Source organism: Amyelois transitella, chromosome 6 (assembly GCF_032362555.1).
Source record: "Amyelois transitella isolate CPQ chromosome 6, ilAmyTran1.1, whole genome shotgun sequence".
Taxonomy (NCBI): domain Eukaryota; kingdom Metazoa; phylum Arthropoda; class Insecta; order Lepidoptera; family Pyralidae; genus Amyelois; species Amyelois transitella.
In genome coordinates, this window is record NC_083509.1 from 2617249 (window position 1) to 2680590 (window position 63342).

At 37.8% G+C, this 63342-nt stretch overlaps 2 protein-coding genes across 2 annotated transcripts; one reads left to right on the top strand and one right to left on the bottom strand.

Moving 5' to 3' along the window:
• Positions 1-7589: 7589 nt before the first annotated feature.
• Positions 7590-24258, top strand: LOC106134578 (uncharacterized). Its single transcript, XM_013334666.2, has 7 exons — positions 7590-7891; positions 13401-13594; positions 19549-19705; positions 20646-20811; positions 21182-21369; positions 23123-23305; positions 24073-24258. The coding sequence occupies exons 1-7, from the start codon at positions 7730-7732 to the stop codon at positions 24256-24258; spliced, it is 1236 nt and encodes a 411-aa protein (XP_013190120.2). The 5' UTR covers positions 7590-7729.
• Positions 24259-26636: 2378 nt separating this feature from the next.
• LOC106134577 (nose resistant to fluoxetine protein 6) lies at positions 26637-55428 on the bottom strand. Its single transcript, XM_013334665.2, has 12 exons — positions 55127-55428; positions 45925-46133; positions 36695-36888; positions 35477-35741; positions 34316-34476; positions 33541-33709; positions 30057-30250; positions 28932-29061; positions 28631-28820; positions 28031-28173; positions 27293-27389; positions 26637-26836 (listed from the first exon to the last, which is right to left on the bottom strand). The coding sequence occupies exons 1-12, from the start codon at positions 55422-55424 to the stop codon at positions 26805-26807; spliced, it is 2082 nt and encodes a 693-aa protein (XP_013190119.2). The 5' UTR covers positions 55425-55428; the 3' UTR covers positions 26637-26804.
• Between the last annotated feature and the right edge of the window lie 7914 nt (positions 55429-63342).

Consider the following 63342-nt stretch of genomic DNA (forward strand, 5'->3'; position numbering starts at 1 on the left):
TACTAGGGATTCGAAAAGTTTTGCGAAACATGACAAAATACTTATGGGTCTGTAATTTTCGCACCTCGACTTGTCTCCGTTTTTGAAAATTGGAACGATATGAGCTACTTTCCAACGTTTGGGAAAAATTCCATTTGTTAAGGATTTATTGAATATGATGCTTAAAGGTGTGCATAGCTCTATACCACAACTTTTAACGAATGAAGGGGGTATTTGGTCCGGACCAGCTCCTCTACTTGAGTCAAGAAGCTTGATTTTCGCCATTATGTCTTTGTCAGATATATAAATATGAGACATATAGTCAATAGGTCTACACTCAGGTGTCTTGAGATTGTTGTTGCTCGTAGCAGAGGAGTTACATTGCTGATCCGATTCAAACACCGAGGCAAAATAGTTTGAAAAAAGCTCACATACTCCCTGACCGGTCGAAGAAAAAGAGTTGCCAAACCGCATGACATTAGGAATCGAGACTTTGCCCTTTCTATTATTTACAAAAGACCAAAACGATTTTATATTATCAGTCATTGTTTCTTCAATTGAGGCCACATAATTTTTATAACAACAATCTATCATTTTTTTGGCTCTAGCGCGTAATAAAGTAAACACATCATAATCTCGTGGGTTATTAAATTTCTTAAAAAGTTTATGGAATTTATTCTTTTCTTCGAAACATTTTATTAAGGACTTACTATACCAGACTGGATAATTATTGGACTTCATAGTTGTTAATGGTGTATATTTATTAATAATTTCAAAAAGTTTTTCATAAAAAATATTTACACATTCATCTACGTCAGAGCTCAACAAAAGATTATGCCAGTCCAATAACTCCAACTCATGCTTTACGCTGTCATAATCACACCTTGCGAAGTTCAAGCGTTTATTGTTATTATGTTTTAAATTTTTTGGAGTATTACATAGGGAGGGAAATTCAAATTCCAAAGCAGGATGATGCTTATCCTTTAAACTTAGCGTATCAGCTTCGGTAACTGTCAATGAATTGACTGATGATAGTACTAGGTCTAGATACCGACCATTGTCATTAGGAATGTTGTTACTTTGATAAAGGTTGCAAATTGAGATGAATTCCTGTAAGAGTAGTAATTTTTTACTTTGTGAGGTGCATGATGGCCCGTCAGTGTCAAGAGCAATAGAATATTCAGGTGTATTAAAATCTCCAATGATTAAGTTTCTGTCATCTATGCAGTGATTCAGCAATATCTTTTGACAATTCGAGTAAAATTCATCCCTCTTAGAACAATTTAATTCAGGAGGAAGGTAACAAACACATATATTGATTTTAGAGGCATTACAATTATTTGGTATGATTGTTATCCAAAGATCTTCTAGATTGCTGTCCCAATATGCCTGTCGGAGCACCTGGAATGATTTTTTTACTGCAATGAGGACGCCACCGCCGTCCTCTTTTAAAGAATTATTATCATCGCGGTCTCTTCTAAAGATGTTATAGCGAGAGTCAACAAACTCTCCATCAAAAATATTTTTATTTAAGTTAGTTTCCGTCAGGCATATGACGTCATAGTTAGAATTCAGTAGATTTTCATAAAATTGTTTTAACTTAGTTCGCATTCCATTAATATTTTGATAATACATACTTATCATAATGAAAGGTTTTAGGAACTAGTTTATAAAAATAATATTTACTTACATAGAAAGAAAAAGTACCTAATAATTTTTACAATAGTTTGTTGAGACAGTCAATGGTTTTGATGTGCCGAGCTGGACTTTGTTCATCTTTACGTATATACACTTGGCCGAAACGAACCCACACAAACTTAAAGTTATTGTCTCTGCAAAATTTCCTCGCTACACTGTGCACTTCTTTTGTTTCTGGAGAAAGGTGTTCAGCCACATAAATCCTGCGGGTTTCTCCCGCAAAGCCAATGTGAGTAGAGGCGAGTTTATCTCTAGGATGAGCTTTATTGAAACGAGTGACTGACGACAAGACCAAGTCACGTTGTCTCTGAGATGAAAGGGTGACAAGAATATTGCGTGGTCGCCCAGATGAAGTATTCATTTTTGAAACTCGGCGACATGCTTTTACATCGATTTCAGGAATATCAACCTGTAAACACTCGCAAAGTTTTTTCAATATGCCAGGTAAGTTTTCGTTTTTGCTCTCAGGCACCTCGTGTATCTCAAGATTCATGTCGCGTGAGATTTTCTCAATAGTTTGAATTCGTGTCTGAAATTAAGCAAGTGAGTTTTGACATATTGATAAGTCAGATTGTAACTGTTTAACTAGATTGTCCTTTTCTCTAATCTCAGATCTCAAATCAGCCTGCTCAGCAGCCAAATAGTCCGTGGTAGAAGAGAAATCAGTCTTCAAATTTTCAATTGCTCGGTTGACATGCACAGCCACCATTTTTTCGATGTCTTTATTAAGAGCAGATCTCAAATTCTTCATAATTGTGGAGTCCGGCGCCATCTTTAAGTCAAAAAGTTTGCTAATACTTTCCATCGTAACGGGGCACTTTGCAAGGGCAGTATCCGTGGAGATACCAACACTAGTGTCGGCAGTAGTGTCATGACTCAGGTCGGCAAAAGAAACATTCATTGATTCATTTATCAATTGCGCCTGTCCTTTTTGGCATCTCGGGCGGCAGGGCGTATCGTCACTGTTCATACGCCGCGTTACATTCCGACAGTAGGGGCAACTCAATGAATTTGTTTGTTCTGGGGTAAGTAACTGGCTTGCATCATAAGTTAAATTAAGGCAAGCGAAGCAATATTCGGATTTGCAGCCATTACATTTCAAATAATTATTGTCCCTTAGCGTTGAATTACAGCCGTGGCAAAGCATTATATTAAATAAAATACCGAGAAAATGCAACACAAATTGCTGGATTGAGCGAGCCAATGTACCAGGCTATTAGAACATACAAAGAGCTAAAGCGTTCACTCAACCACCACTCCGGTCAAGTATCACCGCCCTCGGCTTCTTCTCGTGTTAAGTTGGGGGCAGGACTCGACGACGTCACGATGCAGCCAATAGCACGCGGGATGTAGGTGCCGCCCCCTTGGTCGATGTAGTTTTTTTTTTTTTCTAATAAGGGCAACACTGGTTGTCTTTAACTACACTTCCGGTTGTCAATTGACAGCAAGTGACGGCACAAAATGTTAAATTTCATGAGGGTAGATCGAACAAAAGTTCACAATAATCTTAATTGAGAATGTTAATTGAGATTTTCGATTCACTGTTCCACACATAAAGCACCACGAATTCACAGAATTATATGTTCAGTATGTCTCAGCAATGTTTATCTCCGAAAAACAATAAAATCAGCAGTTGTCGAACACTTAATTTCTTGATATCTATTTTTATTGACGGTGCTAAGAAATACAATGTTGCTTAAGTGACAACCCGACCAAAAAAAGTCGCCGAGTGATGAACAGATAGTGGGTCTAAGTTCAGTTCCGGAGTTTCAAATTTTGGTTTACTTTAACTCAGTTAGTAGTAGTAAGTTAAGTCTATATAAAATAATCTGTACTTAATTTTGGTTGTATTTATTGACAAGACAAAGTTTTATAAAATGCGTGGCCCAATTCCTCGTCTCCAGTGTAAAATATTTTTTACTTGCATTATTAGTACTTGCTCCTTGTTACAGCCAGCTCTAATCGAAGCTGTGAGTAACAGCTAGTTTATGGATAATTGCTTCACTCACAGACACACGCGTGCAATACTAACAACCTTACATTGCAATATACACAAGAAAACAAGAAAAGATCAATAAGAACTTCATTATCGGCCGTTACGGCATTCGGTATTCAAACTAGTTATGGGAAACGAATAATTTCAAACGTTTTTCTCAACCGTTTTTCTTCGAATAACGGTTGACGTAACAGTGGTCTGGTAACCGCGAGATACTATCGAGTAATATGATGTATTGGGCCAATTAACAGTGATTGATTGACTACTCAATAATCTAAACGGTTTAGGTTAATTTCCAATTTAAAAAACAGTCATTTATTTTCATAATTTTACAAATATTTTGAATCAATTATAATCATAATCCATGTAGCCGTATTCACATTTTGTAACAGCCTCAATTTATTATTACAAATGTTAATGAGTTATGGAATTGACTTTTTTGTTCAAATTTCCAGCAATAAAATATGTTATCTAGCAATTTATTAATTTCAAGTTATATTTGGTTTAATTTTAAATAATATCTTACTCGAATTTTTACTCGCGCACACTTTTAAAGTCATCGTTTACATATTGATCTTGTTGTATTTATATTAAATTAGATTCATAGACAACTTATATCAGTAGATATCAATTCAAATCGTGACGACTTTGTATCCTTCTTGTAATATACATAATGTATATTACATATGTAGTAATAAGTTCGCTAAACCCGAGTTTTTTTTTTTATATTTATCCTCAATCAAATTAATTCGAAAATGTTTGCTTAACCAGATAATATTTTCACAAGTTTATTATGAAATGTATTACTCTTAATATAATAATTATTTAGGTCATTCAATTAATATGGTTATTTTAAAGAACATACAAACAAAATTATGCCGAATCTAATCGTACTGCCAATAAATAAAAAAAAAAGAAAAAAAAAACTGTGTACATCCACCGTACCTGCTTATCACTAAAATCAAGTCGCGATAGCATCGCTTCCTCGTTAGTGGATCAGATAGTCCGTGCTCCGACATCATAACGAACTGATCCCGGCACAAATAGACGATTTCTAGTGCACCTTATGAATGCAAAGTCATCGTTGATTTCCTTGTTCGAACCTTTTATGTTGACCGTCAGATGATTGGGTTCAAGTTTTTAAATACTTACTCTTAGATAATAAACTTTACTCTGACTTCTTTTATTTGCTGCTAGCTTTTTCCCGCGAATTTGCTCACACACGTAGTCATTATCGCAAATACTGATTGATAGGGTTTCCATGCGGACGAAGACGCGGGCGGCCTCTAGTTCTGTATATAAGTGTTTTACTTACTTATAACATTTTAAGGTGATAATACCTACTGCTTCTTTTAAACGCAGCTTGTTGCTGATAATTAAGATTGTCAAATATTTATTATTTTACCTCATAATTATTATTGATTTTATTCTCAAAATATACTTTACAGATGTGTCATACTGTACGTATAGGTACGTGTGTACAAAATTCTTGCGTATAGCTTTGCTTGTCTTGCGATTTTCAAGCGTAATGCGATCTATGTGATAAAGCCCTAAATGTTTTTAAACAGCCACTTTGTAAGTTGTTCAAGAAAGTTTTATGTGTTCATGTTCAAAATCCCAGACGACATTCCGCACACGTAATCCCGTGGATGTGGGTTAGAATAATTGCAGCTTTTTAGGGTTCCGTACCTAAATGTAAAAACGGCACCCTAGTAATAAGCCTAGGCTGTCCGTCCGCCTGTCTGTCACCGGGCCGTATCTCATAAACCGTGATAGCTAGAAAATTTACTTATTCGTATTTATTGCTCAATTTTCATACAGGTAACATGTAGACGTTTAAAATTTTCACAGATTATATAAGTTAAAAATTAATAATTACTAACTTTATTGTTATAAAGTGAGGCTTTAACAATTAACTTTATTTTTCATTAACCAACCTTAACTTTTTCCCACACAACAAACGTAATATTTAATTAAAAATTTTTTTGGTCGATATTAATAAAAGAGCAACGTGAATATTTACGTTATGATGGTACGGAACCCTTCGAGCGCGAATCCGACTCGCACTTGTCCGGTTTTTATTTCGTAATTGTTGGGCGGGCACATCAAACGGTAACAGAACCGTTATTCGTGTTGGTGGTAACTCTAATCGTAACACCTAGGGACCTAGGTATGGTGGCCGGCATATCATGTGACCTAACTTTTAAAAAACGTAGGTATAGGTACTTTAGAGGGACTCAGTTTGGTACACTGCAGCATTTTCACCTAGCTAGCCCATCGCCTAAAACAAGAAACCCAAGTATGTAAGCCTATCCCTTAGTCGCCTTTTACGACATCCATGGGATTTTATTGGATCTCCATACTAACATTAAGCCAAATAGCTGAACGTGGCTGATCAGTCTTTTCAAGACTGTTAGGTATATAGACGTGACCATATGTATGTATGTCCATTTACAAATAGAGATCACTTAAATCTAAATCGTGGACGAATGTACATTGTCTAATGAATTCATTCATGCGAAACTAATGATTTCAATACGAATATTTTGTCAAATAAGAAATACAAGTACAAGTCAACTTATAAGCCTGGTAACGTTGTAAATACCTTCTGGCTGGCAGTAACAAAGACTAAATTTTCATGGATTCCAACTTTCGCTGCTATATGGCTCCGGATTCGGCGTCCGCTTTCCCACATTTTCTCTGGACTTTGTTCAGTTTTCGGTGACGTCAGCATAAAGCCAATTTTAACTTTACAATTAAAAAAAAAAGTATTCTTTTTAATACAGTCTACTCACCAAGCAGTCGATCAACTGTTCCGCTTCATCTGTGAGCCAGTACCACGGTACCGCTATTATGGAGCAATTCCAAGGTACTTGAACTTGGTCGTTATTAGAGTAATGACGGGTGCGAACGAAACAATGCAACGTTTCGATACCACATTGGGTAAGATAGGCAAAACATGCTTGTTGAAATCCGATCGGTTATTATATCTGTGTGACTGTTGCGATTTAAGAAACGGTTAAAAAAATCTTTCGCAATAGTTAATAACGTATAGAAATTGTTTGCTCAATATGGAATAAGGCTGCGGATTATTTAAGTAGGTATGTCTTTCTCATCGGCGAAGTAAAACAAATATAGTTACGATTTCGTTAAAATCGATACATTTGATTTTAGTAGAAATTATGCCAAAATTAAGAATTTAAAGAAAGAAATAGTTAGCTCGATCAGAAGATGTTGTAGGTATGGACTAAGACGAACTACCAAAAGAAATTTAACTATATTGAAAGAAAAACGCATGCAATTTTGACCTTTAATATTTAGTCCAATAAGTTGAGCAACATGCTTTATAAAAATAATAGTTTTTTTTCAAGTTTTTCATCATACAAATTTGTCCAGTGTTTTGCAAAATTCGATCATCTTTTTGCTTACTTGATGTTGGATGCATAATTTTCAAGTTGCGGAAACATTGGAGCGCATTCTAATGAGATATTTAGATGAAATGATTATTTTATTCAGATATATGTAAGCCAGAATGAAGGGACGCGAGCAGAAAATATTATGTGACGTCACTTCCCTTATGACTCAACGGATGTGCATTTGGAGATATTTACACAAGAAAGATGTTAATCTTTTACCTTATTAGAGTAAATCTAATTCAAAAGAAATTTATAGGCAATGAAGTAGCAAAATACATAATTAAAATTTATATTTATAAAGGTTACCATTTGGTTAGACATTTGTTATATAGATAATAGAAACAATGTGCGATGGCGTAAATACGTTCATTTTTTAAAAGTTTACAGAGTGGCATGATTACAGCCAATAAATTTGTAGATACCTACATTATATGCACTAAATAATAGTAAATGTGGAAGCATTTAGCTTATTACAGATAAAAAAATATTTTCAGCTGTTGCACTATTTTTTTTGATACGATAAAGACGGAGGAAATTTAAAAATAAAAAAGTGATGAATAATAAATTTAAAAAAAAATGCATTCTTAAGACTCTATAATGTGAAGTGATAAAATAAAAAAGAATAAATTCCAAATTTGAAATGGCTGCATGGGCGTGGTTGGCGGCATTGCTATGCGGCACACACGCTGTAGTGCTGCCCCCGCCGTGGGCGGATGTTAGGAAGAACCCGTGCGCTGCTCATCCAAGAGGTTGGCTGATGCTGTACTGGCCTTCGGATGGAAAATGCTACACTATATATAAGGTATGTAATGCTTTCGGTCTGTTTTCTTCCAGGACATTCCGGTTAACGCAAATTGTAAAATTCATTGACTTAAAAAAAATAATTCTATTACTCATATTTTCATTATATCCAGCTGACCATTACTACTTGCTCTGTCTGACCCGTAAGGATAAAGTCATGATTAGGTATATGTGTGTGTTGTAGAAAATACAATTTCAATCATATGACTACTAAGTATCCACTTTATTGCCTTTCTTGTGTGCTTTTAAAGAGCTTTCAGGTCAGAATATTTAGAGAAGAATCTCAAATAGCTACCGTACTAGTATCACGTAATATTCATTCGTTAAACTAAATTTAAACGTTTTGTCACCATTTTCCAAAAATACTTTTTTGAGACGTGACTTGAACGCATATTGTTATTAATGGTGTGAATTTTAGAAGATCACGTATTTTAACCGCCATCAAGTTTCGAACCTTCTTGGGGATAATTCTTTTTTTCATTAATATTCAAGAAAATATGTCAATACTTAAATTGAGTCCCTATTAAAAAGGGCAAAATAATTGAATTTATTTTGTTAAAGAAAAAAAAAAATACATTTCTTATTCGTTTAATCCAAAATGGTAAAACTTATTTTACTGTCACGTATTGAATGAAACTATTTATTTGCGAATTAGTTCTATTTTTGAAAAACATGAGGTACTGTTATTGTGTTTGTGCTAAGACCCATGTATGTGTCAATATTTTGTATTCAATTGGTACAATTTCTAGGTGGTAAAAATGCTGGCTTTAGGTAGTTGAAAGAAAAATCCTCACTTTAAAAAGTCAAGTTTAGAAATGAAATATTTCCGAATTCAAATTTAAACCCGTTCCAATTTACGCCGAGTGCATACTGAGCAAACACTAGCGCCATCTCGAACAATCTGTGTTCACGTTCCATTTGAGACGAGCTGACCCAAGACGCCCGCAATGTCCGGCGTGTGAACAAAACCTCTCTGAAGTGTTACCGTTGGAATATTGAGCACATAGATATAGAGTTATTTTCAAAATGGAATAATTATATCAACTTACTACCGCTTCCGAAGCGCGAGTGTAGAAGAAGCGACGGAACAAACTACATTGCAGCATTATCGGACGACGTCAATTTGCAAATATTCGTAGATGATAGATCTTAAATATAACCCATGGTGGACGAATGTACATATTCGTGTATTATTGAAGTTTAATAAATATGTATAAATTTATCCCTTACGGGATAGACAGGGCCCACGATTGTTACTCGCCGCCTGGTATTAAAAACCAAGGGCAAACAGTTATTATAAGAAAAGTACATGTATGGTTAATAAACATTTTTTGATAGCAAAGGTAAATTATCAAAAGGTGAGAGAAGATAAAAAATATCTTTCTATTCTTCCTCTTCAAAGAAGCATGGTCTGTAATTTGCAATTACTAAGTTATTTAACTTTAAGTATATTATTGAGTTACCAGGTCAACAATAGAATGGAAGAAGGTAAGATGATAGGATTTATTATGAGAACTCTAAGAACTTAATATAAAAAGATATTTAAACAATTTACATTATTGTAATAAAATTCTTATTCTCACGATGAACATTAATTATGCCGTGCTGTCCACACTTCACGTGAACTGTATTATATGTTTACGTATACATATTATATGTTTTGCAATAAGTTTAAAGGTTTTTTTTATTTGTTTATTTTCAGTAAAATCTGCTATCAATTTTTAATAAATATATTTTCATGCTGTCCCACAAAATAAATAAACCGTTTAGGAGAACCAAACTGCAAAGAATGCAATTTATATACATACATATCATCACGTCTATAATCCCTTGCGGGGTAGACAGAGCTAACAGTCTTGAAAAGACTGAAAGGCCACAATCAGCTGTTTGGCTTAATGATAGAATTTACACAGACAGTTATATTGTTATATCAGTTTTGTATATAATTATATACAAAACTGATATAACAATATAACTGCTGAGCGTGGCCTTTATGACTGTTTTTATGACTGTTGGCTCTGTGTGTCCCGCAAGGGATTATAGACGTGATGATATGTATGTATGTAAATTGCATTCTTTGCAGTTTGGTCCCCTCTCCTAAACGGTTTATTTATTTTGTGGGACAACATGACATAGACGTGATTATATGTTATGTTAATAATATGAACTTTCATATAACATAGCTTGTTATTAAAGTGCAGATCCGATGAAGATAACATTTTTATATTCGTCACTAGACAATTTGCTTTTGTAATCTTGTATGATTGTAATCTAACGAAGTCTATGAATATTTATGCTTATACAATCGGGCATTGTTCTTCTGGTAAGTTAGTCAGTCAGTAGGTCAGTATGTAATAGCAAGATCGATCGGTCACGGTCTTTCATAAGTAGAGAAATGCAACAAGACCGGTCGGACTGGAATTTCGGCAATAAACCACAATTTACTGTTCACATTGCACGAATTGATTAATTTTATGTTTATTGGTATTAATTTTCCGTGTGGTTCCCGGCACCAATGAGTGCCGTGTGGTTCTTGGCACCAATACAAAAAAGAATAGGACCACTCCATCTCTTTCCCATGGATGTCGTAAAAGGCGACTAAGGGCTAGGCTTACAAACTTGAGATTCTTTTTTTTAGGCGATGGGCTAGCAACCTGTCACTATTCGATACTCAATTCTATCTTAAAGCCAAATAGCTTTACCTAGAATTTAAAAGGCAACGTCAAAATAATTACTTATTTAAAATTTTAATTTAAATTTTTGATGGGATACTACATATGTTACATGTTTCTTTTCCAAGGTATAAAATTTATTTATTAAGTCATCGTAGAAAATGAAAATAATTATTTTAATTATTTTCTTTGTACACAATTTAACTGTAAATAATGCCGTTTATTTATTGAGGTAATTAAATAGGTTCAAGGTAATTTCAGAGCGCCGAGTAACTGGATCTCCGGCCGCAAAATACATAACTGTTTCATTCAATTAATCATACTTATTTTAAACATCAACTTATGAAGTGAAGATAGGTAAAATTACAAAGGTAATTTAAATGTTTAATCTTGCTCAGAGTTGTAATTAATTAATTATAATTTTGCTTAATCCAGAATGTTATATTAATTGGTTAATAAATAAGTTATAACAGTATTGTGCGGAAAAGTGGTTATCATTTAATGGGCCTTGAATTTTTTGATATATTAACTAGCATTTTTTTTTCATTATAAACTTTCATAAAAATCATGAATAAACTTGACCTGTTATCGCATAACATCTATTTATTTATCCGGTGTGAAGAATTATTTTATTACATACATACATACATACATATAATCACGTCTATATCCCTTGCGGGGTAGACAGAGCCAACAGTCCTGAGCGGACTGATAGGCCACGTTCAGCTATTTGGCTTTAAGATAGAATTGAGATTCGAATAGTGACAAGTTGCTAGCCTATCGCCTAAAAAAAGAATCTCAAGTTTGTAAGCCTATCCCTTAGTCGCCTTTTACGACATCCATGGTAAAGAGATGGAGTGGTCCTATTCTTTTTTGTATTGGTGCCGGGAACCACACGGTTATTTTATTAAGTCGTTCAATTCATCATGCTTCCTATCACACGACGTGTTATTATTAGACTTTGATATATCATTTTTCGCACACTTGTAGCTTTATTATTTTGTTACCTTAAGTATTATTAAACACTTATTTTTGCTCATTTTCCTACTAGCAGTACACCTTAGCGACTTGTAATAGTTTTGTAAATATTTTTACACTTAGCCACGCCTGTTTTAGGATTATATGATGTTTTAGGACTGGACCCCTTCTATCTGTGTGAACATTTTTTGTTTGTTATCTGTTCTGAGTGCTAAATAAATTAATTACCTAATAAATCTCTTTAAATATATCTATAATAAGATCCACGTATGAATACGCTAATTTTCTACAGAATTTGGTATAAGACCTGAGGCGGTTAGCAGACTTTCACTTCTAATGTAGCATGATACCTTTTCATAAAACTATTACGTGTCTATGCTTCAGTTTCTGTTATTAAGTTTCTGAGTAACATCGAACCAAATTTAAAAATTAACTACCTTGTCTTGTAGTTAATAATCTCTTATGTTGTACACATAATTATATACTTACATCTAAATTATAAAGCTGAAGAGTTTGTTTGTTTGTCTGAACGCGCCAATCTCAGGAACTACTGTTTCGAATTGAAAAATTATTTTTGTGTTGAATAGACCATTTATCGAGGAAGGCTTTAGGCTATATAACATCACGCTGCAACATTTAGGAGCGAAGAAATAATGGAAAATGTAAAAAAAAACGAGGAAAATTATTCATCCTTGAGGGCTTCAATGATGCCCAAAACAACTATTACACGCGGACGAAGTCGCTGGCACAGCTAGTATAACATATAGGTAAATTAGATCATGCTATTATCACTTATTAATCGGTCCTAAGCTTTCGAGCCTCTTGTTTCACATACAAAACATTCTCAATATTTTCTCTTTAAAATATTAGTTTGGAAATTTATAGCACGGAAAAGATGAGAGAGGGAGAGAGAGAGAATGAACTAGTGTAGAAGTATAGAGGGAAGTTTCGATTTGGCTCTACGTGACATCCTCCAAAGAGGAAGTTCGGACATAAACTTTAATGATATAACAGACTCGCTTGACGGTCGTGTTGAGGTTCACGCCAAGGGTCAAGTTATGTAACCAGCACTTGTGTTGAGGTTTGTTCATTCATTATACTACTTCTGTATAGCTAGTTAGTTGAAAAACATAAACGTGACCTATTTTTTATAACAATTTGTTTCTTAGATTGAAGCTTCCATCGGTTAAGAAATAAATTCCATTTTCTTTCGCTAACTTATTAATTGTTTATCTGGAAATTATGTTTATCTGTGATTTTAGGAAATTGTTCCTATCGTCAGCTAAGATTCTGGGGTCTGGGGAGCATGGGGTCCACTTTTCAATGTTTCTTCTCCACTCACTATAAATAAGTACCTACTTCAATTATAGACTATCGCATAGTCGATTCGCATCTCATTGGACATCGTAAGACGCGGCCAAAAGACAGTAACAAACTTAAATAGTGAATACTTGTATTTATCATCTCAAAACAACGAATAATGTAACCTAAATGATAAGAAAGTGAGTAAGTCAGACGCGTATTAGTTACAATGCTAACGACCATTTTTGCTTCAAAAACTCTGTGTTATAACAGGCAACATTGTGACAAGCACGGTGATTGGTCGGGCGCATCACGCAAGCGCCAGAAAGAGGAGACCTCCCGCGCGCTACCGCGACGATTTGTAAATGTTATATTTTTCTTTGTTATTATGTTTTAAGTTTATTGTTTTGTTTTGTTTATTGTTGTGTACGTTAATATATAAGTAAAACGCGAATACAGACTAAGTTAATCTATTTTATCACTTTTATTTTATCACTCACACAAAGAACCCAGCCGGCCACATCTTAAAGTGTTGAATTTAATTTCATCTCATTCCAGAAAGGTTACCCATGCCCGGAGACTCAAGAGCTCAGCCCAGGGCGATGGGGCGGCAGGACGGTAGCGGAATGCAAGTGTCCGCCGGGAACCGCCCAGCTACCTCACTCCACGACTTGTCACAAGCTGTTCGAACGAGGGCCGTGTCGGTCGGGGGAGTACTTCGCGCCAGTGGAGGAGTCCTTTAACAAGCGAGGGTAGGTGAGCATCTGTCTCCTTCTTCCTTCTGGCGTTAGTCCTTTAACAAGCGAGGGTAGGTGAGCATCTGTCTCCTTCTTCTTCCTTCTGGCGTTAGTCCTTTAACAAGCGAGGGTAGGTGAGCATCTGTCTCCTTCTTCCTTCTGGCGTTAGTCCTTTAACAAGCGAGGGTAGGTGAGCATCTGTCTCCTTCTTCCTCCTGGCGTTAGTCCTTTAACAAGCGAGGGTAGGTGAGCATCTGTCTCCTTCTTCCTTCTGGCGTTAGTCCTTTAACAAGCGAGGGTAGGTGAGCATCTGTCTCCTTCTTCTTCCTTCTGACGTTAGTCCTTTAACAAGCGAGGGTAGGTGAGCATCTGTCTCCTTCTTCCTTCTGGCGTTAGTCCTTTAACAAGCGAGGGTAGGTGAGCATCTGTCTCCTTCTTCTTCCTTCTGACGTTAGTCCTTTAACAAGCGAGGGTAGGTGAGCATCTGTCTCCTTCTTCCTTCTGGCGTTAGTCCTTTAACAAGCGAGGGTAGGTGAGCATCTGTCTCCTTCTTCCTTCTGGCGTTAGTCCTTTAACAAGCGAGGGTAGGTGAGCATCTGTCTCCTTCTTCTTCCTTCTGGCGTTAGTCCTTTAACAAGCGAGGGTAGGTGAGCATCTGTCTCCTTCTTCTTCCTTCTGGCGTTAGTCCTTTAACAAGCGAGGGTAGGTGAGCATCTGTCTCCTTCTTCTTCCTTCTGGCGTTAGTCCTTTAACAAGCGAGGGTAGGTGAGCATCTGTCTCCTTCTTCTTCCTTCTGGCGTTAGTCCTTTAACAAGCGAGGGTAGGTGAGCATCTGTCTCCTTCTTCTTCCTTCTGGCGTTAGTCCTTTAACAAGCGAGGGTAGGTGAGCATCTGTCTCCTTCTTCCTTCTGACGTTAGTCCTTTAACAAGCGAGGGTAGGTGAGCATCTGTCTCCTTCTTCCTTCTGGCGTTAGTCCTTTAACAAGCGAGGGTAGGTGAGCATCTGTCTCCTTCTTCCTTCTGGCGTTAGTCCTTTAACAAGCGAGGGTAGGTGAGCATCTGTCTCCTTCTTCTTCCTTCTGACGTTAGTCCTTTAACAAGCGAGGGTAGGTGAGCATCTGTCTCCTTCTTCTTCCTTCTGGCGTTAGTCCTTTAACAAGCGAGGGTAGGTGAGCATCTGTCTCCTTCTTCTTCCTTCTGGCGTTAGTCCTTTAACAAGCGAGGGTAGGTGAGCATCTGTCTCCTTCTTCTTCCTTCTGGCGTTAGTCCTTTAACAAGCGAGGGTAGGTGAGCATCTGTCTCCTTCTTCCTTCTGACGTTAGTCCTTTAACAAGCGAGGGTAGGTGAGCATCTGTCTCCTTCTTCTTCCTTCTGGCGTTAGTCCTTTAACAAGCGAGGGTAGGTGAGCATCTGTCTCCTTCTTCTTCCTTCTGGCGTTAGTCCTTTAACAAGCGAGGGTAGGTGAGCATCTGTCTCCTTCTTCCTTCTGGCGTTAGTCCTTTAACAAGCGAGGCTAGGTGAGCATCTGTCTCCTTCTTCCTTCTGACGTTAGTCCTTTAACAAGCGAGGGTAGGTGAGCATCTGTCTCCTTCTTCTTCCTTCTGGCGTTAGTCCTTTAACAAGCGAGGGTAGGTGAGCATCTGTCTCCTTCTTCCTTCTGACGTTAGTCCTTTAACAAGCGAGGGTAGGTGAGCATCTGTCTCCTCCTTCTTCCTTCTGACGTTAGTCCTTTAACAAGCGAGGGTAGGTGAGCATCTGTCTCCTTCTTCCTTCTGACGTTAGTCCTTTAACAAGCGAGGGTAGGTGAGCATCTGTCTCCTTCTTCTTCCTTCTGGCGTTAGTCCTTTAACAAGCGAGGGTAGGTGAGCATCTGTCTCCTCCTTCTTCCTTCTGACGTTAGTCCTTTAACAAGCGAGGGTAGGTGAGCATCTGTCTCCTTCTTCCTTCTGGCGTTAGTCCTTTAACAAGCGAGGGTAGGTGAGCATCTGTCTCCTTCTTCCTTCTGGCGTTAGTCCTTTAACAAGCGAGGGTAGGTGAGCATCTGTCTCCTTCTTCCTTCTGGCGTTAGTCCTTTAACAAGCGAGGGTAGGTGAGCATCTGTCTCCTTCTTCCTTCTGGCGTTAGTCCTTTAACAAGCGAGGCTAGGTGAGCATCTGTCTCCTTCTTCCTTCTGACGTTAGTCCTTTAACAAGCGAGGGTAGGTGAGCATCTGTCTCCTTCTTCTTCCTTCTGGCGTTAGTCCTTTAACAAGCGAGGGTAGGTGAGCATCTGTCTCCTTCTTCCTTCTGGCGTTAGTCCTTTAACAAGCGAGGGTAGGTGAGCATCTGTCTCCTTCTTCCTTCTGGCGTTAGTCCTTTAACAAGCGAGGCTAGGTGAGCATCTGTCTCCTTCTTCCTTCTGACGTTAGTCCTTTAACAAGCGAGGGTAGGTGAGCATCTGTCTCCTTCTTCTTCCTTCTGGCGTTAGTCCTTTAACAAGCGAGGGTAGGTGAGCATCTGTCTCCTTCTTCCTTCTGACGTTAGTCCTTTAACAAGCGAGGGTAGGTGAGCATCTGTCTCCTCCTTCTTCCTTCTGACGTTAGTCCTTTAACAAGCGAGGGTAGGTGAGCATCTGTCTCCTCCTTCTTCCTTCTGACGTTAGTCCTTTAACAAGCGAGGGTAGGTGAGCATCTGTCTCCTCCTTCTTCCTTCTGACGTTAGTCCTTTAACAAGCGAGGGTAGGTGAGCATCTGTCTCCTTCTTCCTTCTGACGTTAGTCCTTTAACAAGCGAGGGTAGGTGAGCATCTGTCTCCTTCTTCTTCCTTCTGGCGTTAGTCCTTTAACAAGCGAGGGTAGGTGAGCATCTGTCTCCTTCTTCCTTCTGGCGTTAGTCCTTTAACAAGCGAGGGTAGGTGAGCATCTGTCTCCTTCTTCCTTCTGGCGTTAGTCCTTTAACAAGCGAGGGTAGGTGAGCATCTGTCTCCTTCTTCCTTCTGGCGTTAGTCCTTTAACAAGCGAGGGTAGGTGAGCATCTGTCTCCTTCTTCCTTCTGGCGTTAGTCCTTTAACAAGCGAGGGTAGGTGAGCATCTGTCTCCTTCTTCCTTCTGGCGTTAGTCCTTTAACAAGCGAGGGTAGGTGAGCATCTGTCTCCTTCTTCCTTCTGGCGTTAGTCCTTTAACAAGCGAGGGTAGGTGAGCATCTGTCTCCTTCTTCCTTCTGGCGTTAGTCCTTTAACAAGCGAGGGTAGGTGAGCATCTGTCTCCTTCTTCCTTCTGGCGTTAGTCCTTTAACAAGCGAGGGTAGGTGAGCATCTGTCTCCTTCTTCCTTCTGGCGTTAGTCCTTTAACAAGCGAGGGTAGGTGAGCATCTGTCTCCTTCTTCCTTCTGGCGTTAGTCCTTTAACAAGCGAGGGTAGGTGAGCATCTGTCTCCTTCTTCCTTCTGACGTTAGTCCTTTAACAAGCGAGGGTAGGTGAGCATCTGTCTCCTTCTTCTTCCTTCTGGCGTTAGTCCTTTAACAAGCGAGGGTAGGTGAGCATCTGTCTCCTTCTTCCTTCTGGCGTTAGTCCTTTAACAAGCGAGGGTAGGTGAGCATCTGTCTCCTTCTTCCTTCTGGCGTTAGTCCTTTAACAAGCGAGGGTAGGTGAGCATCTGTCTCCTTCTTCCTTCTGGCGTTAGTCCTTTAACAAGCGAGGGTAGGTGAGCATCTGTCTCCTTCTTCCTTCTGGCGTTAGTCCTTTAACAAGCGAGGGTAGGTGAGCATCTGTCTCCTTCTTCCTTCTGGCGTTAGTCCTTTAACAAGCGAGGGTAGGTGAGCATCTGTCTCCTTCTTCCTTCTGGCGTTAGTCCTTTAACAAGCGAGGGTAGGTGAGCATCTGTCTCCTTCTTCCTTCTGGCGTTAGTCCTTTAACAAGCGAGGGTAGGTGAGCATCTGTCTCCTTCTTCCTTCTGGCGTTAGTCCTTTAACAAGCGAGGGTAGGTGAGCATCTGTCTCCTTCTTCCTTCTGGCGTTAGTCCTTTAACAAGCGAGGGTAGGTGAGCATCTGTCTCCTTCTTCCTTCTGGCGTTAGTCCTTTAACAAGCGAGGGTAGGTGAGCATCTGTCTCCTTCTTCTTCCTTCTGGCGTTAGTCCTTTAACAAGCGAGGGTAGGTGAGCATCTGTCTCCTTCTTCCTTCTGGCGTTAGTCCTTTAACAAGCGAGGGTAGGTGAGCATCTGTCTCCTTCTTCCTTCTGGCGTTAGTCCTTTAACAAGCGAGGGTAGGTGAGCATCTGTCTCCTTCTTCCTTCTGGCGTTAGTCCTTTAACAAGCGAGGGTAGGTGAGCATCTGTCTCCTTCTTCTTCCTTCTGGCGTTAGTCCTTTAACAAGCGAGGGTAGGTGAGCATCTGTCTCCTTCTTCTTCCTTCTGGCGTTAGTCCTTTAACAAGCGAGGGTAGGTGAGCATCTGTCTCCTTCTTCCTTCTGGCGTTAGTCCTTTAACAAGCGAGGGTAGGTGAGCATCTGTCTCCTCCTTCTTCCTTCTGGCGTTAGTCCTTTAACAAGCGAGGGTAGGTGAGCATCTGTCTCCTTCTTCTTCCTTCTGGCGTTAGTCCTTTAACAAGCGAGGGTAGGTGAGCATCTGTCTCCTTCTTCCTTCTGGCGTTAGTCCTTTAACAAGCGAGGGTAGGTGAGCATCTGTCTCCTCCTTCTTCCTTCTGGCGTTAGTCCTTTAACAAGCGAGGGTAGGTGAGCATCTGTCTCCTCCTTCTTCCTTCTGGCGTTAGTCCTTTAACAAGCGAGGGTAGGTGAGCATCTGTCTCCTTCTTCTTCCTTCTGGCGTTAGTCCTTTAACAAGCGAGGGTAGGTGAGCATCTGTCTCCTTCTTCCTTCTGGCGTTAGTCCTTTAACAAGCGAGGGTAGGTGAGCATCTGTCTCCTTCTTCCTTCTGGCGTTAGTCCTTTAACAAGCGAGGGTAGGTGAGCATCTGTCTCCTTCTCTTTCCTCCTGGCGTTAGTCCCGGTTACATCCTGTGTAGGGTTTCCACACGATGTTTTCACTAACCGTAAGAGCATTGGTTAGTACTTAAACTAATGTACAAAAAAGATAAGTCTTCGGTAAATGGCCGAGGTAGGATTTGAACTTGTACCTATCGACTTTCTCAATAGATAGTTATGTAAGCATCTGTGATGTAAATTATCCTTGGCCTTAAATCCGCAATGGATGTTAAATTAATTTTTACCAAGCAGGAGTTTGATCAATGTTTAGAAAATAAATTCTCACTTTTATCACCTTCATATGAATGTGCAGTTTTTATCATCAAAATGAGTAATTCAATTAAAAGTTCTGACCTTGTAACAATTGTCCACAACCAATAACTTTATATCCGTTCAAATGTCCAATACTGACTTAATGATTAGAGGTAAAACCCAATAACATTGTTTGCGAAACCATCTGATGATAAACCCTGTTTGGATTAGTATTCTGCAGTACATTGGCTTCATGGAACGAGTGTACGTTTGAGACCTTGCACTACTGTTGCAATCCCGGTATTAGGTCAGATTGTCTTAGTCGTTTCGTGTTTAATTCTATTGAGAAGATACTTAGGTTTTTTATTCGTAGAATGTAATGTATTTTATTTCGCTTAGAGGACATTTTAAAGGAAACGGTGAGGAGAAAACATCATCAGAAAACCTGAATATTCAGGCAACTCGATGTATAACTATGATGTCTTAACTGAACTAACTGACTTACCTGCACCTTATCCAAGAACTTGGTCACAGTTGCACATCGGGCTCCTCTCCAAAGAGGTGAGGACGCAATCGATACTATAATGTCAGGAGAAAGAAGAGATTATAGAATTTATGGGATACCAAGGTCTGTGTCTTTTTATTTTTAAACAAATGCTAAGGACTTTTTACAAATTTTTTGAATGGACTCTCTTATCCTCTTTTGCTTTCCACGGTGTCTTCAAAACTCATAAATTCTAAACCACAGTTATGTTTGTCTTCCAGTGAACGACAAGGAATGTGTATGAGACCCCAGCAATGTGCCGATGAAACATTGCTGTTCTGGCCGGCAGATGGTCGCTGTTACTTCCGCCTGTCCCAGGGCCCTTGTTACCCCGGGTCCATCCTGGACATCGGAGAAGACGGCTTGGCTAACTGCACGGTATGTGGGTTTCTTTGTACTATACTTATAATTCAAGTTCCGGTGTAATTAAGGCAGGGGTTGGTAAATGTACCTGGTTCCCATGACAGGGTCCTTGTTATCCACGGTTTCCCCTGGATGTCTTGGAAGACGGCTTAGTTAACTGGACAGTATGTATGCAAGCTCTGAAGTGTTACAAGTGCTTGTGTAGAAAAGTCTAGCTGTGCCCGCGACTTTGTCCGCGTGGAATAGTTATATTGGGCATCCTCGAAGCCCTCAAGGATGAATAAGGTCCCCCGTTTTTTTCATATTTTCCATTATTTCTTCGCTCCTTATAGTTGCAGCGTGATGTTATATAGCCTAAAACCTTCCTCAATAAATGGTCTATTCAACGCAAAAAGAATTTTTCAATTCGAACCAGAAGTTCCTGAGATTAGCGCGTTCAAACGTTTCAACTTTCCCAGTGTCCTCGCTATTCTGAGTCTGTTCTTAGTATCTTGGAAATTTAATTCACAAAAATTAGGGTATAATCCACAGACATACTTTGTTGGAAAGTATAATTAATACTACACAATAAGTGATAGTTTTCATACTCGTATGTGCGCACGACACCATGAAAAACCAAAGGTACACTATAATAAATACCTACTTTTGTTTTGCATTCATTATACCATGCTCGTGCTTGTGTTCTGTTTAAGAATTTTTATGTAGTGTAATAAGGACTCGTCATTAAAAATTTCCAAGACTTTAAAAAAATATTGAAATCATTGCTTAAAGGATGAAGGTGAAAGATGAGGATGCAACTGGGACTAACGCTAGAGTGATGTTGATGGAAAGCTATAATATTATTGAGCAATTACAAGTAATCCTACACTGAGTGTGCAATGCAAACATTTAGTCATTTTGGTATAAGCTTTACTATCGTCATTGCACATTGAAATCGAAATCTCTTGTTTTCCAGTGCTCATCAGATGGTCCCCACTTCTACCCAGCAGACGGTGGTTGCTACGCCCATTATACCAGAGGACCCTGTGATAGGGGGCAGCTGTTTCTGCCAGGGTCAAAGTGTGGCTGCGAGACCCATCTGCCACATTACCATAATGGCACTGGCGCTTGCTATGAGTTAGGTAAGTACCAATATTATGCGAAGGAAGTAGTGTGCATAAAACTTACCATTTTATTGAGGTAGCGTCTTTATTGGGTTTGGTTGTGTTATCCCTAATTTTATTTGTTAGTTTGGTATAGTTCCCAGCACTTTCCATATCTTTCCCGTCGGACGTCGTAAAAGGCGATAAGGGAAAGGCTAATAAACTTTGGATTCTTCTTGTAGGTGATGGGCTAGCAACCTGGTATTTGAGTCGAAATTCAGTTATTAAGTCATACAATTTGGATAATTGACACACATTCAAAATTGTTTTCCTACACTTCTCAATATTTTCCCTCACCGTAAGGTAATTTTTGACAAACTAATTAGACAATCTGCTAAAATAATTACAGATGGTATCGGCCCATGTCCCAAAGGCCATATCTTCTCTATCACCGAGGTGACGCCGCACGGCTCTCGTGCTGAATGCAAGTGCAAGTCCTTCCACGCCCGAGCAGCTGATGGGAACTGCTATAGACTGTATACCAGAGGACCTTGTGCCAGTGACGAGATGATATCTAGGGGAGGAAGGTGCACTAAGGTATTTATTTCATTCATGCTTGCCAGGGAGGTCGTGTTATTCTTTGTTAATTTATATCCGTACTGCCATTAGTTCATGCATAAATCACTTGTGGAGATGGTGTGCACTAGGGAGAATACAGCAGCATAGTACCATAGTAATTTTTTTGATTGTAATGGAACAGGTGGGGTATTATAAAGGCAGGTCAGAAACTAAGACTTGAACTAGTTAACGAAAAAGGGTTAGTTAACGCGGGTAGTTTAAAAATGGGATAACATTTCTAAAATACTTATAAACGTGCATGAAGAATTTATTTCAACAGATACTAATACTATTAATTCAGTGATGTTCGAGTATGTTCGAATTATAAAAATGGACTGACCATTATATTTTGAATGAATATAAAAATTCACGTTATTTATTTACATAATAACGTGTATTTTAACTAATTTATATTGATGTTAGATCTTGTCATCATCCCTATTCTTATGCAGATGTCACGATACTCATTGTAGTAATTCGCTTACCCTCCGGCTTATCGGCTCAGACACACACGCTCACTGTACCTTCCATCTTCTTCTTCTTCTTCTTAGCCTTCTTCTATCAGCATTCTGATGTAGGCCTCCTTCATCTCCTTCCATTCTTCTCTATTTTGGGCAGTAAGAGTCCAATTGCTGCCCGCCACCTGCTTGATGTCGTCTTTCCATCTCATTTGTGGCCTTCCCCTGGGTCGCTTTTGGTCCCAAGGTCTCCAGTCTAGCAATCTATTGCACCAAGATTCAGACTTCCTGGCAATATCACCAGCCCACTCCCACTTGAGCTTCGCAACTCTTCTGCCGACATCCGTGACTTTGCTGCGCCGTCTTAGGTCCTTATTGGTCACACGGTCTTTCAGACAGACGCCTACAATTTTCCGCTCCATATGCCTTTGTGCCACCCCAAGCGTGTGTATCACTTCTTGGGTAGTCACCCAGGTTTCGGCGCCATATGTCAGGACGGGTAGTATGCACTGGTCGAAAATTTGGGCTTTTTGTCGTGACGTCAGGTTCATGTTAAAAACATATTCAAGCTTGGAGTAGGCTGCCCACCCCAGTCTTATTCGTCTGTCGATTTCGTTACACTGGTTCTCTTTGCCTATTTTAATTTCTTGACCCAAGTACACATACTTTTGGACTTGCTCAATTTCTGTCCCTCCTACTTCAATCCTGATGTTGTTTTGTTGTTCGGATGTCATAACTTTGGTCTTATCGAGGTTCATCTCCAGTCCTACTCGTAATGATGTGTTGTGTAGGTCCTCGATCATCTCTTGTAGTTCAGTAGGGTTGTCAGCAAATAAGACTATGTCGTCCGTGAATCGAAGGTTGGTTAAACGTGCACCTGATATGAAAATACCTCGTTTTTTCGTGCGTACCTTCCATCATGAGCTGCAAATTCTATCATGGTGGCATGTGTGTTAGAGACGACACAATACTTCCTTCTCTTTCACTCTTATACATATGCACACACACTACACTCATGATCCCTCGTGTTAGGGTCAGCGCAGACAGAGAGGAATGATCCTCGCGGGCATTTTCTTTACGGATCGCGTATGTTCTAGCTCAACGCCGCGCGGTGATTCCCGCGTAATTTCGAGGACGCGCGAGCATTTTTTGTCAGATTCAAGCATTTATGCACTTTATTTCAACTGTTTTAAAGTTGATTTTCAAGTGTGTTAATAAAATCCTCTCCGCTGCGCTCCTTTCTGCCTGCGCTGAGCCATACGGTTTCGTGCCAGTTGCCGTGTTCCCGCGGGCGGCTGTACGTGCCGGAGCGCCGGCGCTGCTTCCGGCCCGGCGCGCCGGAGCCGTGCCCGCGCGGGGAGGTGGTCGCCTTCGACTTCGAAGCCCGGCCCGCGCTGGACGGACTCAGCCACAACGGGGTCTGCGCCTGTGGGAGCGGCGCTTGCACGAGGAAGGAGGTAAGGAATATGACAGCTGTCGCTCTTTGATTTCGGTCTTGGACTCAACCACTTGGTTTGATACCAGATTGAAAATGGTTGGTGCCTTTGGGAGAAATATTGATACAAGAAAATAAAACGAGGATCACAGGACAGTTATTAAGATATCAGTACTTAATACTGTAACCGCACGAATAATTTCAGCTATTTTTTGTTTCAAGAAACATAAACAAACGTCCATTTACGATTTCATTGTTTCATATAGGACTTAATAAAACCACATTAAGATTCAGTTGCGTGATGACGCCATCACAAACTGTTGATAGTGACATTGACAATCATAGATAATTAATCATATGACACATTCATCAAGTCTTTTTGAATCTCAATCGTGTCATTTAACCTAACAGCTGAACATGGGTTATCAGTAAAGATCGGAATAGGTAGATTGAGTTAGGGTCAATGAACTGAAACTTATATATTAATATGGACATGCCTCCGTCCGGGATTGCGGGATTTGTAAATTATTAAGATTTTTTCCGGAATTTTTACAAGTGGGATGAAGAATATATTAGTGGTAGCTGGTTTCCCCCGACTTCGTTCACGTAAATTCTAGTCCTATGTTACCCGCGGACAATGTAGTTTACTGTAAGTGGAATCCCGGAAAAGAGGCTTATCCATGTTAATGCTTTCTATGGTAATTCATGATGCAAGTACATAAAACCAATCTACCTATTCCGATCTCTGGTTATCAGTAACGCGGGACAGACGTGCTTGTATTCCCGCAGGTGGACGCGTGTTCGTCCCGCGCGGGGTCGGCGGTGTACGGCGGCGCGTGCCACACGCTGTACACGCAGGGCCCGTGCCCGCACAATTCGTGGCTGGCGCGCGAGCGGGCCGGCCCGGTCGCGTGCCGCTGCCGGCCCGGCACCGCGCCGCCCGACTGCAGGGAGGGAGTTGATACCACGTCATGATGTAATTTGACCGGTCGCGGGCCGCTGCCGGCCCGGCACCGCGCCGCCCGACTGCAGGGAGGGAGTTGATACCACGTCATGATGTAATTTGACCGGTCGCGGGCCGCTGCCGGCCCGGCACCGCGCCGCCCGACTGCAGGGAGGGAGTTGATACCACGTCATGATGTAATTTGACCGGTCGCGGGCCGCTGCCGGCCCGGCACCGCGCCGCCCGACTGCAGGGAGGGAGTTGATACCACGTCGTGATGTAATTTGACCGGTCGCGTGCCGCTGCCGGCCCGGCACCGCGCCGCCCGACTGCAGGGAGGGAGTTGATACCACGTCGTGATGTAATTTGACCGGTCGCGTGCCGCTGCCGGCCCGGCACCGCGCCGCCCGACTGCAGGGAGGGAGTTGATACCACGTCATGATGTAATTTGACCGGTCGCGGGCCGCTGCCGGCCCGGCACCGCGCCGCCCGACTGCAGGGAGGGAGTTGATACCACGTCGTGATGTAATTTGACCGGTCGCGGGCCGCTGCCGGCCCGGCACCGCGCCGCCCGACTGCAGGGAGGGAGTTGATACCACGTCATGATGTAATTTGACCGGTCGCGGGCCGCTGCCGGCCCGGCACCGCGCCGCCCGACTGCAGGGAGGGAGTTGATACCACGTCATGATGTAATTTGACCGGTCGCGGGCCGCTGCCGGCCCGGCACCGCGCCGCCCGACTGCAGGGAGGGAGTTGATACCACGTCATGATGTAATTTGACCGGTCGCGGGCCGCTGCCGGCCCGGCACCGCGCCGCCCGACTGCAGGGAGGGAGTTGATACCACGTCGTGATGTAATTTGACCGGTCGCGTGCCGCTGCCGGCCCGGCACCGCGCCGCCCGACTGCAGGGAGGGAGTTGATACCACGTCGTGATGTAATTTGACCGGTCGCGTGCCGCTGCCGGCCCGGCACCGCGCCGCCCGACTGCAGGGAGGGAGTTGATACCACGTCATGATGTAATTTGACCGGTCGCGTGCCGCTGCCGGCCCGGCACCGCGCCGCCCGACTGCAGGGAGGGAGTTGATACCACGTCATGATGTAATTTGACCGGTCGCGTGCCGCTGCCGGCCCGGCACCGCGCCGCCCGACTGCAGGGAGGGAGTTGATACCACGTCATGATGTAATTTGACCGGTCGCGTGCCGCTGCCGGCCCGGCACCGCGCCGCCCGACTGCAGGGAGGGAGTTGATACCACGTCGTGATGTAATTTGACCGGTCGCGTGCCGCTGCCGGCCCGGCACCGCGCCGCCCGACTGCAGGGAGGTGATACCACGTCGTGATGTAATTTGACCGGTCGCGTGCCGCTGCCGGCCCGGCACCGCGCCGCCCGACTGCAGGGAGGTGATACCACGTCGTGATGTAATTTGACCGGTCGCGTGCCGCTGCCGGCCCGGCACCGCGCCGCCCGACTGCAGGGAGGGAGTTGATACCACGTCATGATGTAATTTGACCGGTCGCGTGCCGCTGCCGGCCCGGCACCGCGCCGCCCGACTGCAGGGTGATACCACGTCGTGATGTAATTTGACCGGTCGCGTGCCGCTGCCGGCCCGGCACCGCGCCGCCCGGCTGCAGGGAGTTGATACCACGTCGTGATGTAATATGACCGGTCGCGTGCCGCTGCCGGCCCGGCTCCGCGCCGCCCGGCTGCAGGGAGAACTCGTGAGGAGTTGATACCAAGTCATGATGTAATTTGACTGCGAATTTTGATGAACTTTGAACAGGATGGTTGAGTGTCGCTGTCAGCCCTGGATCATTCCTCTGGACTATACGGAAGAAGGGGATGATTGAGTGTCGCTTTCAGCCCTGGACTATACGGAAGAGGGGCTGATGAAGTGTTGATAAAATGTGATAATTAAAGGTGAAATATCAGATTTGACTGTGAATTTTGTTGGACTTAAATAGGATGGTCATGTGTTTCTGAGTTTTAGGACAATGTTAAAATGATTGCAGTTTTGAACTAAGTGGAAGTGAAAAAATTAAGATCATGGAAATTTTTAGTGGAATTTCTATGGAAGTCTTAATGGATCAGAAATATAGAAAGAATAGTTGTTAAGTGATGTATTAAAATGATCTCTTCTTTGTGTAATATTATGGGACCAATCTAGGTTAACGGGCAGAAGAGATTATCAGCAGTGAGTTCTATCTACTCATGGTTGTAGAGGATAGAGGATAATCCAACTTATCTTTTGTCCCTTTCTTACTTTCTCATTTGTATAGATAAACAACAGTTTTTTTATCTTCAGTATTACTAAGTCAAAGAGACTGTTTTTATAAAAAGTAGTATTATAGGTATAATTAGGTATAATTTAAGATAATGATTGCAATGAAAAATAAAGAAATCAATGTTCTATTACCACTTTTTTATTTTGTATTAACAACTTATTGTTCTAGTCTGTCGATTCTCGGTATAAAAATAGTCGAAAGTCTAAATGCTAAATACGCGGATACGTGATGTTTGGCTTAACCTAGCTATATACAGTGTGTTCCTATGCTAAATGTAGTCTTTGTCTTGTCGCTGTTATTTTTCTTTTAACTTCGTCTGGGATTTTCCTGGAAAGAGAAATGCATCAGTTAGAATTGTTGTTATTTGAATCCATAGTAGGGTCCCATTTTCTATTTGTTATTTGAAATTCTTGTTACGAAACTCGGATTTCAGAGGTTACTTAGTAATTAAGTTATTTCTTGTTACAAGATTTACTTATAAAATGGCTGGAAATTATCTGGCTCAGAGAATCAGCATTGCCATTCAAATTGGCAATGCTGCCAGCCTTCTGGGCACACTCCCGCATGTTGATGCTATGCAGGGACTGTACAATTTATAAATTAAATTTTAGTTTGTAGTCATCTTTTTTCTTTCTTTTTATAAGTAGTTTTAGTTTTAAATTTATTAGTTTGTATAAGAACCTATCTTTTTTCTTTCTACTTATAAAATAGATGGAATAAAATATCTTATTCAGAAATCACGTTAAATTTATAAGAATTGAAAATGGTGATATAAATACTAACCAAAATATATCCTGTAAACCTTATTGAATGGCATTTCTATAGTCACAGTGGTAAGGATTGAAATCATGAAGATACTCAGCAATTCTGGTACGTGGAACTGTAATTGAAATAATATTTTATTAAATTTTCTGCATATTCGACATATTTATCGATGATTTATAATATATTTTGGTATTTACGTATTCTACGTAATACGTAATTGATGTTGAGCAAAAAATTACATTGTGTTTTTTTTATATTGAAAATTACTATGGTAACGAATTTGTCGTTTGATGTACTTGATCAGAGAACACATCTTACCATTCTACACAGACTCCCACATCCTTCTCCTGCATCATCTTCATTTGTATGTCGATAAAAATGTTGATGAATGAAGAACGTTATATTTCTTTTTATCATACTATGTTCTACTAATAAAAAATACATATATACATACTATAATCACGTCCTTTACCCTTGCAGGGTAGACAGAACCAACGGTCTTGAAAAGACTGATAGGCCACGTTCAGCTGTTTGGCTTAATGATAGAATTGAGATTCAAATAGTGACGGGTTGTTAGCCTGTCGCCTAAAAGAAAAATCACAATTATAAAACTCTATCCCTTAGTCGCCTTTTACGCCATCCATGGGAAAGATATGGAGTGGTGCAATTATTTTTTCTATATAATATGTATAATAAAAGTATGTTCAAACAAACAAACAAACAAACAAACATTAACAATTCCAAGACAAAACTCACAAGCAACAGCGGATTGTAATGTTCCGCATGCCTCTGTACTCCGACGTTGTAGAAGAAAATCGGGAACTGCGTGAGGTATACGCCGTACGCGATCTTGTTGAAGAACTTGAACACCCAGCACTCCACGAAGGCTGTGCCTATGCCTGGATAATGTTTGATATGGTTAATGAATACGTAGAGGCTGTAGATTAGTTGGATTCAACAGTCAAAAGGGAAGAACAAAGAGCTGGAGCAGAGGTAATTTTAAAGTATTTTTGAGCCGTTTTATAGTTGATTCATGTTTTTCATTTCTGTCTGCTGCCAAAGGTATCAGATTAGAGACCATAGATAAAACAAAGCAAATTGGTAATGGATCAATTGAACTAGATGGAACAAATTCTGAGAGAATTGCTTCATGGTAGAATTTGTTCCATCTAAAGTCCCTACTCTAAAGTCGTAGAATGTTGGGCTTCGTGCAACGAACTAAATAGTTCAAATCTCACATACCAATGCCAAGCATGAACGGCTGAGATTATAAAGAACTATTTTCAAGACCAAGGAGTAAGAGGTTACATCAATTTAAAAAATCAGAAGAGGTTAACAATAAGAAGTCATACAAACCCGCATAATCATTACAAATGCCCCAATGGGTGAGGCACATGAACAGGCCCCATAAAATGGGGGAGAAGGCTGCGAAGATGGCGGCGGGGCCATGCTCGTACGTGTAACCTTCGAGCCCCATGCGGTAGGGGCTGGCGATGGTGAACGCCGCCAGGGATAGGCAGAACAGCCATAGGATTCTCGCTTGGGTCTGAAAGAAGTTAAATTATTTGTAAGTTGGCATGTGAATGGGATGGATAGATGTCCACTTGAATGGACATATTTTCTTGGTCAGTTTCGATTCCTCATTTTCTTAAATTACCTTTGATAAAGCAAAATTAAGTTTCTTCGTTCTCATAAAGTAAGCCATGGCGACTCCTATGAGGTAGATGGTGGCCCGATGTGTCGGCAAGATGTAGGAATATCGGGCAGCATCCAGTAACTTCTGCACTCTGCAACAGATACATCTGAATTCAGCAAAGGTTCGTTCTCTAAATAACTAAAAGATTTATATATTTTAATGTGAATTTGCATCACAAAGGTAGAATAAAGGTGCCATGTGGTTCCCGGCACCAATACAAAAAAGAATGGGACCACTCCATCTCTTTCCCATTGATGTCGTAAAAGGCGACTAAGGGATAGGCTTACAAACTTGAGATTCTTTTTTAAGCGATGGGTTAACAACCTGTCACTATTTAAATCTCAATTCTATCATTAAGCCAAATAGCTGAACGTGGCCATTCAGTCTTTTTAAGACTGTTGGCTCTGTCTACCCCGCAAGGGATATAGACGTGACCATATGTATGTATGTAAGGTAGAAATATAAGAGGGTAAGTGCAAAAATTAAACAACAGTATTTACATTGATGTTGAAAGTGTCGAGTTACAAATACTTACTTAAATCAATGTTATATCAATAAATAGACATATTATATCAATTACATATATAATCACGGAAGTAGACACAATAAATACTCGTGCTTAATGGAAACACGTATAAGATCTTCAGAGGAAATAACCGTGACTGTTTTGTTTAGTTTTGTTATAGACAACTACCAATGATTTGATGATTAAGTTATTAAGTAGATTAAGAAAGAAAGTGCCGTGTAGTTCCCGGAAACATTAGAAAAGAAAGAATAGGACCACTCCATCTCTTTCCCATGGATGTCGTAAAAGGCGACTTAGGGATAGGCTTATAAACTTGGGATTCGTCTTTTAGGCGACAGCCTAGCAACCTGTCACTATTTGAATCTCAATTCTATCATTAATCAAAAACAGCTGAATGTGGCCTATCAGTCTTTTTAAGGTTGTTGGCTCTGTCTACCCCGCAAGGAATATGGACGTGATTATATGTATGTATGTATGTATGATTAAGAAAGAAGTGAAGAGACGCTCCAAATTCCAATACCGAAAACACCCGGAGTTAAAAAAAAACAAAAGATACTTACGAGATGCCGTAATAGACGAACATGCTGATATCGTACCAGTAGATGGCCAGGTACCTCAACATGGTGGAGGCCAGAGCCACCAGGAGGATCAGGGATAAGCCCAAGTTCCTGGACTTGGCCAGGACCAGCATGAGGGGCAATGTGGCTACGTATAACTGCATATCCATGCCGATTTGGTGAGTATGGGTTAGGCACTGAAAATAAATGAACATAATTAATATTTCGTTCAAGACCGAACTAGCGTGAGTCTCGGTTGCGGACCGTCACCTCTTTAAAGATTGAAATTAAATTTCTTTATTCATTATTATAGGATACTTTATATCCTACTACTATTATAAAGGCGAAAGTTTGTATGGATGTTTGTTACTCTTTCACGCAAAAACTACTGAACCGATTACCATGAAATTTGGTATGTAGGTAGCTGAAGACCCAGAATAACACATAGGCTACTTTTTATCCCAGAGTTCCCGCGGGATTGATAGGGTTTCCATGCGGACGAAGTCGCGGGCGGCCTCTAGTAGCTTAATAATTGTCAAAACGTTTGGTTTCACAACATTGGTTGACGTCAAATAAATTACTTAAAACTATGTTTACTGCCGCTTCCAAGGCGTCAGTGCAGAAGAAGCGTTAACAAACTGTACTGCAGCATTTTATTCAACAACGTCAGATACGACTAGGGTCCGCCTATGACTACGATTCTGTATTACGTAAGTCAGGTTATTACACGAAGCTATTCCCATCTGACCTCCGTAACTTCCACAGGGGAATCTAACTCATATATGATCATGGTTATACATCCAGTTCCCAGTTTTCTCTCACTGTAAGATATAGGTATCGTAAGAATAATTAATAAATGAAATATCTAATTGAAATCTCAGAAATTGCGAATTTATTAGGTTTATAATTTGATCATATTTGAAATTAATACGCTCCGTGAAATGTAATGAATTCTGAAGATAAAATACTTTATTTCCAAGAATTGTTATAATAATATTATTTAATTTCCTCGCACGCAGATTTTCAGGAATACTTAATATATAAATTCTAGGAATTCATGAAATCATATCCCACTCACACAGAAATAAATCTACCGCAGCTAACTAACGTAAGTACGTATTTCATATTTGAACGAATAACATTTATTCAAATTGCCTGTTTTTTTATTATATTTAAGAAAGCTTCTATCTTCTTTGTTTCGAGTCGTAAGTTACATATATGACAATCCAGAAGTTGTTGGCCTGCTTTGAGGCTTTTGTGAGCAAAATGTCGTTTTATATCGGATAATTAAGACAAGTAATGATAAGCGAACTCTGTTACCGTGCTATTTCGTGTTTTATTACGACGTGAAACGGGACAGCAATAGTTTTGAGCGCGATAAAAACGGCGTAGCGCGTGAAATGCTGCAGAGGTAGGGCTTCAGTGTGTCAACAGTTGCTACTAGGAATACTCAGATGAAAAGAATCTAGAGAACGGTTGAATATCATCTCTACGGATGTTATATTAGAAGCACTCACTTATTTTTGTTTATCTTTGAATGTGCCGTGTAAAAGAATAGGACCACTCCATCTCTCTCCCATGGATGTCGTAAAATGCGACTAAGGGATAGGCTTATAAACTTGGGATTCTTCTTTTAGTCGATGGGCTATCAACCTGTCACTATTTGAATCTTAATTCTATCTTAAAGCCAAAGAGCTGAACGTGGCCTATCAGTCTTTACAAGACTGTTGGCTCTGTCTACCCCGCAAGGGATATAGACGTGATTATACATATGTATGTATGTATCTTTGAATAAAAGGTTGAGAATATTTTTGTATGATGGAGCAAAAACTTCAAAGACAATATATTACGTCGATTCATTCCTCTAATACAAATAATATTTAAAATATAATTATGATAGTCACGTTGGTCACGATAGTCCAAACGTTTTGGTGCACGAGCTGTTAATTAATAAAAAAGTTATTAAATTTAACAATTTAATGACCAGAAATTAAGATATTACATACAATTAATCACTTTGTTTTTGTCTTTTCGTAAACGATTTTTAATGGCAAGTCATTGTTTTTACATCTTGAACTTCAAAAAGTAAAAAAAAAATTAAGCTAGATTTTGCGCCTGCTATTGTATTGTAATAAAACGATTTTTTATCTCCTTTTCTTTTTAAAGTCGTTAAGAAATGTATATATTTTCTTTTCCAGGCTTCAATTTCTGGTAATTAAATTAAAGTAAGATCAACATGTTATTTTATACATACATCATACAGTTAACTAGGTTCAAAAGCCCAATGTTCTAAAATGGCCCTTTGGGTAATTAACGTGTGAAAATATGTAGGTATATATAACTTCGATTTAAGATGGTCTTGGCATGACTGCATGCCGACGATGCGTTATATAACTTATGGGAATGGGAACTGGAGTAAGATGTTAATATGTCACTATATCACTATTGTTCAGTCACAATGATCTGATTTGTAACTAAACAAGCAAATACTTTTTCTATCGTCGTGGTTATACCGACGTAAAGCAAGTTTCGAAACGAACGACTGAGACGAATAAATATGTGAGCCGGGTACTTTAAGATGATTTAATTTTCATTAGTGTATATTCCTTGGTTTCCTTTTAATTTATTAATGAGTGCCGTGTGGGTCCCGGCACAAATGGAAAAAAAGAATAGGAACATTCCATCTCTTTTCCATGGACGTTGTAAAAGGCGACTTAGGAATGGGCTTATAAACATGGGATTCTTCTAGGCGAATCCCAATTCTATCATTAAGCCAAACAGCTGAAAGTGGCACATTAGGATTTTCAAGATTGTTCTGTCTTTTCTGATAGGCTCTGTCTACCTAGCAATGGATATGGACGTGATTATAAGGAACATAAATACATAATGTTTGTTCCTTTTAATTTGATAGTAACATTAATAATAACTTTTCTCAGCTTTCCCACGGAGATTTTATCGCGACTATTCCTCGACGTTTTGAGTAATCCCGAAATTGGGAACAATTTCAATGAACAATTACAACTCTTGAAGAATTTTGTAACAAAATAATGTTTAAAAAATGCATGCTATTCTAACTAAAAGATTTCTTTTCTTCTAAAAACTTCCGATACACTGAGAATAACTGATACAATATCGCAAGAAGAAAAATGGGAAATTTTGAAATTGTTGTTAAGATATTAATATATGTATCATCATTATATCCGAAAAAGGTAGTTCTGAATAAAATGGCGTTTTTATCTCAATTATAGTAGTTAGATAAATAGATATCCAAATTAAATTTAAAACCCGAATAACAAAATATGTCGTAACAAATGTTAGAAGTATACTTGTTAAAGTCAGATATGTACCATTTCATGAGCTTGCATGAAGAGAGTTATGAATGTGGATGAAGCGAAGGAAGTATGCAAAGATCGTGGCAAGTGGAAAGAGGTAGTCTCTGCGTACCCCCCCGGGAAAGAGGCGTGATTTTATGTATGTATGTATGTACCATTTCCTCAAATCCGAAGTAGTTGTGTATGAAGAGGAAGCTCTTCCACATGGTCTTCTCGCAGACCCTGCTGTGCTCCTCCACCACCAGGTTCCACTGGGGCCCGTTGTTCACGTCTGGCAGGATGTACGTGCAGAACAACATCAGGCTGAGGAACAACGGGAATAATCTGGAACAATAGTTTTGTTAATGAAAAACCCGTGTTAAGTAGATGAGAAAGTGTGTTTGTTATCTCTTTACGCGTTATCTTCTGCACTAATTTGCATTAAATTTTGTGTACATATAATTAAAAGTCTGGAGAGGGACATAGGGTTTACCTTTTATCCCAGTAAAAACTATAGTTCCATGGTATTATGGGATTTGCGAAAAACATGTATTCTTTTGTAGGTGACGCTACATTCGTGCGGGCAAAGCTAGTTCATTTAAGGCGTTTTCTTTTGACTACATACATACATATGGTCACGTCTATATCCCTTGCGGGGTAGACAAAGCCAACAGTCTTGAAAAGATTGAATTCAGCTATTTGGCTTAATGATAGAATTGAGATTCAAATAGTGACAGGTTGCTAGCTCATCACCAACAAAAGAATCCCAAGTTTGTAATCCTATTCCTTTGAGTACAAATTTTTATAATGAGTTTAATTGCTACGCGAAAAACTATCGCTGTCCCGTGTCACTTTATGAAAAAAAAGCGGAACAGCTATATTTTATCGCGCGATAAAAACGGTGCAGGGGTTCTTTTTTTAAATATCTTTAGGTACTAGAAATAGGCATACCTGAACCATCTAGCCAGTAGTCTTCCTTTGACATCTATGGTTCCTTTCTTATCCAAATCTTGAAGCAGATTGTGTGCGTTTAAAAATCCACTCAGATATAGAAAACTGTCGGTGTAAAGTATCGCTGATCTTCCGATGACAGCCCATGGCATCCCGAACACCTAGAATTGAAACAACTGACATATAAAATCAGGAAAAATAGGTTTTTAAACAAATAATCTGGCTTTCGGAGGTCAGACGGGAGTCGCTTTGTGTAAAAATCTGATTTACACGCAATCCAAGGAGCCCGTGGTGCGCCCTTACGACCATGATCCTGTCATGGTATCACCACGAGCTCCTCTCTAGAACGGTGAGGATGTAACCGGGACCAACGCCAGGTGGAAGAAGATAAAAGTTATGACATCCTTTTGGGGGGGAAATTTGAGAAAGGTGATATAAAATATTAACAGGGGGCTAGATTTTGCCGCAATTTGGCATAAAAATAGATATTAAGAGGAAAATTGATATTTTTTAAGGGATCAAAGTCGCTGATATAAGTCGAACTTAATAAAGAATACATACATACATACATATAGTCACGTCTATATCCCTTTCGGGGTAGACTGAGCCAATAGTCCCGAAAAGACTGAATGGCCACGTTTAGCTGCTCGACTTAATGATGGAATTGAGATCAAAAATACAGACAGGTTGCTAGCCCATCACGCATCGCAATTTTATAAGCCTATCCCTTAGTCGCCTTTTACGACATCCATGGGAAAGAGATGGAGTGGCCCTATTCTTTTTTGTATTGGTGCCGGGAACCACACGGCACTATTAATAAAGAATGTCATCGCATATTTCCCTGTCGTATTTGAGAAATAGTTTTTCCTGTATTTGCCTAGAAGTTCAAATTGGAAACGTGGATCGAGAGTCAGCTTCAAAATTAAATTCCTTTGCTGAACTGCCAACGAGCTGTTTAGAACACTCTTGCATACATATATCACGTATTTATATCCTTCACGCGGTAGACAGAGCCAAAAATCGGAGTGATGGGAATTCTTTTTAAGTCTAAATTGGTAGCATGAATCACTCACACTCAACGAATGATGTCCTTAAGGTTCAATATTGTCACATTATTACATGAGTACCAATAATAGTTCTGTATTATTATCATCTACTTACCTCTGAAAAATGGACCTTATTCACATAAGGGTTATGGGCCATTGCCATTGATTTGTGGGCGATCAGCAGAGCTAATGCGTTGATTCCTCTGATAGTATCGACGCCCTTGACTCTGGTAGGAGAATCAGATAAGTCAAACACCTTCCTCAGGTTTCGTTTTAGTGAGAAGGCGTTTAGCAACTTCTCGAAGTTTGTGTGGCCTTCTTTGCCATCGTCTAACAGCGTCCCCAGACTCAAGAGCAGAAGAACTGCCAGGAAAAATGTTCTGGAACAATAGATACATCAATTAATAAATAAGTACCCGGTTGACCGAGCTTTGCGCGGTCTACCAGAGATGGCGCTAATATAGTTTCTTAAAACGCGGTTTTTAAAATGTTTATATATATTGGGAACCGAGCTTTTCTCGAACCTAGGACCTTGATAAATCGATTCCTTGAGCCGAAAAGCCCCTAATCTGTTACTTTCATGAAAATCGTTGGAGCCGTTTCCGAGATCATGATTATAAATATACAAGAATTACTCGTTTAAATATATAAGATAGATAGATAAATATATACGGGACAGATTACACAGATTGAGTAAGCCTTAAAGTAAGTTCGAGACTTGTGTTACGAGATACTAACTCAACGATGCTATTTTTTATAATAGATACTTATATAGATAAACATGTAAGACCCAAGCCAATCAGAGAAAGTTCCTTTTTATTATGCCCTGGCCGGGATTCGAACCCTGGATGAAATATGTCACAGACAAGCGCACTACCGCTGCGCTACAGAGGCCACCTATATCTATGGATATTCTTTCTTATATTTGACATTATGTTCTTAAGGAACATACACACTGATTGTCATGGCCAAATTTCTACCAATAAATGAAATACTAGTCCATTATGAAAATTTGAAGCCAGTCCAGATTCTTATATAACATACATATACATATGATCACGTCTTTATCCCTTACGGGGTAGACAGAGCCAACAGTCTTGAAAAGACTGATAGGCCACGTTCAGCTGTTTGGCTTAATGATAGAATTGACATTAAAATAGTGACGGGTTGCTAGCCCATCGCCTAAAAGAAGAATCCCAAGTTTATAAGCCTATTCCTTAGTCGCCTTTCATCCGACATCCATGGGAACGAGATGGAGTGGTCCTATTTTTTTTTTATTGGTGCCGGGAACCACACGGCACTTCTTATATCACAGTCATATATTTATACTTACATGGACAATGTTTTTCCAAAAGAATAAGGTCTCTTTGGATTTTTAACCGTGCACATCGTATTATGGACTTTTACTGTCATCCCCAACCCATTAAGGGTTTGAGACAGTTCTTCCTCCAGGTCAAAGCTGCTACAGGAGCTGGGCATGCAGACCCCCCACAAGAGGCTGGAGTAACGGGGAACTCGGTGACCCATCTGGGGACAAGGTAGAAGTAATTTAATTTAAATTTTTAAAAAGCTGTATTGGCACAAACTGAAGTGAACACTTAAGTGCTTGAGCTAACATAAGTTTACATTTGGTTCAAACTTAAACTGTCATGGGTGAACTGACATACGAATGATAATATTATGTTGAAAATTATAATAAATACATAAACACATAGAAAGAAATATAAGATGTCGTTTATCCTTTACAAGGTAGACAGAGCCAAAAGTCAATAGTTACAAGATTCAATTCAATAATTCAATTCATTTATTGCATATAATTTTGTACATTTCAGTTCTAACTACTACAATAGTCACTGGTATAATGATGGGTTTAACATGAACCCCGTAGGGTATAGCTACATTATTATTGGAACGGCAAGCGGTTTTGTCAATTTAATTAAGTGTGATTTGATTTTATTAAATTCGATTTGTTCAATTAATTCAGTTTTAATTAGCATAAGATTGACCTCCGCAACCACCTATCACATAGATGAAATTAATATTTAGTAACCTGTGTATGTGTACAATAACCTTCTATAAGTTAACATAGATGTAAAGTTCTTCATATGTAGTGAAAGTCTCGTCATTAATTTTCAAAAAACGCCTGAAGGATAACTTTGTGCCCTTTTTGGCATGCAGCAACACAACATTAATTAAGAATGTTTCTCAGAAATACATCGCATTCATTATTTGGATTATGAAAATAGAGTTTGTGTGAGATACGCACCTTATTTCAATGTAAATTGTATTTGCAAATATATGTTATCTTATAACACCAGGCTAGTTTATATTATTGATTTAAATGCATGTATTTTAATCCATCCAGGACATAAAAATATCCATTTAGTGTCTAAAGTTGGCTAATTCATTAATACATGAGGAAAAAATTGAGCTTGCATGAACAGAGTTATGAATGTGAATGAAGCGAAGGAAGTATGCAGAGATCGTGGCAAGTGGAAAGAGGTAGTCTCTGCCTACCCCTCCGGGAAAGAGGCGTGGTTTTATGTATGTATGTAGGAAATAAATATATAGAGGGAACCTTATTCATATTGGGCTATGGTTACACATATACCTGAATGTTCCCTCACGATGTTTCTGTCTCATTAAGAGCATCAGTTACCACTGTAACTAAAGTACATAACCCAGACAAGAGTCATTGGCCGTGGTAGGATTTGAACCTGTGTTTAAATATACATAGACCTTCAATTGTATACTTAAAAATAACAACATTAAAACAATATAGATCGGAATATCTGAATTTTCAATCGCTTTGTGTTCAGTGCTAACTTTGGTCAAGGGCTATTGTGATGAAACATCATTGTGATCGGCGGCAGGGGACCAATCACCAATGCTAAATATGTTGGAGACGGCCACGGAATGACAAATAACAGCCTTGTTCTATCAGGTAATGTATGTGTTATTGTTTATATTGTATGGCCGAAGACTGTTCTAGACTATTGCTAAGTTGCTTTTCGTGACTGGACAATGAAGATTTTTATATGTACATACCTTTATTCAGGAATCATAGTGCAATATATATATAACCTGGTTTGCTTACAGCATCAAAATTCTAATGTGTAATTTTTGTGTCTATGCGTGACTTCGTATTTGTGGCAAAAAAAAATATATTTTTTTTATTTTTAATCTGTACAAATAAATGACTAATTACAAATACATATATTGCAAGCTTCCTTAAGGTAACGAAGTAAAATACATATTACTGTATTTGTAATATACTTTTTGCCACGGAAATTGCAAAAATCTGATTTCGATTTTCATTGTCAATAAAAAAAATTGTCAGTTACAATTTTTCCTGATTTTCAAATGATTTTTTTTTATAATTTTAAGTAACTTCTACCTGTATTATATAACGCAATTGACACGGACATTAAAAAAAACAAAAATGGAGAGTAAACACCTGGCTGTGATAAAAAATATGGTAATCAAAAAAGAATTTTTGAAATCTGGTTTGAATATTTATTCAAATTCAAAACGGTGTGATAAATTAAATTAGCAACATAACTAGTTTTTCTTTAAAACACAGATGTGAATCTTGATTTTTTTTCTTCCTTAAATTAAACCAGTTATTATAAAATATGAATGCCTTTTGAAAAATAATAAAATTGCAATGTGTAAGAAGGGTCGCCTCAACCGTTAAAATCCTTTCGAGAAAAGGTTTGAATAACATATTTATATTGATTTTAACAATCTTATCTAACATTTATTTACTGAAACAATAAATAGTTAATGAAAAGACGGAGGGCTTTATAAAAAACCGGCCAAGTGTGAGTTGGACTCGCGCACTAATGTTCCGTACCATTATCCATATTTTATTATTTATTTTGATGGGTAACATATAACTAAATATTTTGTGAAAATGGAGACCCCTATATATTTTTATTTCTTTTTTATATTAAGAATTAATTTTTAAAGCGGCAACGAAAATACATAATTTGTGAATATTTCAGCTTACTAGCTGTAACGGTTTATGAGGTAGGTACAACCTGATGACAGACGGACGGATAGACGAACAGACAGACAGAGGCTTAGTAATAGGGTACCGTTTTTAGCTTTTAGTTACGGAATCCAAAAAAGGATGTGCAAACAAGACAAAAAAGCAAATGTGACAACCCTGAATCTCTACTGAAGATGATCAAAAACAAGAATTATAAAAATTTTAACGGCACTCATCAACAAATGTCACAGACATGCAAAAAATTTAGTAAGTACTTATATGCTTAGGAAAACCCAAATTGACCCAGTTTGATTTATTCATAATAACTTGATATGTTAAAATAATACATATATTATATAATACTGGTTTTATAGGTGAATAGAGGTCGATGACTGTTAGGACTTGAACTTGAGAGCTCGTGATACGAGTTCGTTACCAAGGTATGCCGAGTTTTGCATGTCATAAATTAAGGTCGTTATTCCACGAATGTGTCATAATATGTAAGCTATGCTTTAAAATATATATTATGTTTTTAATAAAAACAAATGCGACAAAATTCATATTTTTGTTTACTTTTTGTAACAATATTCTTTTAATTGATTATGTGAAGATTTTTTTTTAAATTCGACTTTAGTAGTAATACAGTTTTATTAAAATACCTATGCTTTTACATGGACAGATAGAAAAAGTGTGAGTTGACTAGAAATTATTTTTAGCTGATAAACATACGCTTTGACCAAAATCAATTGTAGCAGTTTAAAGAATGAGATAACCTATCGCCTAAATTGTTTACGCTGGTTGTCGAGGACGTATTTAAAAAACTGAATTGGCAAAAACGAGGTATTTCCATATCAGGTGCACGTTTAACCAACCTTCGATTCGCGGACGACATAGTCTTATTTGCTGACAACCCTACTGAACTACAAGAGATGATCGAGGACCTACACAACACATCATTACGAGTAGGACTGGAGATGAACCTCGATAAGACCAAAGTTATGACATCCGAACAACAAAACAACATCAGGATTGAAGTAGGAGGGACAGAAATTGAGCAAGTCCAAAAGTATGTGTACTTGGGTCAAGAAATTAAAATAGGCAAAGAGAACCAGTGTAACGAAATCGACAGACGAATAAGACTGGGGTGGGCAGCCTACTCCAAGCTTGAATATGTTTTTAACATGAACCTGACGTCACGACAAAAAGCCCAAATTTTCGACCAGTGCATACTACCCGTCCTGACATATGGCGCCGAAACCTGGGTGACTACCCAAGAAGTGATACACAAGCTTGGGGTGGCACAAAGGCATATGGAGCGGAAAATTGTAGGCGTCTGTCTGAAAGACCGTGTGACCAATAAGGACCTAAGACGGCGCAGCAAAGTCACGGATGTCGGCAGAAGAGTTGCGAAGCTCAAGTGGGAGTGGGCTGGTCATATTGCCAGGAAGTCTGAATCTTGGTGCAAAAGATTGCTAGACTGGAGACCTTGGGACCAAAAGCGACCCAGGGGAAGGCCACAAATGAGATGGAAAGACGACATCAAGCAGGTGGCGGGCAGCAATTGGACTCTTACTGCCCAAAATAGAGAAGAATGGAAGGAGATGAAGGAGGCCTACATCAGAATGCTGATAGAAGAAGGCTAAGAAGAAGAAGAAGAAGAAAGAATGAATGATGCAAAATACCTATTTATTTCGGATTTTCCTTTATGTTTTGGTTGACGGAAGTCCGCCATTGTACATGTTCTTCTAAATCCATTGACTGTTTTGTTACATTTCTTTTTATGTGAAATAAAGAGTTTACAAACAAACAAACGTAATTAATAATTTGCTAAACGTCCTGAAACTGTTACAAATAGATTATTAACAGATTCTTAGCACGACACACGAACATCGACTTATAATTACTCGCGAGCAGTAATGGATAGTCGCCTTTACTTTTTTTAAGTTATCTCTGAAGATATTTGTAACGTAATTTTTATCCAATACTTACTCCTTGCTACTGTAAATAAGGGCTTATAATGATCTTGTTCATTCCCGTAATGGCATGATAAATAATAGTTGCTCCTCTGGCAGAGTCAGGAAAGTCAGGTTTCGACGAAGGTCCAATTACCTAAGCGTGGGATGAAGGTATACGAGTAAGATAGGTTGTAAGAGACGGGTTATATCTAGATCGGAGAAGCAAAGGATAAAATATTCTGTTTTATACATATAGGGGTTGGAGAATGGTTTATTTTTAAAAAAGTTTTTAACTTTAACAGACAACAAACCAAATCATTCGTTTTAGTTTTGAAAGTTATTAAAAACTACTTTGAAAGTAACATCTTTTATATCGTTATTCGGCATGGGAACATCAATTTGTTGTCATCTTAATATACCTCATTTAATGTTTCATATGAAACATTAAATGAGGTATATTAAGATGACCAGGACGTCCTTAATTTGATCAAGATATGTTCGTCTAGGTCTTCCCACCCCGACCTTTCCCTCCACACATATATGTGTGGAGGGAAAGGTCGAATCGTCTAGGTCTTCCCACCCCGACCTTTCCCTCCACACATATATGTGTGGAGGGAAAGGTCGGGGTGGGAAGACCTAGACGAACATATCTTGATCAAATTAAGGACGTCCTGGTGAAGGGTCAGGTCAAAAGTGCCCGAAACCGCCGAGCTTGCATGAAGAGAGTAATGAATGTGGATGAAGCAAAGGAAGTATGCAGGGATCGTGGCAAGTGGAAAGAGGTAGTCTCTGCCTACCCCTCCGGGAAAGAGGCGTGAGTTTATGTATGTATGTATGTATGTAATGTTTCATATTGCATTTGTTTATTTACAAATTTTCAACGAAATTTGTTCAGTAATTTATTTAAAATTCTCTCAATGGAGTGACTGACTGACGGAACAAGACAATCTTATTCGTTTTACACGCCCAGAGCTGCGATAATTTAATGAGTTATAAAATCAGGTGTGACATCGATATGTCAGCTCCAACTCTGCATTATCATTCATTGCACAATGCAATACAACTGCAAGTAAGTGTGTCAATAAGCATGCGATTTTAGCAAACTCAAGTCCATTGCATTTTGGCCGTAAACGTTTAACATTTTCATGATTATGCAATTTTTCAATGAACTTTATCTTCTTAGTTTTTGGACTCAAATCGTCTGAAGTTTGGTTAAAACTTGGAGATTTAGTAGAAGATAATCTATATTTAAAAAAAAAATAAGCTGTAAATATTGCACAGCATTTTTTAAAAAATCAACAATGATAAAGGGCTGCATGTATAGACATAATTTCTTTCTCTTTTTTTAAATTTTATGTATATGTTTTACTTAACAACAGAGGCCAGAATACGTTCCTCTATCCTTGTGCTATGAAAAGCCCACTCCAATTGGAATTTTAAAAAAATCCTGTCAGCTTACTGCGCTAGCATCAGTCAGTCAGTAATGTTCAAACCCTCCAAACCGAAGTTACCACATCTATACTAATATTATGGAGCTGACGACTTTGTTTGTTTGTACGCGTTAATCTCAGGAACTACTGGTTCGAATTGAAAAATTATTTTTGTGTTGAATAGACCATTTATCGAGGAAGGCTTTAGGCTATATAACATCACGCTGCAACTTTAACCAAGAAGTAATGGAAAATTTGAACAAAAAAACGGGGTAAATTATTCATACCTTTATATATCTTGGGGGCTTCAATGATGCCCATAATAACTATTCCACGCGGACGAAGACGCGGGCACAGCTAGTTTAAAATATCAAGTTAAATATACGCATAATTGATCGGAAATTCAAAACGCGTATTGATCGGAAGCTAGTGGTGATGTATGGTTACAATCTTGTCCACCGATTGTTTTCGTCGTGGTGTGAATGGATATAGCTCATTACGAAACGGACCTTGGATTATTTTGTCAAGTTTACGATTGGCTCTGACGTAATCTGACGTCACTGATGATATGGTTTGAGTTTGGATGATAACTTTAATGAAACAAAACCATAGTAATATTTACATGGACCGATGATCATGCAGGATCGAAATCACGGATCCAAATCTGAGAAATGGACCAAAATCGGAAAAATATTGCACTCCCATGGTACATTGATCAACTGACGACACTTTGTATATTTATTTGCATGCATTCATACATATATATAATAACGTCTAAATCCTTTGCGGGGTAGCAGAGCCAATCAGTCTTTTCAGGACTGTTAAGTCCTGAAAAGACTGATTGGCCACGTTCAGCTGTTTTTTAGGTTTATTGATAGAAGTGATTTATTTGTATTTGGTATTACTTAACCATCTTGAAATAGAGTGGCAGTTGTTATGGAGACAAAAGATGAAGAGGACGTCTTACGAGTATTCTACTTTCTAATATGTGACAAAATTTCCACTTGATACAAATGTAATGAGATAATAACTAAGCAACAGATCATTCGAGCAAACGATTTCGAGAATATTACTATCACTCGTCTGCCAGTAATTAAATTGATCGATATAGCCATAAGGCGATACTTGCTTGTACACGTGCCGAAATTAAGGCGCAACCATTATGAATACTTACTGTAGGACTATGAAACCTAATACTGTTTACTCAAAAAATTGACTATATTACACTTATACTAGAGTAAACCTGCGGCTGCACTCGCGTGAAACGGAAAAGAGTAAGGCATTACCGGCGGGATTTTTGGTAATTAAAGCTAAATTAGATTTCCCTAGTCTCAGCGGTTTGGAATGTGCGTTGATATGTCAAGCCTCACATATCTCAAGTAGTTTTGATAATTTTTAGAAACACTAGCGTTATCAGAAAAATCAGCACCGAATAAAACATTGTCCTATTTAAGAACTGTAACTTTTTGATGCCATCACCCAGCCAACGAGGTGGTAAGAGTGGATAGTCGCTTGCGAGTGACCTTGTTGATATTCTTGAGGTACCAACGAAAGACCAGCGTTGGTTCTCTTCTACGAGATTACCAAAATATGCTGAATTTGGTCCCTTATAAAAAACATGTTCAGATTTACTTTTGAAGTTAATGTACCATGTACACTATGTGCCTGGTTTGTGAATAAATTTTCATTAAGTAATGCATTCATTCACTTCTTTTCTCCCTCTGGGTAATACCGGTAATGTCGTCTTCTTCTAAGAAGGTACGCCTTTGACCATGAATGAGCTCAGGTTGTTAAGTCAGGTTTTTCGCGAAGAGACTCCTGTCTGATCTCCACAACATTTGCAGGCGACCTAACCTATACTGGGCCATGGCTAAATCAATATACTTACGATTCTTACATACATACATATAATCACGTCTATATCCCTTGCGGGGTAGACAGAGCCTACAGCCTTGTAAAGACTGATAGGCCACGTTCAGCTATTTGGCTTTAAGATAGGATTGAGATTCAAATAGTGACAGGTTGCTAGCCCATCGCCTAAAAGAAGAATCCCAAGTTTATAAGCCTACCCCTTAGTCGGCTTTTACGACATCCATGGGAAAGAGATGGAGTGGTCCTGTTCTTTATTGTATTGGTGCCGGGAACCACACGGCACTTACTATTCTTTCTTTTTATTACTTGCGCAGATTGACCTGCACTAGCACCTAGGTCATAACTGAAAATCAGCGTATTGCTTTATAGTAATAAATGCGTTGAGTTATGCCCTTTTTGTACTGCTGCAACTGACACCCTTATTAATTTGTTATTTTATATGCACATTGTAAATTGTGTGTAGCAAATGAAATAAATGAATTATCTATCTCTATCTACTATAAATTTCTGTTTTACTGCTGTGAGTTTCGAACCCGGATACCTTTGGTTTATAAGTTAAATCAAAACAGGTTCGCTCTCAAAAACACATTAAAGTGATAATAATTTTGAATAAGCATATACATAAATTTTTGAATTGGTTTTATCCAAAGATTTTCAATACTTATACTTAATTCTTCTATCGAAATGTTTTATGGACAGGTTTCTTAAAAAACCTGTTGAATAATCAGATTGTAAAGAATGTCCTGTCCGTAAATTATTTTTTTTATGTTAATATCACGTTTATACATTAATTTGAAAACTGGTAGGGGCGTGGCTCTCAAAATATATAGGTACTATAAGTATTACATAAGGATTCCTCTACATAAATTGGCCATGGCCATTGTAGCAAAGAAAATATTACGTGCCGATGTGGCAGAAGGCTTTGTTGGCTCTGACTACCCCGCATGGGATATAGACGTGATCATATGTATGTATTTATGTCGCAGAAGACAAGTTTTTATACTATACATAACGGTATTAAACATAATTGTAAGTTCTACTAATTACTACTGCTGTAGCAATAAAGCTATGTAGATTGATGATATAAATGCGAAGTGAGTTCATTTGTTTGTTGTGCCTTTAGCCGTTATCTACTGAACCAATTTTCTTGAAATTTCGCTCGAATTTGGAGAAAGACATTTTATACGTAAGGGCACATTTACATCGCGGTAAAAACTAAAGTTCCCGTGGAATATGTGAAAAACCTGTACCCTTTTGTAAGTGGCGTTAAATCAGCGCGGGCGCATTTCCAATTATTCATTTAGAAACTTACATCAGTAACATTACTCCTAATGTAATGTCCGCTGTGTATCAGATAGTCCAAGTTGTCATATCTGGGGTCTTCGAAGGTGACCTGGAGGGAGGCCAAGCAGTACTTCCCCCTAACTGCTCCGTCCACACTGAGGCACTCGTCAAAGTCTCCATATTGATTTCCGTTTCCACTTAGGATGCCCGCTGGTGGCTTTGCTGTCGCGTCGAGCACTGTAACAAGTAAATAAAAATAAATAAATGAAAATAAATGCCATGTGGTTCCCGGCATAAAGAATAGGATCACTCCGTATCTTTTACACGGATGTCGATAAAGGTGATTAAGGGATAGGCTTATAAACTTGGGATTCCTCTTGCAGGCGATGGGCTAGCAACCTGTCACTATTTGAATCTCAATTCCATCATGAAGCCATACAGCTTGGAACGTGGGCTTTCGGCCTTTTCAAGACTGTTGTCTCTGTCTACCCCGCAAGGGATATAGACGTGATAATATGTATGTAAGGATGTAATCTATGTAATGCAAACCTGAATTTTATACTAACCTATGTACTTTTTCTAAACTAAAAACAAATTAACTTTTTATTGCTTTTGTTTCTTTAGATTCGACTAAAACAATGTACCCAAGGTGTCTGATGTCCGTCGTACAAAAGTACATATTCCTACTTTTAGTTAGTTTCTCATTATATTGATGATAAATCTAATTAGCGACAGGCCTGCCGAAAGTTACCGGGAACATCTGGCATCCAGGGAAGACCTTGAGAACATCACCACTTCACGGCCAAGCGCCGTGACCGGGGACAGAGGGTAGGACATAAAATAATGAGTGTATAGAAGTGAAACTTGCAATAATTTGTACAAACAATGTACGAGTTTAGACCGGAAAACAAAGTATTTGGTCTTGCAACCTGTCATGTTGTTGGTCTATAAAAACGTTATTATATATTTTTCCAATAAATAGTTATTCGACCATAGTCTTTAAAACTGTCGTATGCTTCAAGAAATATCGTTTTTATTCGTAGTCGGCTAATTAATAAGGAGTTGATGCTAACCATTGCAATAAAAATAATTTCACAGTATGAAAAGTATCATTCATATGACGCCATTAGCTGCACCCTGCATTTTTAAAGTGAACATTCAAAAATGTATCCGCCAAATGTTATGATGAATGTAGAGAATTCAACAGGGGGTAACTTTCTGAACTTTCGTTATTTTACACTAAGTTATGTCATGTCCAGTGGCGAAATGTTTCTACGTGGCGCATCCGAAATGCGTCCATGAAGGCAAGGAGTGGTTCGTGACTAGCATATGGACCTTACGCTGTCATCGCAAATGGCGGAGCAGTTCAACGGATCCCGAATAACAAAACATTTTAACATTTTGATTAATTAGTTCATTGCCAATTAATTAATAGAGATAATTAAGTCACAGTGTTGATTGCTCAAAAATTAATAGCAAGGCACGATGTAATGGGTAAAACTCTGTTTCCCATATATGTATATCATTACAAACAAATAATCACGTCTGTGTCTCTTACGGGGTACACAGATCCAACAGCCTTAAAACAACTGGATGGTTACGCTCAGTTGCATGAATTAATGATGGAATTGCATACCAACAACTTGGGGATAATCCAAGCAGAGTGAATAAGCATCTGAGCGCTTGCGCGTACCACTTTTTAACTCAACTTGTTTACCGTCGGCCAGATTAAGGACAAAAGCATTAAAAAAAAAATTAGAACATTGGAACAGTTGAGATGGAAAAGAGAGATTTTATATAGGGCATGGCATTGCATTTTCATGATGGTATAAAATGGTAAGGTTTTCGAGTGAATGGCATAATTTTCCCAGAAATTCAAAGAGATGATAAATAGTAATTTTGTAAAGTCATTTATGCTTAGTTGGTGTTCCTTAGCGATAATAGTTTAGAGTATAATTTTCTGAATCCTCAACGAGAAAGTCGGAGAACAAACTTAACTTTGATACACAGAAATCTAATTAATTATTCAAATGTCAGTGCTTTTACATTAAATTTTACAAAATTGGGACAACCTGGTAAGTGGATTTAGGCAACCAATTAAAGTTGTTTACAGACTAACAATTTTCCAAATCATTTTGAAACAATCGTTTTTAGCAAAATGTAAGATTACTCGCGTGGGTAGTGAAATTGGGGGAGTAAAATTGTACACAGGATTTCCATTGTTTTTGAATTTGTTAAATCGAGTTTTATAATAACTTATCGGATTATTAAACAAGAATAGAAATCTTAACAAGATAACAAGTTCAAATTTTTAAGTAAATATACTTGTACAAGGTTAAATTAAAAAGTTAATAAGAAATGTGGGTTTCGTGTGGTTTACGGCACTCCTTTCTCATGGATGTAGTAGAATGGACTATAAGTATGTATATCTGTATGTCATAAGACACAGATTAGAATGGATTTTGATTTTGTGGACAGATTTCTTTCACAAGGATTCCAGGAATTAGCAGAAGATTAATAAATACCTACTTAAACACATCGAGAATTATTTTAGTATTTAAAATATTTAAGTGAAGAACTTTCATTCACAGATAGTGAGAAAACTTAAGGTACTCTAGAGACAGGATAAAGTGAATTGGGTTGTTCCAAGTGATGACGTGGAAATTGAGACGTGAGAAGCAAGTGGAACAAGTTAGTACCTATGTAAACAGGATGAACGAATACACCCATAGTGTTTACTGTATAAGGATAAATATAAGTAAAAAGTATTCATATTCATTCATTTTCTAACTAACTGTAGGTACATTAGTCTTTAAATTAAGAATGGAACTTATAACTTAGCAACCTTTTACGGGCAAGGCAAATACGCGGCGCCCAATGTATAATAACAGCATTTTTTAATTAAATTTACTAACACTATATAAAACCCGTACGGGGTAGACAGAGCCAACAGCAATACTCAACCTGTGTATTTTGTTCCGGTTATTTATTGTCACCCAATCAACTATCATGGACAAAAGGCATACCACGATTACCGCCAGGTGGCAGATATTTCATCGTGAGGAAACCTGTACATTCCCAGATCATCTGGGACAGAGTCCCTTCACAATTGGAAAAACTGCATCAATATTTAAATACCTTTAATTTAGAAATCTTGGGCAATGGGCAAGTAATTCAACATGTCACAAATGAATCTCAATTCCATCATTAATCCGCTGAACGCGGCCTATCAGTCTTCTCGGGACTGGCTCTGTATACCTCGTAAGGAATAGAGACGTGATTATATGTGTACATATGTATGTATACGATCTGATTACCAGGCCCCTCATGCGCCTTCAAGACGTCTTCAGACTGCTGATTAGTGTGTATGTCAATGACGCGTGATCTAATCTATCTCCAGTCTTCGTGTGTGTATACGTTATGTGCATGTTATAGGAAAAACCGAAGACGTGACGGTATTATGATATTTAGTTATTTCGTCTCCCGTTCCGGGTACGACTTTGGATTCAGTTCAACTAGGTTTTGCGTTGGACTAAGTTTCATTATTACGATTATGACGTACAATGATCCGGTCAAGTAATTTCCGATATAACTGCTTACTAACATCGACACTAATAATGTTGTTGGTGCCACAGGAATCAAAAACATTTTTTTAATAGTAAGTGTTTTTGATTCCTGATTTAATAGTTAGTTATGATTTGGCGTTTCTGAAGTTATGAGTATAAACGATGGAATTACCGAATATTTTTTAAAGCGACAAGTTCGGTTTCGACAAACAAGAAACGGATCGGAATTTCATTAAATTTCTGTTTATTTCTAAAATCAGATAAATAAACTTCTTTTAAAAAATATTTTATAAAAATCAAGCAGAATAATGGCACTGGTTGAAATGAAAGAGATATTAACTTGTACATTACATTGAATTTAACATGAATATATGAAAGTTACATTTTAAGGGTATCACGACTTTTTTACGGTTTCAAAAGCTAATAAAAACAACATTTTATTCCCACAACTATGAAAGATGATAATGTAGATAAACCAGGATTATAATTATGAAGAGTTCGCGGAAGTTGATCCAGTCTGGATTTAGCTTTAGAGTTCTGTAGTCAAACGGAATAATGAATTTTTTATAGTTTTCTCATGTCCGTCTATTAGTCCGTATGTCTCATGCATTTTTTTCAGAGATTTTGCATTATTGATTGAACTTTGGCAGAAGTCGTACCTATTGAGATTTGATTTATGAAAAATGTAAAATTACTATAGTACTTAATACATATAGTCACGTCTACATCCCTTGCGGGATAAACCCAATAGTCTTGAAAATACTGAAAGGTCACGTTCAGCTTTGATTCAAATAGTGACAGGTTTCTAGCCCATCGCCTACAAGAGGAATCTGATTTGAATCTGAGGATTTGAAGATCTTTTTCGGTATTTTTGTAAATAACATTATAGTTAGTTAAAAGTTTATAGAAATTGCGTATATTTTGTGAAAAATTTATTTTAATTTTTTTTCAAATTTATTCCTAAATGAAAAAAATATTAGGGCCTTTTAAAAAGTTATCAGAGTGTTATGAGACAATCTTCATTTGGACTAGTTTAACGAATGGTAAGATGGCGTGGGTTTAGCTATGGACACGAGATCCAACAAGAAGTCGCCAGGAGATAGCGAGTCACTGAACTTGGGGAACGCTGTAGTAGTCAAAAACCCGGGGTGCGCGCGCGCACTTTAATAGGGCTCCTGGGATGTGAAGGGGGGCGCAGTGGAGATCGAAGTGGCAGGATGTCATAGTAATTTTGTAAGTATATCATATCTCATAGCGAATGGTCAAGTCAAGAGTACCCTAAACTGAAGAGATATATATGTATAAGTGAGTAAAGGATGGGGGATGAAGCAAGAAAAAGTATGCATTAATCATGGCAAGTGGAAAAATGTAGTCTCCGTCTACCCCTTCGGGAAATTAGCATGATTTCATGTATATATCTATGTATGCCAATTTCATGTGTGTCGTGGGTTTCCCGGCACCAATAGGAATAAGAGGAGGACTCCCCATCTCTTTCCCAAGGACGTCGTAAAAGGCGACTAAGGGATAGGCTAATAAACTTGGGATTCTTCTTTTAGACGATACCATGTGGTCAATATGGTCTAAGCCCTAAAATTTAACTATTTCCGTTGGCCAACGGTTGTAACGTTGTACTTCAATTGGCTTTACCAGTACGAGCAAGTAAGAATATGAAATTTCAAAAATAATCTCTTGGTAATTGGTGTTGGTCCACAGAGTCCATAATCATGAAAAGACTCGAGTGCTTCGTTCAGCCAGACGACTTAGTGAGGGAATTAAGATTCAAATAGTGACAGGTTCCTAACAAATTGCTTGAAAGAAGAATACTTAGCAAGTTTTTAAGCGATTTCTTTGTTTGACTCTGACAATTCAAGCGGGATGGGAAGCAGTTGGAACTCTTTTCTTTCACCACCATTAGGTATTAGGGCACCATTAGGTATTAGGCACCATTAGGTATTAGGCACCATTAGGTATTAGGCACCTTACTCGCCTTTCATGACATCCATTGGAAACAGATATAGTGGTCCTGAACCACATTGCAATAAAGGATACCTAATGTGGATAGTAAAAAGTATATATTTTTAAAGTACCTAAATGAAATAGTTGATGAATGCTTTGAAAATTCATGAAGTGTAGTTGAATTGAAATGCAATAGTTTAAGGTCACGGTTAGATTTCGGAGTTGACCGCGACCTCTTTACAGAAGAATGACGCATTATTCATTTATTCATACGATTTGAGTTCATTGATCTATGTAACATACATACATATAATCACGTCTATATCCCTTGCGGGGCAGACAGAGCTAACAGTCTTGAAAAGACTGATAGGCCACGTTCAGCTGTACGGCTTTATATAACGGAATTAAGATACGAATAGGGACAGGTTGCTAGCCCATTGCCTACAAAAATAATGTCTAGTTCAGCTAATAGCCTATCCCTTAGTCTCCTTTTACGACATCTATGGGAAAGTGATGGAGTAATCTTATTCTTTAGTGCCGGGGACCACACTGAACAATTTGTTTGAAACATGCGCATGCGACGACCAGACAAGCAATAATGACTAGCCATTTAGAAAACTGATGACGATATTACAAAATTGCTCATCGTCAAAATCGATTTGCAAATTACTCGATCAAAATTAGTTCACAAAATATGTGTCAATAGCATCCACGTTTTTTAAGCGGTTACAAATATTTGGGGAGTTCCTAATATTATGTTCATTTAGTACAATAACAAATCATTAAAAATACTATTACACTGTCTGACGTAGTTTTTGAAACTTTCTACGTCAATGAAATAGATTAGTTTTGAATAAGCTGTTAATAGAAACGATTGTTCAATGTGGCATAATATTTTTTTTTGTAATCAGTTTTTTTTTACATTTAAGTAATTATAAAGTAAATTTGTCACTTGTAAAGTATTTCATAGAATTATATATATCTTTTAAATAAACATAAGTTCTTGTTTTGTTCTCACCTTTCTGAAGGAAGGTGATGGAATGTGATCCTAGACTTATAAACGTACGCAATGCCTTAACCCACGCTGGATCACAGTTACAAATCCAGTTGCCTCATGCACGAGTATCTTTTTTTAATCAAATATGTTTTAATTATGCGTTGTTGATAAAGTAATAATAGTGTACCCGGCATCTTTATCTAAACACGCTGGTAGATAGCATCTTCCTACACAGTTGCTTCAACACTGTTTACTACTAGCTACTTTGAAGCATTACCGACTTCAAGAAAAAAGTAGTTTTGAGATATTCAATTATGTTTAATTTCCGATGGTATAAAGGTTATAATTTTGACGCGGGTTTATGTTGAAATATATTATATTATATATATTTATGTTTATAGTTTAGAAGGAAATAAGAAGAAATCAATCAGAAAATTCTTACAACAAAATATTGATAGCTAAAAGCATAGTCGATGTCGCGTTATAAATTTTGTAAAAATTACGCGCTGAATAAAAAAAAATAGTAGGTAGTAAATTTACTTCAAATTTAAGAAAACTACACGCTAGTACAAAGCTTCGGGGAAAAACTTCTTAGTGGTGCAATAAATCTATTATCTTTTCCTCAATAGACGCGACATTATTTATAGTGTGCAAATTTACTTGCTTTGGAAGCACATAAAAATAATTCATCATGTAAATATTAACTACAAAGTTCTTGGTAATAACATCGAGAATTAAAATCTCGGGTACACCCCCGTAATGATTAGCTTTGGCCGGTACAAATATGTACTTAATATGTTTGCTTAGACTAATAAAATTTGAGCCAAAAGTCGATTTTCGAACTTCAATATTTAATCAGATGCTTTGATCCTGGCTGGATGGAGGTTCGATTTACAAAACACTTACAGGTGTATAATACTTATTTATTTATTTAAACTTTATCATACAAAACACAAATGTTTGGAACAATGGGAGAATTTAATGCTAGAAGCATTATCTACCAGTAAACCGTAATACTACATACATACATATAATCACGTCTATATCCCTTGCGGGGTAGACAGAGCCAACAGTTTTAAAAAGACTGATAGGCCACGTTCAGCTGTTACAGCTAGTGACAGAGTGCTAGCCTGTCGCCTAAAAGAAGAATCCCAAGTTTGTGAGCCTATCCCTTAGTCGCCTTTTACGACATCCATGGGAAAGAGATGGAGTGGTCCTTTTCTTTTGCTAATGGTGCCGGGAACCACATAGCACCCGGGAACCACACAGCACTTAATACACCGTACAGCACCGTAATACTTATTGGTATTTTTTAAAATTGTAATTGTACACTAAGCGAAAGGTCTGGTACCCGAAACCGAGAAGATGGCATGAAAAGAGTTATGAATGTGGATGAAGCGTATGTAAGGAATCGTACATACATACATATGGTCACGTCTATATCCCTTGCGGGGTAGACAGAGCCAACAGTCTTGAAAAGACTGATCGGCCACGTTTAGTCATTTGGCTTAATGATAGAATTGAGATTCAAGAGAAGAGTAAGGAATCGTGGCAAGTGGAAAGAAGAGAGAGAGAGAAAGAGAGAGAAGCGTTATTTTGTCAAAGTAACGTGAGAAATGTCTTGGAAATTCCTATTTTATTTTGAATGTATTAAAAAAATATGTAAATTAATTTTGCAACGAAGGCAAATTTTATTGGAAAAAGTGGATGTGCTTAGTTCGATTGGTTTTTTAATATGATAAAGAATAATATAACTTTGATGAAATTTTTTTGCTTGTAAGGTTATGTTTTATTATATTTAGGAGACAATTGGCGACTTACAGAAATCTAAGGGCATTAAATTCAATGAGCCGAGTAGTTTTTTTTTATAAATGTTGAGTGATATGGCCTATATATCTGGAAGAATATGAATGGACCGAATCAACATTATTTATAACATCACCATATTCTTTAATAAAGTGATTTTGATTGTGATATCATAGCTATTTGATTAATTTGTGTTTTAAGGACATAATTATTTTCGGAAACTTGTGTCTCTTTAATTTCTTATCGCTTTAAGAAAAAATATTTAAGATATGAATAAAATATATTGACTTCACCGGATGAACTATGTGGGTTCCAGCAGCCTTTTATATATAGCAGGGTGTCAACAATTTTTTTCTGTCATAATAAGGATTGTATTAGCTGTCTTTTTGAAGTAAGCCTAGTTTGAAGAATAGAATTGAAGCAAAAAAAATATAATATGAATACTATATATAGTAAAACAATTACCTGGAGAAATGCATAGTGATTCCTAAAAGAAGGGTTGTGAGGCAGTCAAAACTGGGAAAATCCTTTCCAAATCAATCAAAACTCGTGTAACAGTTATTAAGGATCAATAAAACAGGAACTTGGGGTTCAAAGAACATCAAATAAAGCCACTGGGAACTGATGATAGAAGGAGAGATTCAACATAAATCATTAATGTATCTGTGATTTATGTATTATCGTGTATCTCCGTCTCTTGTAAAATGATTGCTATTATTTACCTACCCTAGCGAATATACGCTTTGTCCAGAAGATTCAAGAAAAAGGCGTACATTCAATTTACAATTTCCTTAATCACTAAAAAAAAATACAAAGCTTCACTCACATTCTCAAAACACAAACAACGCGCAAACATAATACCCACATGGGCACTTATCACGAAATAAATAACAACAAAAAATTACTTTTCAGCGCCCAAAGCTCCAGGCGTTCCAGGCCATCCAGGAAAAGCTGGCTGTCTATCCTGCACTGCTCACTAGTTCCGTTTCTAGGAACCACCACTTTCGGGAATCGATTCATGAGTTTTAAAACGTCAACTTTAGGATATTCGTATACGGTTTGGTTTTTCGCGGTAAACTTAAGGATAGTGCCATTTAAGATGGATTCTGTGAGGATGCTTTTTGGGGGGAGAGTTAGTTCTATGCAGTCGCGGGCTGCGGCAGCCGCTGCCAGCAGCAGTAGGACGCATGCGCGCGCAGCCATGACGGATCACTCAATGATGCGCGCGCGCTGCTCCGCTTTAACTATGACTCGGTGACCTACGACGGGGTGCGATTTGGACAATGGAGTTGGGAAATCGTTTTTCGTCTATTGTTTTTTATGAAAATTTTCTCAAGGGTGAGTTGTTGTGTTGGAGTACAGTCAGTTTTGTAAATGTCTGCGGTACTATTAAATAATTGGGCGTTATTTTCAGCAGAACCTGTATTATTAAACATTACAGAGGTGGTATAAAAGATAGATTATTATCGTTATTATTCATGATATGTATTACTTACGTCTTGCATTATATTGTTATATTGTTTTATCTCACTTGTTTTTTTTAAAAGATCATCTTTTTGAAGACAAAAAATTATTTTCAACGTTCTTTTCCAATTTTTGAGTTCGGTTTTTAATATCATGTTCTACTGTCAGAAATCTTTTGATGATGATAAAATAGGTAAATTAAAATGGATGTTTTGACAACCAAAATTTTATTGTTATTCCATATTACAAGTCATGAAATCACATCCTAGATGCAAGCTCAATGTTTGTAAAAAATATTCGATACTATTGCAATATTTCAGCGACGTTTGGTGATAACCTCTAATGGCTCTGTTTACCCCGTAAGGGATAAAGACGTGACCATATATATATGTACAAAAAAATGTGCCTATTTAGTTGACACATGTTCTCACAATGTTAATGAAAACAGCGTCATGTTTCATAATGCGAAATGCGCTTACACTGCAGTCTATAGGGCAATGACCTCGCGGTGCATCGTGCAATAGATATTATAAAAAGATTAATGATTATGATCAAACTTTATATTGTTTTTCGAAAATAAGTTTAACTGGCTTTAGTTTTGCGGGAATTTTCAATTATAAATAAAGTTCATGTGACATATGAATGAAAGAAGGTAGTATATGTTACATTTAAAATATTTTATTTGTGTAAAATTTAATGAAACACTTTTTGTTTTTATTTTATTCGTTACAAATAAAATAAATTATTTTATTCTGTGTCATATAAGTCTGGATTGCAAGGCATATTTTATAAGAAAGGTAAGGTAGGCTTTTCTGTAAATAATGATGGCATCAAATCATCCAGTGTGTATTTTAGTAAACACAAGTGGACATTCAAGTTCCTCAGGATAAGTGCAAGGTCGTTGAAACAAGCCTTACCTGGATTTCTATTTATAATGAACTAGTTTTAGTCTGGAGTGCCGTTTCAGTATATAATACTTATATTGAGAATAAATATTGGAAATTTTGACAAAAAAATAGCCTGTGTTTGAATTTAATACACAATTTAAATTGCCGGCCGGTTTAATTGTTAAGCCTATGTACCGACATGGCTGAGGCATGAATTAGGATTGGAACTTGCGCATCTTTGTGCATTTCGCTTTTTTGGTCGGACACTACAGTTTGATCACGGACTCTCTCATGAAATACATACACACATATAATCACGTCTATATCCCTTGCGGGGTAGACAGAACTAACAGTTTTGAAAATACTAATAGGCCACGTTCAGCTGTTTGGCTTAATGATAAAATTGAGATTCTTATAAAGTGACTGGTTGCTAGCCCGTCGCCTAAAAGAAGAATTACATACATACATACATAAAATCACGCCTCTTTCCCGGAGGGGTAGGCAGAGACTACCTCTTTCCACTTGCCACGATCTCTGCATACTAAAAGAAGAATTAGTCGCCTTTAACGACATCCATGGGAAAGAGAGAGATGAAGTGGTCCTATTATTTTTTCTATTTATGCTGGTAACCACACGGCACATGAAAATTGAGAAGAAGTCCAAAAAAATGCCCTTACATTAAGTACCTTAAAATCGATGAGTCATATCGCAAAGTCATATCAATCTATCATTAAGCCAAACAGCTGAACGTGGCCAATCAGACTTTTCACTGTTGGCTCTGTCTACCCCGCAAGGGATAAAGACGTGATTATAGGTATGTATGTATATCACAAAGAAATTAAGAACTGTTATACTACGCTATGTAGATTAAGGCGCGGTCATTATAATACACATATACATTACACATATCGTAAATAACTTTAACTCAGTTAGTCAGATATCATTCAGAGGAAAACTCGAGTCATCTTCAAATCGATCAGTAGCTTAAATCTAAGTATTAGTTAATTGTTATAGCTTAACGACTTCCACGAATATCAAATTTGTCTTCTTATTTGAAGTGCCATCGTGGTAAACTATTTTTTTATACGTTCTGTCCGTCACGTCTTCATTCCCAGTAGACCCTAAAAAGACTAGTCAAAACATACATATAATCACGTCTATACCCCCCTTGTCTTTCCCTTAGTCGCCTTTTACGACATCCATGGGTAAGAGATGGAGTAGTCCAAGGGATAGGCTTTTAAACTTGGGATTTTTCTATTAGGCGATGGGCTAGCAACCTGTCAATATTTGAATCTCAATTCTATTATTAAGCCAAACAGCTGAATGTGCTTCAATCTCATTCATCTTTTCAAGACTGTTGGTTCTGTCTGCCCCGCAAGAGATATAGACTTGATATATGTAATTGTGTATATAGTAAAATGCATCCATTACTTAATTACCATGTCAATGATTAAACATTATGTTGTCAGCACATTATACAATCATGAGTATTACATCTATATCATATTGATGATTGTGATGATTTAGATCAGTTAGAAGAAAATCCAAGTTGAATACTTTAACTTTGGCAGGTATCATGGTAAAAATTACTAGATGAAAGCGCTTATTCTAGTTATCACTTTTTAAGACATCCATGAGAAATAGATGGAGTAGTCTAATTCGAAATTGCCAGGAATCACACTACTACCAGAAATTACTCGTATTAGGTACTAGTGGCCGCCCGCGACTTCGTCCGCATGGAAACCCTATCAATCTTTCAGCTACCTACATACCAAATTCCATTGTAATCGGTTCAGTATTTTTTTGCGTGAAAGTGTAACAAACATTCATACTGACAAACCTACTTAGAAACTTTCGCATTTTTATAATATATTAGTAGGAGATAACATATCAATGGTGTGTGAGGTTAATGTGGGCAAGATACATGCACCATACGAGTAGAAGACTGTAATTTAAAAAGATCGACAGTTGTGAAATATTTGGAAGAAACAATGCTGCCCCAACAGCTGTGAACAGGTTTCATCGTCAAAAATAATAAGGTTATGGTCGCCCGAGTGCATTTATTTTGCGTGATTGCAAAATTTGCTATGATCCCATTGGCGCCTATCATCGTACTACATACATACATAAATATAATCACGTCTATATTCCCTTGCGGGGTAGACAGAGCCAACAGTCTTGAAAATACTGATAGGCCACGTTCAGCTATTTGGCTTTATGATAGAATTGAGATATCATATAAAGTGACAGGTTGCTAGCCCGTCGCCTAAAAGAAGAATCTCAAGTTTATAAGCCTATCCCTCAGTCGCCTTTTACGACATCCATAGGAAAGAGTTGGAGTGGTCCTATTATTTTTTCTATTGGTGCCGGGAACTACACGGCACATATCATCTTCTTCTTAGTAAATAAAAAATGGAGGCGAATCACAAAAATTGATACATATATACAGTCACGTTTATATCCCTTGCGTGGTAGAGAGAGCTAAAGTATTGAAAAGACTGAAAGGCCACGTTCAGCTGTATGGATTTATTATATACATACATACATATGGTCACGTCTATATCCCTTGTGGGGTAGACAGAGCCAACAGTCTTGAAAAGACTGATCGGCCACGTTCAGCTATTTGGCTTAATGATAGAATTGAGATCTAAATAGTGACAGGTTGCTAGCCCATCGCCTATTTTAAACAAAAATGTTTAAAAATATGTATTTGAATCAGCACTTTTAACTTCTATTAACTTTAATAATTTCTCATAACATTGCAGAAGAACAAAAACTAATTTTACTCTAGAGGGTCAAACGAAATTGGTGTCAGACGGAAAACATCCAAAAATTTTTCAGTGTCCACGCCTCTAGAAGTTCACATGTGAACGTCACCAAGTGCGACCTGGACTACGTGACGAGTCAGTGACTCATCACGAAAGGGCATATCAATTTTCTTTCGAATCCAATTAAAATAATGCATGACAATTTATATCAATAAGAATTGTTGAATTTGCAGTTTAGTGGTAAGTGGTGTGAAAAATGAAAAATCACAGGCAGCTATAGAATAAAGAAAAAAAAAACAAAACACTCAGATGGCATTTGAAAATTAAATAATTTTCCTTCAATTTATATTGTCTGTCTCATGACGTACAATTTATAGTTTTATATTTTTAAAATTGAGATGAAATTTTAAAAATGTAACTATCCTAATTTACAGTTTAGCCTATCTAGGTTCTTGCCTTATTTGCATATATAATCACGTCTATATCCCTTGTGAGGTAAACTGATTCAAATAGTGACAGGTTGCTAGCCCATCGCTTACAATAAAAATCCCATGTTTATAAGAAGAATTCGTCCTATTTTAAATTGACGGGAACCACACGAGATTAATTAACAATAACTTACTCTAATGTACAGTTCATTATATGTAAATTCTAATCGCTGCGGACAGATTTTTATGCGAGACAATGCCACAATTAGTAAAATACGGTGTTATTACCAAAATTAGGCGGTGTGGTTAGACCAGCGGCTGAAATGAGCTAATACGGATTGCGGTCGGCATATAGGTGAGCTACTGGACTATATTAAATTACATTGTCTGAACTGAAAATGTCATTGGAATCAATGATTTACAGGTTGAAGAAGGTAATCATTTCCATCCATCCATAAAATCACGTCTATATCCCTTAAGGGGTTGCTGTTGGGTTTGATGATAGAATTGAGATTCAAATAGTGACAGGTTGCCAGTCAATCGCCTATTATAAGAATCCCCAGTTAATAAGCCTATTTCTTAGTCCCCTTTTACGACATTCATGGGAAAAGGATGGAGTGGTCATATTCTTTTTTATATTGGTGTCGGCAACAACTAATATAATAATTTGATGTCATTTTGAAAGAAGATTTATGGTCACTTGATTAGACAAGATGGTCATTTGGTGGGCATGAAATTAAGCAGAAGTGTAAATAAGAACTTACTTTGGAACAGAGAACTGAAACTCTGAAGAATTTTCAGGTGGAGAGTACCTTAAATAGACTAGTTTGTATGACTAAATAGAATAGTTTGTATGACATGCTTATTGGATCTGGATCTTCGATCATATAATTCATACATAGTATGCATGTGCACTTTATCGCACCACCAACTTAAAGTTTCTCTGTTCGGTCTGCTGGAAGAATTGTAAAGAATGCCAAACGGAATTAGGTGCGCCTTTTGTTTCTGCAATAAAGTTTTAAATAAATAAAATTTCGAATCTATGAGCGAAGATCTGAATACAGCATAACCTTTTGGAAGCGGAAATACTTAGAATTTTCACGATGGTATCATACGTAAAACAAAGTTTTGAATGTTGTTACACTAAAGCAATCATTGGATTATTTTTTAGACTTTATTTCTATGGCACAACTATCATCATCCGATATCAACATGGCGGACCAAATCTTAGGTGGACTTTGACAACAGTTATAAAGGTTTATTTACATATTTATGGTGCTTTATTACACGTGTTGTAAACGGTCAATTTATTATTTATGATCAAGTCGATGATCCTGATTACGTAATTATTATAATACATGACCTTGTTGACCTTGATTTCTGGTTTGCTCTCTTTTTAACCTACCTCAAAAGGAGGAGGTGTTCAATTCGACTGTATTTTTTTAACGTTATAGCTTTGATGTTAATCTTTTAATCTTGTTTTTCAGTTTAAAGGTGAACGCAGGCTTATCCGCGCCGCATTCACGGAGACGCCCCAAAGGTCTCTTCGCACATTATAAAAAAAAAATTACATACACATTACACATACATGTAAATTTATTTTCAGTATAGTTACGAAATTGTAATAGTCACATTTTGTTAACTTTATTTACCAAATAAATAAATGTTATTTTTGTACATGTTAAAACAATGGTAAGCGGAAAGATGCAGTCTCTGCTTACCTCTACAAGAAGAAAGACGTAGGCAATGTATGTACCACGTAGTATGCAGCTAATTATGCAAGTAGGAATTTAAAAGGTTAAATTACTAGACTTTTCAAATAATATTTTGGACTAGCTGTGTCCGCTACTTCGTCCGCGTGGAATAGTTATTATGGACATCATTGAAACCCTCAAGGATAAATAATATTAGTTTAAATGTTAATAAGCCTATCCCTTAGTCGCCTTTTACGACATCCATGGGAACAAGATGGAGTGGTCCTATTCTTTTTTTTTATTGGTTCCGGGAACCACACGGCACTCTCAATTCTATCATTAAGCCAAACAGCTGAACGTGGCCTATCAGTCTTATCAAGACTGTTGGCTCTATCTACCCCGTAAGGGATAAAGACGTGATCATATGTATGTATGTATGTACATATGTAGATGTTAATTGAAGACTATTTAATTTACCTTGTTTTAATAAGAATTGAAAGGGGAATTACATCTCATTAATATTCAATGATGATTACCTACACATGAAACATAGGTATCTCATATGTATTAGTTTGATATAATTTGTCTAATATATATTTTACCTGTTTTAAACCATTGTTTCATTTAGAACTCAATATTTCATCAATTTCATATTGACAGTTATCACTTAACTATTCTTCAATCTTTCAAATGACCATGGCGTATGTATTAGATCTATTTCTTCAAGATCCAAAGTCCACAAGATATGTTCACCTGGTCAGACTTTAGAAAATCTGTTTTTTTTTACCACTTATTATAAAATATCAGCTTAATACTAGGTAGGTAAGTATATGTATACGGTCGAATACTGGTCCGACAACTAAATCCAAAATGTCATAGCCATTTCAGGTAAATAAAAACAAAAAAAAATTAAAAATAATACAAAAACGTTGATAAATATGATGAAATAATTAGTTTCTAGCGGCTCCATCAGCTTTAATCTAAATTCCCATTTCCGTGGGAATTTCTAGAAAAGTAGTCTTTATTTGCCCGGACAGACAGACTTTTACAATTATGATAATTATATTAATAAGTATATTATTATACAATAAATCCGGAAGATATAGAAACTGCGTAGATAAAAAAAGAAAAAAATTGCGCGTTGTAACTAGTGTTAAAATATGTTTTTTTTTATTGACAAATTAATTTTTGATTCATTTGTAACAATTGATCAAAACGATTTTAACAGAAACCTTGAATTTACCGAAGGTCTGAGCATACTTGTTTGTTGTTTATAAAACAATGGATCCCGAGCCTAGGGTTTCTTACAACACATGTCAAAGCATACAAGGGCAGACAGCAATTATTCTAAAATAGTACAAACGAGAAACTACTTAAACAATAGAATATCTCATTTAATGTTCAATTTTGGTTTTAATTAATTATAAAGTGGAATTAACAGAAGTGGGTGATGATAATGTTTCTCCAGTAGGTGGCAGATCAAACAAGATTGAAGACTGATGGATTCTATAGATAACTATCTGTCCCGGCAAACATTGTTTTGAGTAATTGCTAGTTTTAAAAAAATGTTAAAGGATAACCCTTATCACTTTAGGAGTATGAAAAATAGATGTCGGCCGATTCTCAGACCTACTTAATATGCTTACAAAATTTCATGAGAATCGGTCAAACCGTTTCGGAGGACTACGGGAACGAACATGTGACACGAGAATTTTATATATAAGATAAATTTATTGTTTTTGTTATACAATGTAAGGCAAAATCTAAAAACAACAATAAAAATCTTATTTTTTATGAGTCTAAACTATTATTTTGTTTCATAACTATAAATTGAAAGTGGAAAAGATTGTCTTCTGCTTTATTGGGGCAGGTATTATCAA

What these genes read in the sequence shown, in the direction of transcription:
- LOC106134577 (XM_013334665.2), bottom strand. Translation starts at nt 55,424, where the DNA reads ATGGCTGCGCGCGCATGCGTCCTACTGCTGCTGGCAGCGGCTGCCGCA. An exon ending in TTAGGAGTAATGTTACTGAT is followed by an intron (nt 36,889 to 45,924) that starts GTAAGTTTCTAA and finishes CCTTGTCCCCAG; the next exon opens with ATGGGTCACCGAGTTCCCCG. An exon ending in TTAATTTTGCTTTATCAAAG is followed by an intron (nt 28,821 to 28,931) that starts GTAATTTAAGAA and finishes AACTTCTTTCAG; the next exon opens with ACCCAAGCGAGAATCCTATG.
- LOC106134578 (XM_013334666.2), top strand. Translation starts at nt 7,730, where the DNA reads ATGGCTGCATGGGCGTGGTTGGCGGCATTGCTATGCGGCACACACGCT. An exon ending in GAGTCCTTTAACAAGCGAGG is followed by an intron (nt 13,595 to 19,548) that starts GTAGGTGAGCAT and finishes TTTGTCTTCCAG; the next exon opens with TGAACGACAAGGAATGTGTA. An exon ending in GCGCTTGCACGAGGAAGGAG is followed by an intron (nt 23,306 to 24,072) that starts GTAAGGAATATG and finishes GTATTCCCGCAG; the next exon opens with GTGGACGCGTGTTCGTCCCG.